Here is a 60948-nt window from a genome sequence, read left to right as displayed (position 1 = left end):
AGTTGTAAACACGTAGAGGACGTTGCAATAATAATAATAAAACATACATAATAAATTTTAAAAAGCAGAGCGGAGTATCAACGTTACCAAAATGTGACAGCGGCACTTTATTGAACGGAACTTTATACCACATGGAAAGAATAAAGTTGTGACTATTGCTTTTCTGATTTTATGTGTTTTATTATAACAAGAATATAAGATAGTACTTTTCTTATTTGTTTTAGGAAATATGTGCCACAGTAAAGTTTTGACTCTCGGTTCCCCCTGGCGCTGTCTAGTGCTGAAACAGGACACGCTTCAGGAACATCGAATGTTTTTAGGCTCGTCTAAATAGGCATAGACCAATGGTCATTAATGAGATGTAAAGAAACCTTAGTTTATATACAAATACTGTTTCTGTTCATCTGTTGTTGGTGCAAGGCTATAATAGTACACAGTTCCGGGTTTCAGAATCGGGGTTTCAACAGGCTGAACTACGAGACATTGCAGCACTACTGCCCTCCTGCGTATCAGCTGCATCAGCACAAGAGCATTCTGACTTTCAAAGGCTCGAGAAATTTCGCCCGTTTTCAATCCTGTTTTCCTGCCACCTCAATACACCAATGCTCGCGCAACTGCAGGGACGTAACGGTGACGGTTTAAAAGACCCAAAATGGTCTTTTAAACAGTCGCTAAAGCGTCCCTTTTAAACGAGGTACACAATTTTTTAAAATTGAAATCAGACAAATTTACCAACAAAACAGGCATCAAGGCAACAATATTAACAAATAACAGTCTACATGCGACAGTGGTTGAATTTGAAAATCTAAATGTAAAGACAATAATAGCTAAATAAATAATTACTTTAAAAATAATATTCATGATAATAAAATAATTAAACATAAAATAAAGTAATAGTACACATTAACAAATCTGTACAAGGGGCATAGAAAGCTAGGGCAGCCAATTCATTGAAAAAAGGTTCCAAATACCTACATTTATGAATGAAGATTTTAGCAAGTCCTAAAAGGTTGTTAACCAGATAGTGTTGTGTACAATCTTTCTTGAGCACACCAAATTTAACTTGTTTATAGCTAAAGGGTTTACTTGGTTACATGGACGTTGATGCAGGACATTTTGCTGTACAACTGAGACCAGAACAGCTTTAAATAGATACAGTAAAAAATAAATAAAAAAGTGCTCAGTTGTTTCAATGTCATTCTCACAATTTAGGCTAACCAATTTGGTGTTGAAATACCACTTCAAAACGTCATCATAGATGAATAAATATCTCTGTACAGATACACGTGCCCCCTCTGTTGGTGCTACATTGAAACTTCTATGGGAAGTAGGTTAAAGATATTGTTTCAAACCTGTATGAGTTTCTTTCTTCTGCTGAACACAAAAGAAGATATTTTAAAGAATGTTGGTAACTAGACAGTTGACGGTCCTTTGACTTCCATAGTATATATTTTTTTCCTACTATGGAAGTCAAAGACTACCGTCAACTGTCTGGTTACCAACATTCTTTAAAATACTTCTTTTGTGTTCAGCAGAAGAAAGAAACTCATACAGGTTTGGAACGACATGAGGATGAGAAAATGACAAATTTTTCATTTTTGGGTGAACTATCCCTTTAGATGTGACAATTTATATTAGAATACATTTTTTAATGGCACTTTATGACATGCTTCATCATGCTTGATTTTGTTTATTTGCACATTTGTACATTTAATTTAGATTAGACCATACATATATTGATATTGTTTATACTGTAAATGTGTTTTAAAGAGAATAATTACCATTAACAAAAGAAATGCATGAGAAAATGTACATGAATGACTGAAAAACTCAGATATTCATATGTTTAATTTAGATTGTTGACTGAGTGAGCTGGAATATTTGTCTTTTGTTGCCATTGTTGTGCATGCAACCGATCACTATTGGGTTTTGAAACAGCAGTTATCACTTAGAGGCTGTACTTTTGAGGTCTCGCCACAAACTACAAATTCCCTGGACTGCCTAATTATGGTGCTCCAATAAATCTTTGATCCATGAACCCCCAAGAACCACAAATAAATCAGACTAAATCTGCTGAAATGCAATGGAGATTTTGTGGAGAAACTTTGGAATTTATGGAGTTCTGTTCATGCCAATCCACAAATGAGGCTGACCCATGTACAACCACAAACACTTATTTTCCTTTTTTCCTTCCTTTTTAATGTATTTAAAGCACATGCAACTGATTGAAATAGACTACTGAAGCAGTTTTTATGATTGTTTATAGCATAGCTTAAAGTAGTAACCTATAAATTTTCAGTAATTAAGGTGGTCAATACAACTTTCTTCAGAAAGAAACTTGTGACAAAGACCTGGCCTCAAGTATTAATATTTCGGTTATATATTTTCACAGTAAAACCATTGCAAGCAGGAACAACAACCCTAAAATATTGTGTTACAGCCTCGTTAGTGTGTGACATAAAAAAAAAAATGGTTTACTGTCCCTTTAAGACTGCGCTATTGTCATTGGTCAATGAGCATCTGTATATCGTGTGCGCTTGTGCAGGTTCATTCTATTCCAGGGGCGAGTGTTATTATAAGGCCTAGAATTTAATGCATCTGCATTTAAGGAAATAATACTCTATAGAATTAGATATCGTAACAAATGCTCATTTGACGCGTTACTTGCAAACAACCCAATCCGGATAAAAAATGGCTGAATTACCGATGGGGAAAGTGGTCACCGCAGGGAAAATAGCAAGCAATGTACAGAAAAAAATTACCAGGGCTCAGGAAAAGGTAAGACATTTTAATCATCAGATACATATTTAAATACATCACCTCTCTCAACGCTGATCTCAGTGTTTTATAGCCTACCTTTTTCAGCACCATGAAACATTTAAGGCCGTCAGTGCTTCGTCCTCTAACGTGATGTATTAAACGTGCAATGTGTTGAGTCGAGGCTCATTACTAGCAAAAAGCCTACTAAAGTACGCATTTGCCTGGTATATATTTGCTAATATTTTAAAACATTTATGGATTTTACAGTATTGAAGACGCAAGCTCGCTGTTTATGTCATTGCAGTGGGGCTGCTATGGAAACATATAGAAAACTGCGCCTGTTACACTGTACACTGGATTTGTGCATTCGCTTGAATACCAAGATCATCTCTATGTGTGTTTTAAGCTCAAATCAACGCATTTATTGCCTCTGAACCATTGCATAGCTGTTTTCGTCCAATAGATGAGCGCGGCGGCGATGTCCGATTCGTGCACGAATCGTTCTTTGAATAGAATCTCTTCAGTGAATCGGTTCACAAAACAAGTCCGAACGATTCGTGCACGAAGTGGATGAAGCGGATCTCGAGTCATCAGCACACCGGGAACTGTCACTTTCAAACATGTCAGATTTTTAACGAGCCGAGAACTATATGATATAGGTGAATGTTAGTATTTTGGTATGTTTAGGATTGAATGCCTTAGTTTTCATTAGCTGAATCATGGCTTCTACAAACTGAACAGATTAATTACAATAAAAACCTTTATTAATACAACTTAATTGAAACGTAATAAACACCGATATGTGCGTACATATGGCTTTATTGAAATGTTTTAGAACATTTTACGCTGGGATGACACAGGGGCCATGTGATGACGCAATTACGTTTTTTTAACGGTTCTTCGAACGACTTGTTCGAAAGAACCGATTCGCGGAAATGAGTCAGACTTTTAAATGAGCAGCTGCATCACGCAATGCTGCCCATAGTCCTTCATCACTTTGATACCTGCGTCCTGACATTTAACAAATCTGTGTAAAATACTCCAACATATTTTTAAGACTATTCAAACTCAAAAACAAACAAAAAAAAAAACTTAAATTGTGGTTATAAATGTTAACAGTGGGATTAAATGGGTTAAGAGGCCATCTGGCTTCTCTTGCTATTGATTAGTTATAGGTCTATCCTATAGAATGATGTTTGGGTTCTTCGCACCAGCCGTTACTGAATAAGGCTTTCTTCTTAGAGACAAGGAAATGAGAGATTCGTGCAAATTTGGCTGATAAACAAAAATTCCAGTCAGCCACCATTTTTGAGCAATAGATATGACACTGACAATGTATTTATCAGCATTTATTAAATAAAGTACGTGGTAAAAGTACTTCATCTGTCCAATCAGAGCAGAGTAGGCTCTCGGAAAGGAGGGAATTAGAGAGACCGGATCCTTTATCGAACCATTTCAGACACTGTGAGAAAAACGGTGATGCTAAATTGATCTTTAACAGACATCTTTCAGACGTACGTGTGCTATATCCTATATTATGAGAAAATGTAAGTGTTTTTTTTCTTTCTCGGATGCATGTAAGCCTATTGTAGGAGACAACCATGTTCTATGTTGTAGACACATTTACAAGATAATGTAGATTTTTTTTGTTTAACCTATGTAGTTCTACTCAATGAAAATATGCTATATTTGTATAGGGGTTCTGTTTTGTCATTACACACTGAAGACAACAGTTTCGTAATTATATATTTTAAAAAACAAGCAGTACACAATAAGTGTTTTTCACAATATATGAAAACGGTCATCATCTTCTCTCAGGTTCTCCAAAAGCTTGGCAAGGCAGATGAGACTAAAGATGTGGCATTTGAAGAGGGTGTGATTAATTTTAACAAACAGCTGGTGAGTGTTTTTCTAATTGTGGTCTTAATTATTTATTATTTTTTTCTTCTAATGCAGCATAAGGGGATTCTTTGGTATTTTGCCTTTGGTCTATGACTGTGTCTCACTTTAGTGTCATGTGCTCACATAGGTGGAAGGTACCAAACTGCAGAAAGACCTTCGCGCCTATTTGACTGCAGTAAAAAGTGAGATTACCAATTGATAAAATTACACACTTAAAATGAACATAAATTGAATATGTTGTTTTCTTACCCTTGCTGATCCCTTTCTCATGGTTTCCCGCAGCCATGCATGAATCTTCTAGACGTCTGTACGAGTGCCTGGATGACATGTATGAGAATGATTGGTATGGAAGAAAGGATGTGGACTCCATCTGTGAGGTTATTGTTTTATTCTTTTAAGTCCTTTTTTAGTAAAATGTGTTTTACACTTTTATAGTAATTCAGTTCATTCATGTCAGGAACTCTGTTGTGAGCAAAGTATACATTTAGAAAAAAATCTTCGGAAAGAATAATGCATGTTCTTCTGTTTATTTTTTAAAATCAGATATTTAAGTTTAAAATGTGTAGTATTTCTTGGAAAATGGACTAAAATATTTAAGACTCATCCTGCACAATCCAAAAAATGAAAATGAAAATGCCCTCCCCAATTTATCTTCAATTGACTGTCGATAGCAAGTAGCAACTCTTTGCCTAATGACTATTTTAAAAATGGATGTCCTGCCTGAAATTTAATAAGACAGAAAATTGCACTTACCAGGTCATTTCATGAGATCTTTAATGTGAAGAGTAAACCTAATGATGGAGAATGAAATTAAATTCCTTTAACACTTTCATTGAGGGCAGATATGGTACATGGTATCCGCTACAGCTTTTTGTCTTTCCATTTTTATTGTTTTAACATCACACCCATCTGTCATTTCACCATGCTTGCAATACAGAAATGAATGTGTCTTCTTTTCTCAGAAAATTTCATTGCCTAAGATTGTTTAATGTTTTTGATAAATCTCTCATGCTCCTTAAGGATGCAATTTTTTGGTTAAAAATGCAGTTAAATTAGTAGTATTGGGAAATATTATTACAATTTAAAATAACTGTGTGCTATGTGAATATATTATAAAATATAAATGTAAATAGAATAAATAAATAAAAGGAATTTTCAGCAGCCATTCCTCCAGTCTTCAGTGTCACATGATCCTTCAGAAATCATTCTAATATGCTGATTTATTGCTCAAGTAACATTTCTTATTATTATCAATGTTATAAACAGTTGTACTTGTTTTTAATTTTTCTTTTTACTGTCAGTTCGAATCAATTTAATGCAATTTAATGCTGAATAAAAAATTGAATTTCTCTTAAAAAAAGTTACCGACCCCAAACATTTTGTGTAGTGTAGGTGCATCCATTGTAAATGTCTTGCATGTCTACCATTTTTATTTGATTTCTTTCTATTTGATTGCTTTCTTTGAAAAGAATATTAGGAGTAAGGAAACAGATATTGGAGGTAATTCACTATAAATTAGGTTTAGACCCATCTACATCTCCATTGTTTAGTCTCTAGTTTATAAAGATGTGAATGCAATATAGTTTTTCAGCACAGTAACTGCAAGAAACCACACAAATAGTGATACTAGATTTAGCTTAACTAGTTTTATAACTGATCCAGCTGCTCTGTAGTTATCTCTATAGATAGTACTTGTCTGTGTGAATGTGGGGGTGTTCAACAAAATGTATTTAAGATGGTTTTGTATCGTCCTGATCTTTTGTGTCTGTTGTTGTGTGTATAACAGGATTCAGACCTCCTTTGGACAGACTTCCATCAGAAACTTGTGGATCATGCGCTTATATCCATGGACACCTACCTGGGCCAGTTTCCTGACATCAGAGTACTAAGATCCCATGATGATGTTGTGGTTTAGCTAGCATACCATGCTGTGAATTTCCATTTAATATCTGTAAAATTCTTTCTAGGCCCGTATTGCGAAGCGTGACAGGAAGCTGGTGGACTTTGACAGTGCACGGCACAACTTTGCTGCGGTAAACAAAGGCAAGAAAGGAAAGGAGGGGATTAAGATCACCAAGGTATAGTCCTTTGTTTTTCAAGAATGTTTCAGGAAAAAAAATCCAAGGAATTTAATTTGGATTGTTCTCACTTGTTTTGTATATAGCCGGCTTCCTTGCTGGAGAGGGCCGCCCCGGGTTGGGCTCAGGGGATCCTGTCCGCCCATAACGTGGCTCAAACCAGCCTCTCCAGGAGTCAGGTGACACACTATAACTAATGCTACTACATTCTGAGCTGTGAAAAGAGCTAGCCAGTATTTTGATCTCTCCCTCATTCAAGAGGACTATATCATCTTGCCAGGCCAACACAAATAAGAATCTTCTTCTCGCCTGGATAGATAAAGTTCAAATAAAATGAAATTCCATGCACATTCGGGCCGAATAAATGACAAATCAAACAGGGTAGGCGAGGCAATTCATCATGTTTGATTTAGCTGTATTCAGGTCAATCTATTTCAACAGCTAAAGCCTTGTGGGTGAATAAGATTATTGAACTTCATGTCATGCTTTGATGTAATTTTATGTTTTTATAGGCAGAGGAAGAGCTGGACAGGGCACAGAAGGTGTTTGAAGAAATTAATATAGATTTGCAGGAGGAACTGCCATCTCTGTGGAACAGGTGTGGATTTATTACTGTTTTACTCTCACAGATCTTCTCTGGTTTTTCTGTCACACACGTTTGACTACTGGCATTTACTGTCCACATTGCACATTGGTGACGCTAGATTTTGAGCACACAAAATTTCTACGGACACTTCAACTGTCGTATGACATAATACTGTAAAACAACCTACATCAGGACTGCGTTTCCCAAAAGCATCGTAAGCCTAAGTAGAACAATTGCCACCAATGGGTTCTACGATTAACTTAGGCTTACGATGCTTTTGGGATGCCCAGATCATTTTCTTTATGTGAAATTTATTGGCAGATAAATGTCAAATCAATGAGAACCCAATAATAGACTGACATTCAAATCAAATCAAATAATTGCACTAAAGTGCAAATATTGCAATAAGTGGAATATGTGTCTGTTTTTTAATTAAAGGGGTGGTTGAATATGATTTCACTTTTCTAACTTTAGTTAGTGTTTAATGTTGCTGTTTGAGCATAAACAACATCTGCAAAGTTACAACGCTCAAAGTTCAAAGCAAAGGGAGATATTTTCTTTTAAAGAAATTGCTTTTTAAGGACTACAACAAACGACTGGTAGGGACTACACGGCATTCCTCCCGGGTTAATGACATCACTAACCCTAAAATTTACATAAACCCCGCCCCCGGGACACAATTTATAGATTATCATGACAGAATATGCTAATCAATGACTAGACGATAACTACACAAAAGCTACATAAATTCACCAACTAACCATTCAGAAATGTTGTCACTTCTTGAGTCTCTCCATCTTTCTGACTTCGGTTTGAACATAAAAGGCTAAAAGTTTTTGAAATTTTCAGTGCATGTCTGTGTGAGGTAAAAGGACACAAGCTGTTGAAGCTCCGCCCCCTGTGCCGGGAGCAGCAGCTCATTTGCATTTAAAGGGACAGACACAAAAACGTTGCGTTTTTGCTCACTCTCAAAAAGTGACAATTTTAACATGCTATATAAAAATATCTGTGGGGTATTTTGAGTGAAAACTTCACATACACACTCTGGGGACATCAAAGACTTATTTTACATCTTGTGAAAAGGGCATTATACCACTGCTTTAATGAAAATGGTGTTTAATTTCTAATAGTAAGTGCCTCAAATTAAATTCTGAACATTTTGCACAGATTCAGTGCTATGAACCTCTTTGGCACTTTGGCAAATACAGTATCACCTGTACACCCTGCTTCACGGAAATTATGTAGAAGCCTGATTGGCTCTTGCCATTTTTGTGTGCAATATGCACCAGATTGGTTGTAAATGGTCCATGGGTATACCATCTTAGATTAAATTGTGTCTGCTCTCTTCCAGTCGTGTTGGCTTTTATGTGAATACATTCCAGAGTGTGGCTGGTCTGGAGGAGAAGTTTCACAGAGAAATGGGAAAAGTAAGGAATCCAGTGCAACACCATTAAATGACAGATCACTATGGTTATGTTCTATATATAACTTGTTTTATTATATAACTTGTACATTTTTATATATTTAATATATAAGATGAAATTTATCCCCGTGATGATGAACCTGAATTTTCAGCATCATTACTCCAGTGTTCAGTGTCACATAATTCTTCAGAAATCATTCTAATGTGCTGATTTGATGCTCAAGAAACATTTCTTATTATTATCAATGTTGAAACTGCGTAGTATTTTTGTGTAAACCATGACAAATTTTTTTCAGTATTCTTTAGAAAGTTATTTCTCTCTCTCTCTCTCTTTATATATATATATATATATATATATATATATATATATATATATATATTTAATTTTCATTTTTTCATTTTTTTTCTAACAGATCAATCAGAATCTGAATGATACACTGGTTAAATTAGAAAATCAAGATATGTCCAGGTCAGTAACATTTATATAATGCAATATACATGAAGTTTCATCGAGAAACACATTTTTTTACACTTGATGGTTCATTTTTGTCCATTTTGCATCAAAACGGTCTCTAAATTGTGCATATGGCAATAATTAGTATTGGTATAATTACACTCAATCACAATTAAATTAATGAACAAACCACAACACCACTCTCACAGAAAAACAGGTAACCAAGGGGTGAGGACATCAACAGCCCAGAAGAGGTAACAGCGGTAGCCCTACAGTGCTGTGTGTTTGAGGGTTTGTGTGTGCGTGTGTGTGTCTCTGCATTCCGTCTTACTTAAGCTTTTTGCGTGCCTTCAAGTGTAGCCATTTCCAGCAACAGTTTTACATTTTGCAACTATGTGTTTTAGATGATGCCTTCCCAGTACGTTTGAGTTCACTGCATGAGCAGAATGATTTTGCACAGGAAGCAACTGCGTCTCAGTCTGCATGAATAAATGTTGCAATTGATCTTCCTGTGTAGTTACACTATGTCAGTTCTGGCGTGAAAGTATCCCAGATAGACTTTTGGCCACACTGGTCATCTAGGGCTTGTAGTGTGAGGCCCTGGTACTTGATGGTTCCTGGTTCTGAGCCAAATGAAAGCATGACACAGAGGAGCTCATCACAGCCATGATACTGTATTTAGATCACTATCTGTACTTTTAGCTCCAGTGAAAGAACACAAGATGCCAATCACACTTTGAGCCCAGGAGGACCGCCAGCCATTCCCAAATCTCCATCTAAGGTACTTTATGCATTTAGAAATCACCATGGCTTTTGTATTTGCAGTGTACGATTATTCTTCTGTAAACAATATTGCAGTGATTTCTCATCTCTCTTTTTGTTAGCATCAGTGACACTGGTCAAACATATTTCTTATTGATGTGCGTTTCCAGCTAAAGCCAGCTGTCCCCCCGCCTCCTAAAGCTACTCCATCAAAGGATCTGAAGCAGGAGAGCATTATTAATCTATTTGGTGAGGCTGCCACGCCGAACATCAGCGTCACTTCGCCAACACAGGTCAGCAGTAATTTCTTCTTTTGTAATCCTCGTCGCAGGCTAATACTGCTATGATGGTATCATGTGAAGACTAGCTGTCAATTCATGAGTTGGAATTTGAATTGCAGGATGCTGAATTTGAGTTGGAATGACAGGGATTACTAAACTTAAATTCAATAAATGTTGATGGCATAAAGAAAAGCAGGTCACTTATCAGGTGTACTTTTAGAAAGTTTCCAGCTTGTAGCTTGCTTAAAGGAGAACTCCGGTCAATTTTAACATTGAGCTCATTTTTTTGTAAATTTGGAGTGCTGTCAGTACAGAGAACAACGACAAATATCGGTGTTGCCTACACCGTGTTATCCTCTTTTTAAAATGTGCACCCTGTTGACTTCAATGGGGCAAGTTTTAAACCTGCTTTTAGCCTCTTAACATCCTTGATGTGTCATTACAAGTGCACAGCCAATGTGAGTTATTCCTTCAGAGTGAACACGGGTGAATCTGACTGCAGTAGATGTGAAAGATATGAATAAAAGTGAAGTTAATTCGGCCAGCGCTCATACCTGTATTTACATCCTGTTTTCGGTCGAAGTCCATAGTAGTCGATTGTCGAGTTCTCCACTGTTGCTTAGTTACCTATGATCACGCGCGTGAACTCGACAATCGACTACTGTGGACTTCGACCGAAAACAGGAAGTAAATACAGGTATGAGCGCTGGCTGAATTAACATGGAGGATAAAAAGAGGATAACACGGTGTTGGCAACACCGATTTTTGTCGTTGTTCTCTGTACTGACAGCACTCCAAATTTACAAAAAAAATAGCTCAATGTTAAAATTGACTGGAGTTCTCCTTTAAGGTTTGGCTACATTTGAAGACTTCAGGGTAAATTGGAAGTGTTCATCCACCATGGTTATAAAATTAAAGTTATTTTACAACGCAAAGATGCACTAGTCCTCAGCATCTAAGAGACATGCCAGTGAAAAACAAGAAACAGTTTATTTGTAAGGAGAGCAATCACATGATTATTTTCTAAAATCAAAATAAAACTGAACACCTCAATATTGCAATAAATCAAGGTTGGCACAAGTGCTCAAAAAGGGCATAAGTAAACCAATACTTCAAAAGGTATCTTCATTATAACTGATAAATAAAATAATGTTGAATAAAATGGACACTTCACAACTACCTGCTAATGTACTTGCATTTGCTTAAAGTAGCCATGTTGACTAGACTGGGTGAACAAGGGCAAAACGCACATGATACAGTACCTTCAATGCCCTCATAACAAATGTTTTGGAGTAAAGAGTGCATTGTACATATACTTATTCAAAAATGTAGGCCTAGTCAAGTAGAGAGTAAAAGTTTCTAATATCTTTGATATTCAGTCAAACTACAAAGTAGCCAAAAATCTACTTAATTACAGTAACTAATTACATTTACTCAAATACATTACACCCTTTACACCACTGCAGTATGATGCCCCAGCCACTGCTAATCTGCTGGATATGGATCTGGACTCACTTCAGGCCGCCACCACCCCAGCCGCACAGGTCTGACAGAATTAAAAGAACTTGAGCTTGTAGATTTAGTTTATATCAGTGTTATAGTACTCGAGTCCAGAAAAGACCAGCTTATTTAAAGGCACACTATGCAAGATTTGTACCTTAATATAACAGCTTAGCAATCATTTCAATGGTAAACGAACTCGTAGTAGGGCGAATCATCCCGATAGCAAAGTGTGTGTGTGTGGGGGGGGGGACGCAGCTGGCACAACCAGCAATGCAAGTTTGAGAGGTGGCGCCCCGATAAATCTCGTGAGAATCATGACTTGCTTTATAGCATGACGTCACATACATCAACAACATATGAAGCAGCCTCTATGGAAGACACTAGCACGCATTTCAGACGTGAATCATGGCAGAGTCGACGAAGAAAATGAAGAGCGCGCGGTCGGAAGAGTGCAGAGACGGCTCTGCGTGAGTGGCATTTACGACAGTAAAGTTAAATACAACTACTCCACAGTGACTCTAGGGGTCGCTGTTTGAGAAAAACGGAAACTGCATAGTGTGCCTTTAAGTCCGAGTCCAGACCAAGTCCAAAAGCTCCAAAAAATATGGTCTTATCCAGACTGAAGTACTATAACACCGGCTTATAGTTTATTTTATGCATTATAATGTCTTTGTATCTATGCAAGCATATGTCTGCAATGGAACTTAAGTGTAAATGCCTCTTAGTCAAATGGACAAATCTGTTTTGTCCAGTCATTCATTTTGCTTTATCTGTGTGTGTGTGTGTGTGTCTGTCTGTGCGTTTTGACAGAATTGGGATCCATGGGAGGTGAGTGTGCTTTTGATTGTTTACTCAAAGTTGTAGTGTATACCGGCATATATAACCTTTCCTTTTAATTCAGACAGATTCTTAAGCAACGTATTTAGCTATTTCTGAAAGCCATATCATTTAGTATATTTAATGGTAAGGGAAATTAATCTGCCTTTGTCAAACAGTTGCGAAACAGCTATTCCATTAAATGTCCTTTCACTCTTAAGCTTTCTTAAGTCTGTCTGTCCTGCTTTAACTGTCCATGATATTAATGTTGCACATCCCACGTCATAGTGTGTTCGGCTGAAGAAATGTGTGTTTTACACTCTCTCTGGCTCCTCATTCTTTCTCCACTCTGGTCATGCTTTACCCGGCTCCCACATGCCCCCCCTTCCCACCATTCCCCTCACTGCCCTACTTACCCACCCCCCTGCCACATGTAGCACACAGAGAAGGAAGCCGAGGTACCTCAGACATGGGACGATGATGGTCCTCAGACTGTGCACTCTGGCTGGGGTGATGATGGTACCCAGGCTACCTGGGATGATGATGATGGTAGCCAACCTGTGCATGCTCCGGCCACATTCCCCACCTGGAATGATGATGAAGGCTCTCAGCCTGTGCAGGGGAATGACATTGATTCTACCCAGAAGGCCGAGGGGTGGGACGAGGATGGGGCTCAGGTACAAATCTCATAGAGCTAGCTGACAGGAGCTGAGCTGCGCCGTACTGAGGCATCTGTTGGCATCACTGGATGGGAGCAAGAAGATGCTTAGCATGGCAATTGGGAGAATGCTGGTAGCAGCGCTAGTAGCAGTAGTAGTAGTAGTAGTAGTAACTGCTTCAACTGGGTTTGATATGTTATGAGAATAGCTGTGTAATTTGCATCTTTTTGTTCTCTCTTTCAATTCTCGGCTCTCTCTTGGTATTTCTACCTTTCATTCTTCTATATATTGGCCCTCTTCTTCTTTATCTCCTGGTCTTTCCTTTTTGCAGGCCACAGAACAGGCAGTTGTTACAGAACAGGCAGTTGTTAAAGAACAGGCAGTTGTTAAAGAAGAGGCAGTAGCCGAAACTGTAAGTGACGTAAGTGAATAAAATAAAGCACAGCATATGGATGCAAAATCTGATAATAAAACCCAAAGCAAGAGACTAAAGGACAAACAGGAATACTATAGGTGATCCAAAATTTGCGGCAACATACACTACTGTTCAAAGGTTCGCAATCAGTTAGTAATTTTTTTCTTTAATCTTTTATTCAGCAGTGATACATTAAATTGATCAAAAGTAACAGTAAAGACATTTATAATGTTGCAAAAATGTTTCAGATAACTGCTGTTCTTTTGAACTTTCTATCCATCAAATAATCCTGAAATAAATCATGGTTTACACCAAAATTTTAAGCAGCAAGACTGTTTTAAACATTGATGATAATAAGAAAAAGCACCAATTGAGCTTATTAGAATGATTTCTGAAGAATACATTACAGGGATAAATTACATTTTAAAGTGTATTTAAAGGGAGAACAGTTATTTCAAATTGTAATAATATTTCACAATATTAGTGTTTTTGATTAAATAAATGCAGCCTCTTTCAAAAACATTGAAAAGTGCTCCAACACTTTGGGTGACCCGAGTTCGAGTCCCAGCTCGAGGTCCTTTCCCAGTCCAATTCCCCTTTCTTGTCTCCCATGATTTCCTGTCTGTCCTTCTACTGTCCTATCTAAATAAAAAGAAAGCCTAAAAATATAACAAAACAAAAAAAAATCTTTCCGACCCCAATCTTTTGAACAGTAGTGCATGCTGATAATCAGGTGAGGGCTCCCTCTGGTGGACCGAAGGAGTAGCTGCAGACTCCACCATCTGACCTAAAGACATAAAATGGTACATTAGGGACTCTTAAGCGTGTCAGGCACTAAGTTGAGCACCTTTCATGTTTTGATGGTAATAATTCATATAATGTGATGAAAACTATAAATATATAAAGTCTTTGCTTCCAGACTGCAACAGCAGCCACAGAGAGCACAGAGAGTGTAGAGATGCCAGAAGCCTTCCTGTTCAAAGTGAGTACAAAATGATGTTTTCATTTTTAATCAGAATTTTAAGCAGAAGAAGTAAGACATGTATTTGTGTGAATATAGGTGAAAGCAATGCATGACTACAATGCCAATGACTCGGATGAGTTGGAGATGAAGGCAGGAGATGTGGTGCTGGTAGTGAACTTTGAAAGTCCAGATGAGCAGGTTCGTATAGCTGTTTATTTCGTGATCTCAGTGGTGTTAGTTATGATCACCTAACTGACTTTGTGCGCTTACAGGACGAAGGGTGGTTGATGGGAGTCAAAGAGTCTGACTGGATTCTGCATAAAGATCTTGGGAAAAAGGGAGTCTTTCCTGAAAACTTCACCCAGAGGATGTGATCAGCTTGATCTGTGACACTGTTCCCCCCTTCTATATTACTCCTTTTCGCTTCCTTTGAAAATGCAGACAAGAAAAACTACTATACCAACAAATGCACCGCCACAGGCAACCTGCTGGTTATGTTTGTGGAAGTTGTTGACAGGTTAGTCAGTGCGTTGTTTTGGGTGTCCTCACTCATATTTGTCATGCTTTAAGTATAAGAAGACAAAATAAGTGATAGTATTTTTTCTAGCCTTTTCTAATAGAGGGAGAAACATACCCAAAGTAAGTCCTTGCTGTAAATGTTTTTAGACTAGCCACTCTTAACCATTGTCCCATTTTGAGTGAAAAAGTTTTAAGTCATATCTCATGAGTATCTCATCTCTAAAGTCTGATACTGAGGACTATTTGAGCTGCATGATATATAATTATGTCACAGGTGGAAACAAACAGTATTTCTTTTCAAATGGTGAATACCCAGCTAACAATGATGGGTTCTAAGAATATTTTGTTAATGTTCCCATATATATATTATATAAACAAAAATGTTCATGTTAGATGCGATTAATCGATTTGACAGCACTAATATATATATATATATATATATATAATATATATATATATACACACACACACACACATATGTACATATATACATACATACATATAATAATATATATATATACACACACACACATATATATATATATATATATATAATGTTTAAAAAAAGTTTTTCTTGGTCACGCCAACATTAAGAAAACATTCTGGGAACATTTCGTAACATTTAAAAGTAACAAGTATAACATTTAAAAAACATTAGATGAACGTCCAACTGAAACGTTTCCGGGAAAAAACGTCCCATGAATGATAAAGTATAAAGAAGTTTTTGCGCTAATGTTTTAGAACATTAAATATCAGATAACTTTGAAAAAACATTCTGTCAATGTAAATGGAAGAATGTTTGTTCATTACTTTGAGAGAACTTTCCAGAATGTTAGCCACAGTTCTGAGAGCGTTTCCTGTTAACTGGGTAATCGTTTCCATTTCTTCACGGGAATGGACTTTGACGGCTATGTCGAAGATCTACCAGCACCATTTCTGCATGTTTAAATCAGGAACAAACTAAAAAAAGTAAATAAATCAGACTAATATAGTTAAAGGAGTATTTTTTCCATCTCATTAAGAAACAAAAACCATATGCACTCGTTCCATATGCAGTTAATGTTGACACTAACAAGGCTGATGTATTTAACCCCAGACTCTTGCTCAGGTTGTATGTTAATGAACCTGTGTGCTGTCTCTGACCCTTAGCTTTACTGTATACGCGATATATCACTGTCCGCAGATGTTTTTGATAAAGCCATATCCGATATTAATATTTGATTAACACTACACTGTGCAAACGCAGTCATACACATGATTTTGTCTCGGTCATATAGTAAAATGCGGTTTATATTCTGTGAAGGAGAATTTCTTAACATGTAATGCAATAAGCTCTGCACAGATTTTTAATTCTTTATTAATTGTATTCATAGACGTGTCGGACATTTTGGCAAAGTGTGGATATTATTAATGCTCACTTGTGTGAGTTTTAATAAAGTGCAACATGCAAAAGTGACTCAGAATATGCATGATATGACTTCAGTCCACTTACACTGTATTTATAGTTTTATTTTTGTACATTGTGAGACAAATGCGAGTTAAAATTATTATGTGCCATGAACACTGGCTTATAACTGGGGTCTTTCTCAGTGTTGTAAACTCTGGTCTTTTCATGTCTGATCAGAATTTACCATCCATCCCATATAGCAACAAGAGCAGAACAGGTTTAGTGTTTCTGAGGTTATGAACTTTGATAAGGACCGAACTTAAGTTGGTATGGCAGAGATTTTGATTCTCCAGTCATCTGTTGCGCTGAATAAGAACTTGTTTGCTTTTTGTTTGGTTTGTTTGTTACTCCTGATCTCTCTCTAATTGGACGTGTCATGTGACCCAAGCTTTCTGGGGAGTTCTTGCCACGCTTCACCAGTTTTGAAGCAAGTGTGTGTTTGCTTTTTGTACCCTGTACTAAGAAATCAATGTGATCTGTATAGAGACTGATTACTGAGTTATTCAAGCTGCCAATGCATCTTTAATGACCTCTCGCTCAAGCTCTTAATTAAATCGAAAGTCCCCAGAATGAGTGGACAAACACTTCCTCCTCCTGTATTTGAGCGCAGTTACGATATTTGCTAGCGTCGTTGCATTTGTAGCCGTGAACATTGTGTAGTTTTGTTGGGTTTCGTCACTAAAGATACAAATTCTCTGAACATATCTATATCTGTAATTAGTGTGAATGTGAAAGAGGCATGCTTAAATCCATGAGCAGTGTGTCTGTGTGTAGTGACTTGATGTTTTCTTGCTGAGGTGGCCTGGGAAACCAGGGTCACTTTACGCCACTGTAAGCCATGAGTGTATCATTCTGCAGTCCTGTATCCTGCTGACTCACCTATGCTAATAAACATGGATTTAATCCTGTAACTTTTCCACTGTTGTGTCCCCAAGCTGTTCACATTCAAATACACTATGCTGCAAAAAAAAAAAACGAACCTCCTATTTTTACCTAACATGTGCTTTAGTATGTCAACACATCAAAATAACAGCACTTCTGTAAGGTTTAAAATGTACTTTTATTATTTCCATTATTATTAAGTGCACTTTTTAAAAGAGTACTTAACTTTGTTAATAAACATAGTGAGTGTACTCGGTTCAACTACACTTAAATGGCCTTTTATTAATTATCTGCAAGTACTTTTTTTTTTTTTTTAAGTATACCTTTAAGATTTGAAGTACACTACAAATGCACTTTCAATACAATTCTTTTTCACAAGGGTATGTTTAACAGTGGATTTACAATGGCAAGCATAATCACTAATTTTGCTTCCCAAGCAAAGCTGTTGCAATAATCCATTGTTATAAAGTCAATAGGAAGATAATGATTAAAAGAAGGAATGCTGCTGAAAAACTGCACATTGCGTAACTGAGTCAAAGGCCATCATATGAGGAGGAAGAGGGAAGACAAGAGGAGAAAGCTAACATTGTAAACAGTGGCAGGCCAAGTAGAATTTTAAGGAAAGACGAAGAAGGAGGAAAGAAAGTCAGAAACAATGGTAAGGACCGATAGATGTAAGAAACTGTGTACACGTAAAGAGAAACCTTTGGACCCGGAAAAGCCTGGAGGAATGGAAAGAATAGACGTGGATTGCAGTCCCTCGTTATTGCTGAATATTGCTCTTGCTCTGCAAGTGAGTATTTTTTAAATGATATTTCTTTTACAAGTTGATAAAGTCCTATAACACTAGAGTACAGTTAAAGCATGCACTTTAATTCCTGCGTGGATGAACAAAATATTGTCATCCTTGAGTTCTTTAGGCAATTCGAGAACATACTGTCATATTTTATAAATGTCATATTATAAATAGTCTTAACCTACTACATAAATGTAAAGTTCTCAGAGCAAACTTAGTGAACATAGCAAAAAAAAAAGAACAGAGTAAAAGTCCCCCCCCCCCCCCCCCCCCCCCTCTGTCTCCATGCAGCATGTGTTGGTGCTGTCCTCTCTGTGTGCATTGGTTGTGAGTGCACTAATTCAGGATGTAGACAAGGAAAGAATAGTGGCCTATGTGCTCTTTTACTCAGGTATAGCTACACTACTGCAGAGCTGGATTGGATCACGGTAAGGTTATATTACCCATGTTGCTTTCCATTTAAGTTGATACAGTTGTACAATCTATAGGATTAAGTCCAATGTTTCCTCTGTTCTCAGTTTGCCATTGATCCAGGCTCCATCTTTGGACTTTCTGATCCCTGCCCTAGTGCTGCTTTCTGCTCAGTCAGGTCAGAGTGGTCAGAACACACATTATGTGACACACACACACACACACACACACACACACACACACACACACACACACACACACATATATATATATACAGTGAGGAAAATAAGTATTTGAACACCCTGCTATTTTGCAAGTTCTCCCACTTGGAAATCATGGAGGGGTCTGAAATTGTCATCGTAGGTGCATGTCCACTGTGAGAGACATAATCTAAAAAAAAAAATCCAGAAATCACAATATATGATTTTTTAACTATTTATTTGTATGATACAGCTGCAAATAAGTATTTGAACACCTGTCTATCAGCTAGAATTCTGACCCTCAAAGATCTGTTAGTCTGCCTTTAAAATGTCCACCTCCACTCCATTTATTATCCTAAATTAGATGCACCTGTTTGAGGTCGTTAGCTGCATAAAGACACCTGTCCACCCCATACAATCAGTAAGAATCCAACTACTAACATGGCCAAGACCAAAGAGCTGTCCAAAGACACTAGAGACAAAATTGTACACCTCCACAAGGCTGGAAAGGGCTACGGGGAAATTGCCAAGCAGCTTGGTGAAAAAAGGTCCACTGTTGGAGCAATCATTAGAAAATGGAAGAAGCTAAACATGACTGTCAATCTCCCTCGGAATGGGGCTCCATGCAAGATCTCACCTCGTGGGGTCTCAATGATCCTAAGAAAGGTGAGAAATCAGCCCAGAACTACACGGGAGGAGCTGGTCAATGACCTGAAAAGAGCTGGGACCACCGTTTCCAAGGTTACAGTTGGTAATACACTAAGACGTCATGGTTTGAAATCATGCATGGCACGGAAGGTTCCCCTGCTTAAACCAGCACATGTCAAGGCCCGTCTTAAGTTTGCCAATGACCATTTGGATGATCCAGAGGAGTCATGGGAGAAAGTCATGTGGTCAGATGAGACCAAAATAGAACTTTTTGGTCATAATTCCACTAAACGTGTTTGGAGGAAGAAGAATGATGAGTACCATCCCAAGAACACCATCCCTACTGTGAAGCATGGGGGTGGTAGCATCATGCTTTGGGGGTGTTTTTCTGCACATGGGACAGGGCGACTGCACTGTATTAAGGAGAGGATGACCGGGGCCATGTATTGCGAGATTTTGGGGAACAACCTCCTTCCCTCAGTTAGAGCATTGAAGATGGGTCGAGGCTGGGTCGTCCAACATGACAATGACCCGAAGCACACAGCCAGGATAACCAAGGAGTGGCTCTGTAAGAAGCATATCAAGGTTCTGGCGTGGCCTAGCCAGTCTCTAGACCTAAACCCAATAGAGAATCTTTGGAGGGAGCTCAAACTCCGTGTTTCTCAGCGACAGCCCAGAAACCTGACTGATCTAGAGAAGATCTGTGTGGAGGAGTGGGCCAAAATCCCTCCTGCAGTGTGTGCAAACCTGGTGAAAAACTACAGGAAACGTTTGACCTCTGTAATTGCAAACAAAGGCTACTGTACCAAATATTAACATTGATTTTCTCAGGTGTTCAAATACTTATTTGCAGCTGCATCATACAAATAAATAGTTAAAAAATCATACATTGTGATTTCTGGATTTTTTTTTTTAGATTATGTCTCTCACAGTGGACATGCACCTACGATGACAATTTCAGACCCCTCCATGATTTCTAAGTGGGAGAACTTGCAAAATAGCAGGGTGTTCAAATACTTATTTTCCTCACTGTATATATATATATATATATATATATATATATATATATATATATATACACATACAGGTGCTGGTCATAAAATTAGAATATCATCAAAACAGCAGGATTTGCACCTGCCCACACTGCCAAAAGAACCAAAACATGGTTCAATGACCATGGTATTACTGTGTAATTACTGTGTGATTTCATGTAATATTCTAATTTTCTGGGATTTTGATTTCGTGGGTTTCATAAGCTGTAAGCCATAATCATCAAAATTATAACAAATAAAGGCTTGAAATATCTCACTTTGCATGTAATGAGTCTATATAATATATTAGTTTCACCTGTTAAGTTGAATTCTTAATTCTTGAAATAAATCAACTTTTTGATGATATTCTAATTTTATGACCAGCACCTGTGTATATATATATATATATAGCCATTACTCAGTCTTCAGTGTCACGTGATCCTTCAGAAATCATTCTAATATGCTGATTTGATACTCAGTTACTATCAATGTTGGAAATAGTTGTGCTGCATAATATGTTTTTGGTACCTTTTTTCAGGATGCATTGATGAATAAAAAGTCAAAAAGAACAGCAATTATTTAAAATAGAAATCTTTTCTAACAATGCAAGTCTTTGCCATCACTTTTTATCAATTTAACACATCCTTGCTAAGTAAAAGTATTAATTTATTTAAAAAAAAGACAAACTTTTGAACAGTAGTGTATATTGTTACACGATATTTCTATTTTAAATAAAGGCTGTTCTTTTTAATTTTTTATTCATCAAAAAGTCCAGAAAAAAGCATAGGTTATAAAAAATTATTAAGCAGCACAACTGTTTCCAACATTGATAATAAATCAGCATATTAGTATGACTTCTAAAGGATCATGTGACACTGAAGGCTAGAGTAATGGCTGATGAAAATTCAGCTTTGCTATAACAGGAATAAATGATATTTTAAGGTATATTCAAATAGAAACCATTATTTTAAATTGTAATAATATACAATGTACTAATAATTGTAATAATATTCACAGTTTTACTGTTTTTTTTTTTTGTGCATTTTTGATCAAATAAAGGCAGTCTTGGTGAGCATAAGATAGTAGCAATGTTTACCGAGTACCGGTCAAACCTTTGGAAACATTACTATTTGGAATATACTATATATATATTCACGTATCTTTATTTTACGATCTGTGTACTGTTGTAGTAGTTGTTGTTGTTTCTGTACACTGTAAACTTCTTTTGTCACAAGACAAGACAAATTCCTTGTGTGTGTAAACATACTTGGCAATACATCTATACATTTTGTTTCTGAATCTGAAATCTGATTGTAATGGTATTGTGTGGTAGGGACTCCTGTGGCCTGCAGGGGTCAGTGTATTGACGCAGAGGAGCCTGTGGCCCCAGCACACCCAATAAGAGAGGTAGAGCACAGTGCTGTCCGTGGTGCTGAACATTCAGACCACCCCTCCATTGTCACACTGTTCTGCAGTAGTGCATAGTAACGTCAGCTTCCACTTACCAAAAAGACTTTTATTTATTTTATTTATTTATTGATACATTAATATTTCATCTTGATCATTTCATATCATCGTGTTTGTTGGTGCTTGCCCACATGTGTGTGTGTGTTTGTGTGTGTGTGTGTGTGTGTGTGTGTAGTTGAGAGGCATGACTCTGGTTACAGGTATTGTGCAGTTCGCCATGGGTTTGACTGGTCTGAGTGGGTTTGCATTGGGACGTTGTGGACCATTAGTTCTGGCCCCTGTCCTTTGCATTTTGGGATTTTCCATCTACAGGGAGGCAGCGCTGCTTTGTTCTGACCACTGGGGCATGGCTGCACTGTAAGGACACACTTTTCTGAGGTCTTTCATATTGTGTCCTCGGGTGACTATGTACATACATAAAAAAAAGAAAAACTGTTCAGTGCAATATACTTATTGTGTTCATGTTGTATTGCAAAACATATTTGCTGCTATTGAGGTGGATATGGTAAGGTTAGGGACAGGTTTAGTGGTATGGGTAGGTTTAAGGTTTAAGGGAAGGTTCAACAGTGTAATTATGGATGTAATTACAGAAATAAATTATAGCTGTAATTACATGCAGGTAATTTTAAAATGTAAATACTATGTACAAACATGTATGTACACAATAAGTGTAAATTTTGTTTAAATGTTAGTACATAGTAGTCAAAGACACTTAATATAAAGTGAGTCCATTAAACTTTTATTTTGTTTGTACTGCAATCTGTCTAGGAAAGAAATAGCAGTGTATAAGGTTATTAATTTGTAGTCATTTTTTATTGAGTAATTGAACAATATAGAGATACCCTGTATGTGATAATAATTCAAGGTTAAATCAGAATAGTTGCAAGAATAAGTGTTTCTTTTTATGAACTCAACGTGCAACATGGATACACAGAGCACGCTAAATACAAATATCTTTCTGTCTTTTTTTTAGGGCAGTTATTCTTCTAGTGATCCTCTCTCAGTATCTGCACTCCTTTCTGCGACTGTCTGTGTTCTCGGTCTCCAGGAGACTCTCTGTGAGTTACATCAAGGGATGTTGCTCAAATTCAGAAAGACTTAAAGGTGCAGTAAGCAATTTCTGAGAAACACTGTTGATATTTGAAATCAACCCAAACAAACACACCCCTCGCTTCATTGCTCCGGCCCCAAATTTCATGAACACGCAATCCAAGAGTGGATGTCTTTTTATCATAGCTGATTTGAAGCAAAATAATGCTTCACAAAAAACAAAGTGAAGATGGTGAACGAAGAGCAAGGAAGAACAAAAAATGAACAGTGCACAAGAGTATGTACAAGCAAGAGTTTGATGTTAGTCGCCAGCTGCACACCAGCTCCAGACAAACACTCAAAACTGTCCTGTACAGTTAACATTACAACTACAACCTCAGCGTCCATTTTCAGGCCTTCCCGCTTAGGTCTCTCCAGCGCTGGAAAGCTTTTCTAATACTAACGTGTTTCCTAAAGCTCTTGCCTGGTCAAAACCCTTCTTCTTCCAGTGATATTACTTTGACCTTTTCTCTTTTTTAATGTCTCTCAGCCATCTCTCTTTCTACAGTCTTTCTTCAAATCTCCCTCTTGCTCACTTTCTCCTCCCCCATCATGAATGACACGCCCCCTACTACTGATTGGCTCACTCTTTCTCCTCCCCCACCATGACTAGACACGCCCTCTGACTGCTGATTGGCTCACTCTTTCTCCTCCCCCACCATGACTAGACACGCCCTCTGACTGCTGATTGGCTCACTCTTTCTCCTCCCCCACCACGACTAGACACGCCCTCTCACTGCTGATTGGCTCACTCTTTCTCCTCCCCCACCACAACTAGACACGCCCTCTGACTGCTGATTGGCTCACTCTTTCTCCTCCCCCACCATGACTAGACACGCCCTCTCACTGCTGATTGGCTCACTCTCTCTCCTCCCCCATCATGAGTAGACACACCCCCTACTGCTGATTGGCTCACTCTTTCTCCTCCCCCACCACGACTAGACACGCCCCCTACTTTAGATTGGCTCACTCTCTCTCCTCCCCCATCATGAGTAGACACACCCCCTACTGCAGATTGGCTCACTCTCTCTCCTCCCCATCATGAGTAGACACACCCCCTACTGCTGATTGGCTCACTCTTTCTCCTCCCCCACCATGAGTAGACACGCCCCCTACTGCTGATTGGCTACAAGTGTGTGGTGGCTCTCGGTCCGATCAACTTTCAAAGGTGTTTCCCAGAAATTGCTTACTGCACCTTAATGACTGAAATGCACTACAAGACTTTTCAAATCTGAAGAGATTTTAAAACACTAGGCATCTTACACTACTTGGTGACTTTGTAAAATGGTTACAGAGAAAAACTGGGCATACACTAAACGATCGAGGATCACACACTACCAGACTTTCAAGTCGCTCTGAAAACAACAAACGGACGCAGAAACACCATTCTAAAGTTGGTTCAAAATAACATACATGTTTGATATACTGTGACTGGATGGATTCATAGTCTGTGCCCATCATACACTTTGCAATTTTCTGAGAAATAAAACCTGGCTCTGACTTTCAGAAACTAGCATCGACCTGTCCAGACTATAAATCGCAGGAAAATTCTGGGCAAAAGTCGTGTAGTGTATTCCAGCCTTTAGTTTGACTTTGAGAGCCATTGCTGCAAGTGTTTCTTCACTTTTAAAGTTGTGTGACTTTCCACACAAGAGAAGTTTACTGTCTCTTCCAAAACCAGTGTAACACAGACACCTTCACTTATGATATATGGGATTTCCTGTTGTACTGGTTGTCAAGCTCTTTTACCGCTTTTAACCTGCAGTATATTAGATTGATGTTTTGCCTGTAAGAAGATTATGTCATTGATCTGGGCAAAGTTTCCCACCAAAGAGGTGCGTTGTGTTACAGTGATCTTTGGCTAAAATGTTCTTAATTTAATATGGGACTGAATGTTGTCAAAGGTTATGGGAAACAGTTCTAGGCTTTTTATGAGTGATCGTAAGCTGGTATTGGAATCTTGCTTTTGGGAAATTCTTATTGGTTATTATTCTGTGCTGTGTCTGACTGTCTAGTTATTATTCTCATCCGAGTCTGTGCAAATCTATTAATGTGGAGATGTTTGTGTGCAGCCACACCTAAAAATTTATGAATTTGATGTATTTATTAATGTTAATTTATAAATATAAATGCTAATATTCATTAGAAATTAACATGAACTTAAGATCGGAATATATTTATGGAATATATATATAATATAAAACAGATTTGCAGTACCGTTTAAAAGTTTGGGGATTTTTTAAGGAAATTCATACTTTTATTCAGCAAGGACGCAATAAATTGATCAAAATGAACGTAAAGACATGTTATAAAATATTTCTATTTCAAATCAATTCTGTTCTTTTTTCATCAAAGAATCCAGAATAAAAATGTATAACAGTTTCCAAAATAAATAAATAAATAAATTAGGCAGCAGAAACATTTCAACTTTTCAACATTGATAAATAATAGCAAGAAATGTTTCTTGAGCACCAAATCAGCATAAAGCATATTTCTCACCAAGGATCACGTGACACTGAAGATTGGAGTAACAATGCTGAATGCTTTAGCTTTTCCATCATAGGAATTAATTACATTTAAAAATATATTCAAATATTTTAAATTAAATTTAAATTGTAGTAATACTTCAAGATATGACTGTCTTCAGATAAGTGCATCAGATAAATGCAGTCTTGGTGAGTAGCAAAAAGAGACTTATATAAAAAATATTAAAAAAATTTACTGACTCCAATCTTTTGAACTCTAGTGTACATTGCATTAGATATAAAATGAAGCCATGTGGCATCTGCAAATAAATGACCTTTTTTCTGAACTTCACTACAGACATTTTTGCAGTTAATTTCAACCATTTTTAGTCTATGTATGTAAATCAATGATATTCATGCACTAATGGGTCTAAATACTGTTGAGGTTATTGTATGAGGGTTCCTTATTATTAACAAACACAGTATATTGTTCCTGCTCTTTGTGTTCGTCCTGTGTAGGTACTTCTATCAGTGATGGTGAGCTGGGCCGTTTGTGCCGCACTGGTGCGGTGGGGTCACGTCCATCTTACCTCTGTGACCCAGATGCTCTCAACAATCAGAAACACCACCTTCATTAAGTCCACCAACAGTCCACATTCATCTGACTTTGTCTTTCCTAATGACTCTGTACCCTGGCTGGACTTTCCTCTCCCTGGTAATATGAAAGATTTTTTTTCTCTCCCTTTTTAGTTGCCTTGAAGGTATTAAAAGTGAACCATTAATAAACTTTGTCATGAGTTCCAAATTTTCCTTCTTCAGATGTTTTTTGTTTCTTGTATAATTTCAGCCTCAGCCCTCCCTCTGCTGTCTGGAAAGAGCATTGCAGCAGGAGTGGCTGGAGGCCTGTCTGCAAGCATTAGCTCTCCAGCTGTATACGTGATGGCAGCTCGGCTCCTGAAGGCTCCTGTGCCCCCAGCACATGCCTGTAACAGGGGCCTGTGTGTGGATGGCATGGGAAGTGTGATCGCTGGCCTGATGGGGGCGCCACTAGGACTGTGCAGCAGTGTGTCTAATGCATGTGTTATTGGGCTCAGCCAGGTAAGAGTCTATTGATGCATGTCACACCGGTATTGTGATTGCTACGTTTGCCTAAAATGATTAACTCTTTTGCTGTTTATTACAACATCTCTTAATTATCCTTATGATGTCTTTTTCTCTCACAGTCTGGGTCCCGGAGCACAGTGCAGCTCGCCGGGGTGTTGTTGTTAATTCTGGGTGTGTCTCCTCAATTAGCGCAGATGCTCTGCTCTGTCCCTCTGGCCATACATGGTGATTATTCATTTATAGTTACTCAATTAAATGGTAAATGTTGCTGGTAACAATCAGGGGTGCATTTCCCAAAAGCATTGTTAGCCAACTATGGTTGCAAGTTTTGTCGTTATCAGCATAGTTCAAATGTTTCCTGAAAACATAGTTCTAACGAACATTCGCAAACAGCATTGCAAAGTTGAGTGGTTTTATTCCAACTCTGAGCGAACTCTCTGCTCCTCACTACAGGGCTTCTCAGGTGCTGCGAGCAAATCACTCCGCCCAAGTAGCAGTGCTTCGCCTTCTGAGAATATAGTTCCCAGTATATGTTAGAAGATGGCTGTCTCATGTGACCTTGTTATTTGTACACGCTGTGACTATACAAATCACAACATGTAAATAGGAAAATGTTGGCGTTATTTTGTCACTTATTGGGAGCAGTATGCTAGCTGGAGCTGTTTACCTCCAGTCTTTGTGCTAAGCTAGGCTAGCGGTGTGTGCGTCAGACAGAGTAACGGCACGCACGGAGATGAAAAGGGTGTGTATGGATTTATCTAACTCTGGGGGATACGGTGAATAAGCTAAAGTCCCAAAAAGTCGGCGTGTTCCTTTAAGCAGCGAGTTATGTCGTTGTACTGGAAACACACCCCAGGTCAACCTAAAGTTAAGTTGTTTCAGTCTTAAAGTGCCTCTATTATGCTTTTTCAGATATTACCTTTCATGTAGTGTGTAATATAGCTGGTTGTGAATGTAAAAGGCAGAGTTTCAAAGATCAATAAATGGAGTTATTCTCTCCCAAAAGAAAGAACCGATTCTGAACTGCCTGAAACGAGTCGTCAATAATTCCATGAACCAACATAGGTTTGTTAGAAATCTGCACAATGCCAGCCTATGGACTTCTTTGGTTGCCCGTGAACAACGTCTAACTTTGACCCTCAAACACTGTGATTGTAGCTGAGGCCTGGAAGAGCTTGGTTGGTGTTGTCGACGACATGTCGAGAAGAGCTGAAATTCAGGGCGTTTTGTGTCCGACACGGGCTGTAAGCGGTAGACCAATCACAACAGACTGGGCCATCTGGCCAATCAGAGCAGAGTAGGCTTTCAGAAAGGAAGGGTTTAGAGAGACTGAATCTTTTATCGAACCGTTTCAGACACTGTGAGAAAAGAGCTGAGGCTACATTGTATATTATGAGAAAATTAAAGTGTTTTTTGACCTTGGCATGCATGTAATCATATTGTAGGAGACCTCTAAAACAAAATTATGAACCTTTAAAAAAGCATAGTAGTGAACTTTAATAGCTGTCTGACACTGTATGGCTTTAAAAGCGTGGGCTGAATGTTTGCTTGTGCTCGTGTTCTCTCAGGTGCTGTGCTCAGTGTGACCTACACACTTGCTGTGGCAACAGGCATAACTTATTTCCAACATGCTGACGTGGATTCAGGACGCAACATTTTCAACATCGGCTTCACAATGTTCATGTCATTAGCACTGCCACGCTGGTTCAGACTTCACTCCAGTTTTATACAAACAGGTGCTAAAACCACAAGAGTGTATTTTCTCCTACTGTGTGTAGTGTGTTGTTACTCCTAACTTAGATTTGTTGATTTGGACATTTAACTGAAAGAATTTTCATCTTCTTGTGTTCAGGTCTGGCCAGTGTTGACGTTCTTCTTCAGTCTCTTTTAACCTTACCAGTTTTCTTTGTGGGGGTTTTGGCTTTTCTTCTAGAGCACACCGTTTCAGGTAAAACAACAGAGAAATGCACTACCATTCAAAAGTTTGGGGTTGGTAACATTTTTGGAAGTCTCTTAATCTCACCAAGGGCTGCATTTATTTGATCAAAAACACAGTAAGAACAGTAATATTATGAAATATTATTACAATTTAAAATGCAATTTATTCCTGTCATGGCAAAGCTGGATTTTCAGTCTTCAGTGTCACATGATCCTTCAGAAATCATTCTAATACGCTGATTTGGTTCTCAAGATACATTCAATTTGATGCATAAAAGTATACATTTCTTTCAAAATGGTAGTGTGCATATTCAGCACAAAAAAATAAATCTTTGATTTAATGTATGTGATTTTTTGTCATTCAGGGACTTTGTCTGAGAGGGGTTTGGCGAGACATGTCGGCACAAAGAAGATTCTGTCTCTCGCTGATCAGCATCAGGGATTCAGCCCAAGTCCAGACGCCATGTACGACCCGCCTCGGCCTGTGATGAAAGTGCTGGAGCTGACCGGCTTCAGAACCGTCCTCTTCTGTGCCTGCAGAAGCCCAGCTGTTGAAGAGGTGCTGGTGACAGTACCAGAGATGTCTAGCTTATTACCTGACAAGGATGCCGGTGTTGGCAGTGGCTGAATTCTTGCAGCTCAGTCCATATTTTAATTTTCAAACTGTATTTAACTTGTCTCTTTCTGGTTTGCTTTTTATAAATTGTATTATGTTAATGACTGGTACAGACTTCTATGACTCAAAGTCCAACACAATTTTTGATTAATTTATTTATTAAGTCATTTTTATTAAGTTATTAAGTTAATAAGTTATTAATAATAATATATACATTTGACATTCCCTGACTGAGAACCACTGTATTTTTGTTCACACAAAAATGAAAATTCTGTCATTACTCACCCTCATGTCGTTCCAAACCCATAAGACTTTTGCTCATCTTCAGAACACAAATGAAGATATTTTAATTGAAATCTGAGCAATTTCTCTCGCTCCGTTGAGAGCTACGCAACTACCACTTTGACGCGTTAAAAAATTCATAAAGAGAACGTAAAACTAATCCATATGACTCGATCGCTTTATACTGTATGATGAACATATTTAATTTAGGCTTTCATTTAGAATTAAGATCAAAGTGGTAGTTGCATAGCTGTCAATGGAGTGTACAGAACTGGCTCAGATTTTTATTAAAAATATCTTTGCGTTCCGAAGATGAACGGAATTCTTACGGGTTTGGAACGACATGAGGGTGAGTAAATGATGACCGAATTTTAATTTTTGGGTGAACTAACCCTTTAATACACTATATATTTTAGTGTGAACTTCTGAGAGCAGAGCAATTTTGTCAAGAGACTAAAAAAAAGACAAATGCAGATATTTCTGTAATCTTTAATTCTGAAAAATAGATCTTTAAATAGTTTTACAAATATTATATAATTTCTGACATCTTTAAGTAAAATGTAAATAATGCCACAAAACAGATAAATACAGTAAGTTGTATGGGAAATACAATGAGTATTACTGCATAAAGCACACATAAGGACTACATAAACTGGCATAAACTCTTATAACATTGCTACACATTGCACAGAGTAAACTCTTAATTTCTTTGAATGAAGCCTTCATAAAAGTACTCAAAACCCTTATGTATGCTAGATGGAGAAATACAGTGTACAATGTGACCATTAAATACTTGATTAAGTTGGGAAAGACACCTCTACCTTTACAGTGCGAAACATGTAACTGACCATATGAATGAACGCAAAACTGTAATTATGCACCCGAAAGTATTTTCCTGATGTTTTAAAGGCCTAGTTTTAACCCAGTTGTAAAGTGGGTGAGTTTGTGTGTACCTTCCAGCCTCGTTTCTTTTCTAACACAACTTCCTCCTCCGTCTCAAACCTTATCAGCCCGCGTTGGTCTGATCTGATCACCCGTGGTTGAGTCACTGCATACCTGAGTACAGAAAATTCATCTATAGTTTCCTCACTTCAATGGCTACAACTATGTGTTTAGTGAATGTGTATGTGAGTATAAGAGAGAAAGAGACTGAATAAGAGATTCTGAGTAGATGTGTGTGCGTCTTGGTATATTCGTGATAATGTTCCAGTGTAGGCAGTATAGTAAACCCATTGAAAAGTGTTAAATATGGGTTTTTAAGATCAATTTTGTCACGTCCATGTCCGCTTCCTCAAATGAGGGTCGACCCACAGAATAGCTGCGTCCTTCTAGTTTGTCCAGGTTTCTAGTCTATTCAGGGTCATAAATGATTGAGTTCTTCACTTCGTTCTCTTTTAGATCCTTCCAAAAACTTCATCTAGTGACATTCTCATTCCTCGTGCTTGTTTCATGTATCATTGTCCATCATGCTCCAAGGATGGAAGTGTGTTGGATCCAGCACATGAGTCCCAACCCAGTGCAGCAGTGAGGAATACCAGTGTATCCCCACAGCCTGATGTCCAACTGGCCCTCCCCAGTTATAAAGTACCCTGAGTGGACCAAAAGCCCAGTGAGCCAGCCAGTGCTGGTCCACGGCCGCGTAGCAGGAGGAGACGACACTATTGACCACCACCGTGCCATGGCGGGTGAGCGGAGCGAAAACGCCCTTGTCCTCCTGTATTTGGATCCTAGTGACCCGGGACAGATGTCCCTGCTGTCCTGCTCCTCGTGTGGACACCACACACTGACCCGGCAGCACGTCACTAGCAAATACAGATTTCAGCTCTGCACTCACTGCAGGCCCTGAGCAGTTCCCTTCCGTTACAAACAGGAGATGGGCCGCCGTCAAGCTCAGTTTAGCACCCGAGTCCGTCTCGATGGTGTAGAACTGCTTCTCTGCGGAAGGATCGCGGTCCAGGAAGGCGATGACTTCGCTGTAGATGAGCATCCCACTGCCGTCGCTTTCTGATGAAGCGAGTACTTTCTCTCCAGGCTGTAAGCGGTCCATGGTCTTCACGCTTCCGTCCTCAACGGCGACAAGAGCCGACGCGGGAAAACAACCGCCGGTTTTAGCAGCCACAGAGTTCTCTGAAATGCACATAGAGAGAATATAATGGTTGAAATGAGCAATAAAATTGCGTTTTTCTCTAGTTCGACTCAATGACGACATATGCGCACAGTAGCCTAAGACAATTCCAAAGGTCATGTGTTTATTAAAGATTGAGTTTGGGTTGTTTAAATGGCACAATGCCTTCTTCAGATTAATCTTCAATCTTTAAAACACACACACCCAAGCACAAACACATTCCCGCTCTCATTGTAAACCCATAAAAATCCAATTAAACTGAAAGTTGCAGTGGCAAAATAACCTGGCGTGTGCAAGCAAACATTAAGCACCATCCTTCAAGCTAATTCGTTTTTGCTTTTCGCACGACTTTCAGTGGGTAAAAATGCAATAAAAGCTAATAAATAACCATCTCGGCTCTCTATGACTCCTGTCCGAAACAAGTGACTGGGGTCTGGAGCTACGCAATGCACTAGCCTACAAAAACCAGAATGAGTCTCAAGTCTCCGTGGAGTCCTACACAAATATTTGGGAAAGGTAAGTACCAAGGCCAGGTGATAAGACAGGCTGAGATAAGAGATCTGAGAAAGGGGACAACAGAATTGCCGTCTGGAAAACAAAGGAGTTGGTTAATCATCTCACAGCACTTTGGCAGCCAGGCCAACTTCTTAAGGCATATTCTCTATCTTTCTTATGTACACACATACACATTTTCCCTTATGCACTTCATATATATATATATATATATAGTGCATAAAGGAAATATGTATGTGTATACTGTATATGAACATATGGTTTTGTTTATCTTTGAGCTTTGCTTCATTTAATGTAAGAATGTGATTTTTCAGGCACTTACTTCAGTGTAAACATAAGAAAGAACTGTACATGAAGTATATGAAATATATGATGCATCTTTTCTGGTAAACTGCATTTTTCTTATGTTTATATTGAGGTCAGTGCCTGAAATCTGACAGTAACTGTCGAAGAAGCCAGTTGAAGAACACACCTATAGGACTTTGATAAAGCATAAGCAGACAAAAGGTCTTGTTTGTGTTTGCATGCTCTATCAGACAGATAACAGAAGTGCCTCACAAATGTCCACACACAGGTCCCATTCCTCTCTAGCAGTGTTGAAATACTCTACAGACAAAAAAAAAAAAAAAAAAAAGACATTTTAAGCCATAAATCTGGGTAATAGCCAGACCCAAAATGAATCTACAGAATTTTCTGTGGAATTTCATAAAAAATATCACATTAATGAAAAACAAGTTAAAAAGAAACCATGTACAGTAATAAATATCATGAAGGAAGAGAATTATTGCTGTTTTTTTTTTTTTTGGCACAGATAGAAAAAAAACGTGTGCAATTCCATTGTGTGCAATTTTGTATGTGTAAGTGTTGTAAGGATGAGTGTTGAATGAAAATGCAGGTCAAAAGAGAAAACTGCCAGAAGAGACATTAAAATACTGAATGGGTGCACTTTTACTTTCCCGGTCGTCTGGCCAATAATTTGGTCTCTGGTGACTCAGGTAGAGGCAGGTGTTTAAGGTTTAATGATGTGGTCTGTTACCTGTACCTTCATCCCAGGTCTACCACTTATCTCACCCAAGTTAATGAGAACTGACCAACTTAACCACAAAAGGACACACCTGATTTAACTGCACACTGAACGCTTATGAACCTTTCAGTCAGGAGTCTCTTTAGAGTTCAAACACCATAGATCAGACTGAATGCTTTTCTACCATCAGTCATAAACCTGTTTCAAGAAAATTTCTTTATTTTTAAAAAAAAAAATCCAGATCATATTCCAAGTTTAACCTTAGATGTGTGTAGATATTACTTATTAATGAAAACTACTCAAGTTAAATGAAGTCCACGGCTGAATGTGAAATCATACTCTTGAAAATTAAGGTTCCAAAAGGGGGATTTCACAGCAGTGCCATAGAAGTATGGCAAAATGAAGTATTTTCGGTTCCCCAAAGAACCTTTCAGATATTTTTTTCTTCTATAAAATAACCCTTTTCCTCTATAAAGGGACTTTTGTGCATTGGAAAGTTTCCATGGATGTTAAAGGAACAGTTCACTTCAAAATGAAAATTCTGTTATCGTTTACTCATAATTTCTTTCAAACGTGTATGAATTTCTTTCTTCTGCTGAGCACAAAATGAGATATTTTGAAGAATGTCGGTAACCAAACAGTTGATGGACCCCATTGACTTCCATAGTAGGAAAAAAATACTATGGAAGTCAATGGGGTCCATCAACTGTTTGGTTACCGACATTCTTCAAAATATCTAATTTTGCGTTCAGCAGAAGAAAGAAATTCATACAGGTTTGAAACAACTTGAGGGGGAGTAAATGATGACAGAATTTTCATTTTTAAGTGAACTATCCCTTTAAAGGTTCTTCATGGAACCATCAATGCCAATAAAGAACTGAGTGTATATATAGTACATTGGATTTACATATTATTTTACATATGGTTAAGTGGTATATAGTTGTAATGTAAATAAACAGAGTGATTTCCATAGTCTCAGCCCTACCTGACTTGACGCTGCAGTGGATGTGAGCTTTGGAGCCATAGTTGACCCAATCAAACCCGGCCTCCACCGCCAGCCGTGCCAACATGCCATATTTACTACGGTCGCGATCTGAGGTGGTGATATCGACAGCTCTTCCTTCATAATGCAGTGACTCTTCATAGTGATTGCCGTCTTCATCCCAACCCTCGGTCACCCTGAGCTTCACCCCGGGCCACATGTTCATCACAGAGATAGCCAGAGAGTTCAGCTTATCTTTACAACGCTGTGAACGCAACAAGGAAAGAGGTTTAGACCTGGGTTACACAAGTGGAAGATGATGGCGTGGAGTTTTGCAAGAAATACGCAAACAAGACAAGTTATAACTCCAAAGGGCAAAACAGACTGAATGACAAAAAAAAAAAAACATACATCACAGGGCAAAGACAAAAGACAGGAAGAATTGATACAAATGACACTGAGTGCTGTAAAAACAACAGATTATTCAGAGCTCTGCAAATGATACTGTAAATGGTCATGGATCACCTTTTAAGCAAGGTGAAGTGTATCACTGTAAAACCCAACAAGTTAACTCAACTCAAACCGATTGAGGAAACTGATTGCGGCAAACCATTTAAGTTTAAAAATAAATACATATGAGTATTGTTAACTTATATATATTGATGACTCAATATATATAAGTTCACAATACTCATATGTATTTATTTTTAAACTTAAATGGTTTGCCGCAATCAGTTTCCTCAATCGGTTTGAGTTGAGTTAACTTGTTGGGTTTTACAGTATAACACCACAAATATCATGTGAAATAAATCAACAGGCTTATCTCTAAATCGTATTTACATAAAGACGCATTTGATCCTTTTTAAGTAACTTTTTAGATATTATCATGAGTATATGTTTACGCTGTTTTGTGTCTTCCATGCAGAACTTTATTTCAACTGTATTCTTTCCAGCAATTAATAGGTTTGCTTTAGGTTTAGGTTTAGGAACTAATTTCTGTAGTCCTACTTTTTCCGCATTAACATGTCAGACAATATGCCTCAGTTTTTGTTTTTAACCCAGGCACCTCTCTTTTATGCCTGAAGAATTTGTTTTCAAAAGCGCCCACGCAAAGCATTACATAATGACAAATTATTGAATCACGAGGAGAAGAACTGAGTGATGCTTCAAACCACAAATATATACTGACTTATTTTTACCAGACCACAGGTATTTTTCAGCGACCAAGGTACAAAATGTGTCCAAAATGTTGAGTGATTCACTTTTACTTATTTAACCAAGCCACATTCACCACCCTTTATAATACACAAGACAAATTTGCTTTTAACAGCAAATTCAAATTTCAGCATGGAAACAAGTGTTCATTGCCAAAGCACAGATATACTGTAACTATAACCACAATTTCAGGCAATATCTGTTCCATGATTTGGAGAGGAAATAAGAGTCATAAGTTCAAATCCATGAGTCATTTATGATTTATTTATAAATTGCTTAAATAAACCACACACTAAATGGAAAGTTGACTTATTTTGTCTAATAAGTCAATTTATATTTAATTTTCGTTTTAGAGTGAGTTAACATAATAAATACGTTGATTCTAATTAAGTTATCTTGATGGAGTTAGATGATTGATTGATTGACGCTGGGAAAGTATGACATCAAACATTATTTCTTTATCGTTTGCATGCAAAACAAGCCTTGTTATTTAGAGCCCTTGCGCAAAAGCGAAGAGCATATGAACATATCAACAACTTTTTTGACAGGTCCAAGATTTTCCTTGGATGGGAAAACTTGTATGCTTCAAGGAGAATCTTCGTAAGTTCAACAAAGAACTGTTTATTCTTTAGTCGTTTAGTAAACACTCTATTTTCTTCTCTAAAGAAACCAATATGCTAAGAATCTGCAATAACATCAATAAGCAAATCAAGCCGTTTGTTTTAAAAGCATACGATTCTTTTCTGAACCCGAGAACCATCAAAGAAGCGATTCTAAGAGGCAAAACCGCTGTCAGCAATCAATTCCTCTGAAAGCTGTGAAGATCGATAAGAGCGCGTCGGTGGGACTGAGCAAAGGGCACACCGCTAAACAACAGGTTTAAAGTGCTTGCAATCGAATCAAAACCATTGTGTGTGTTTCTAATGGGCAGATAATTGAATTCATTCCAGTTGCATTATCCAAGTGTCGCTCACCTGCGTCATGAGTCGATCCGCACCTGTGTTCTCCTCATCTTTGAAGATGATGTCGGGGTTGTAGTTCGGTGTGAGATCTTTAAAGCGCTCCGAGATCCTGGTGATTTTGCCATCGTGTCTCCCGCTGGCTCCCAGTGTCTTTTCGGCTACATTTGGAATAAACTGCTTATAATTAAGGGGTGTCAGTTTCTTTGGAGGCCGCCTTTTCCCATGTCCCCTCCCCGGCCCACAGCCCTCGTTAACAGGTGCGAAAATCAGGGCGCAGCCGACGAGGAGCCCAAACACCACGAGGAGACGCATTCCACCCCAACCCGCCGGGCACTCCGACACGGAGTGGTACGGTGGCACAGCTCGCCGTTCAATGAGAAACTACCCCCCGCAAGATCCTTATTCCCCCCCACAGGGTAAAATATGGGGAGGACAAAACCTCTACTTCTTTATCACCCTTATCCTCGCCATCGTCCGTGCGTAAAAGTCGCTTTGCGCAGAGGCTGTCATGGAGAGACGCCGGAGAAAAGATCCAGTGATACCAAGTGTTAAGTGCCCATCGAATGCGAAACGTTGGTCTCTCGAGAAAATCACCGAAATGAGAGTGAGCAGGCAAGTCCATTTATTTATCTAACAGATTCTAGGAGAGCGATACAGGGCGACTCCGACGCACACTGGGAGAGCTGTCAGAGAGACTGCTGCGGCTGCTGTCTTTGAATGAGCACGTCCTTTGGCGCACGTCAAGTGATCTGAGTTGCCCGGCGCACTGAGACCGCACCCTGCCAGTTTTTTGCCCCTCTCTATCCTTGCCTGCCACTCCTCCCCATGGGTCACATTGGGTGCGTCGTATACCCACCGGCTCCCTTTAGCACTTCACAGCGCCTGGCTGGGCAAACACAGGTCTCGGGGAAGAACTGTGGACTCAGACTCTCCCATTCATAGATCCACAAATAGAGAACGAGCCTGGCTGCTCCTCAAACAAACGGGAGCAACTGTTGCCCTCCCTTACCTGATACGCTTGAGGAAACACAGTAGACTAACCTGGCGCACTCGTCTGAATGATTTATCATTCATTGATCTGAACAGATCCGTTTGTTTAAACCGTTCAGTTTTGGTGACAGGTGTAACGATGTTGCTTATGAGTCAAAGTGGATTTTTTTTTCTTTTCTTTTTTCTGATCGATTAAGTTATTCTAAATTAGATCAATTAAAAGTCGAAGTGGTGCTTAAAATAATATGGTCTAGACTGTAAATAAGAAAAAATGCTGACATTCTTAAAAAAGAAAAATGTTTGCATAAATAGTTTGGCAATGACAGTGACTTAATCAGTTGTGTTTTAAAATTATTATTAATATTTTAAAACGCTTATTTGTACAACCAGATCAAAGGCAATGTGGTGTAACAAACTGATGGAAGCCATTTTGTTATCATGTGACCCCTTTAGCCCCTCATGACTGTATGTCAGATCATTAAAAAATAATTATATTTTACTTGTTAAATGTAATATCTCTCCATATTTATGACTTAATTTGTGATATTTATATGTGTGTGTGTGCATATTAACCATCACAATTAAAAATTAAGGGTATTTTCATACAGTAGTTTTTACTCAACTCTAAAAGGGTAACTAATCATTAAATAATTTATATATATATATATATATATATATATATATATATATATACATACACACACATACTTTAAAAATATGTATGAGCCTGACCTGGACAGAAAGAACATATTTTAAACTGGATTTTTAAAAGATTTCTCATTTGTTTCATCTTTGGCATCCTTTTTTACCCTGACCCTCATGTGAATAAATAATAGCCAAGACAAGCATTTTGAAAATTCATTTGAGCTGGAAAAAAAAATGCATGTTTTTATGTTGTTGCATATTACAGTCTTCAGGTTCCATGCACATCAGTTGCTCAATGGTTCTTATTTGTAGCAGATATTATGATACAGAGCTCCAGTGTGCACTGGCCTGTGCTGAGGTAATGGGTAGTGGTGGGACCTGCATGAGGGGTTCACTGTTCAAATTGAAGATGAAGCTGGTAAAGTCAGTAGCATATAGCTTGGAAGACGGTTACACAGGAGCAGCTCTATTCAACTGCACTGAGAGAAGACGCTCCACTTATACAAGTGATGACTGTGTGGATATAGCCAGCGGTCAGCACCTTAAGAACAGATATATCCACGACACTCAAACTCTGTTCAATTTCGCTTTAAATGAGGCAAAGGAAACAGACCCAAGTCTTCCAAATTAGCTCTGCAAATATTTGCCGGAAAGGGGCTAGTGGTTTTGTGCCCATTTCAAAAGCAAATTTAACAGACGTGGTGTTTGGTGTTGATTTATTTTTTAATTATTTATGTCTGTAAATATCAAGGTATTTTAGGTTTGGGTTTTGGAGTGTCCTCATTTGGAACAGGGAGTTAAAGAGAGTAATTGAGCGGGTGAGGAAAACACTACTGTCACTCTTTCAATCAAACTAACTGCCACCTTGACCACTTGGTACAGGTCAGTGTGAAACCATGTGGCCATCTTACCCATCCCTCATTCCCACCATCATGGCCTAGTATATGTTCCTCTAACTATTCATTCAAGAGTTTGTTCTTTCCCTTCTTCCTTCATTCTCTCGCCTCCTCTATTCCTTTCCTGCCAGTTGTTTTAAAGCATTTAATGGTTATTTATGTCACACTCTACCTGTTTTCTACCTTAACTGGACCAATAAACATGCTTGATGGATGGCCAGTCCATCACAGAGCTAACACACATAGACAAACACACATTAACACACACATCTTTTTGGATTGTGGGGGAAACAGGAGTATCTGGAGGAAACCCATGCCAACATGGGGAGAACATGCAAATTCCACACAGAAAAGCCTCCTGGAGTCCCAGGCTGTGTGCAACAGTGTGACCCACTGAGTCACCCGGGTACCCTGTAATGGATTAATCTAAATATATATTCTTAATATGAAATAATCACTTCAGTTACAGTCACTAAAGTATTGAAGAACTTTTGCAAAACTCTTCCCTAAACTAGGTAACATAGTTCCACTATCTCACCTTTCACAGATAGATGGTTTTATCTACTGATGCACAAGTCCTCGTGAGATCCAGGTACGCTTAAGCAGTACCAGCATGCATAAATGGAATGCAATGGATGAACTTGTTTTCAAATTTTTGCATCTTGACTCTGGAGATCACAGAGACACAATTACAGAGCGTGTGGATCCCACGGAGCGTGTCCTCTTCCCTTTGATGGACGTAAATAAAGACATGGCTCCTAGCAGGCCTGCTTATTGAACTTGGCTGTTGACAATGCCTCAGAAGTGGTCAGATCCAGTCAGAAATCCCTTCTGCCCTCAAGAAAAGAGCCCACGTCCTTAAAGGCAGCACATCAGCGGCTGTTCCCCGTCAACCGGGCGATGGCAGTGGTTCAGACGCCAGCCCAGGCTCTTTTAGCAAGAGTCCATTGATGTAGCAGAGTTATTAATTTGTCCTGTGAAATAAGAGGACACCCGGGCCAAAACAGAGGGAGATGGGTGCCTTTCAAATAATGCCAGCCAGGGAGCCTTTCATCTGCTGTCAGTGGGGTGAGTGAACTGGGTCTGCTGGGTTCTCACATGGGCACCAGGGCTACCCACGGAACTAACCAACAAAGGGTGTGCAGGAGGGACAGGGAGAGCGAATGCTGAAGGGGAGGAGGAGAAAGAGAGAGAGAGAGAGAAAGAACATGGGCAACTTGGTGTTTCTCCACTATTAACTGGTAAACAACTCTGTTTTTAGTTGTTTTCGTCCTTCGGAATGGCGTTCTTGTGGATTGTGGTGGGATTCGGTGTTCTGTGAGCCGCTCTTTCACTCCCCTCAAGGTAATGGCAGCTTTTTTTCCCTCACCGCTTCCTGCTGTCCATAACAACTTCAGGGGAAAGAGGGACAGCGCCCTCGAACTGCATGATAAACCTCATAGGGTCTTAACAGCCTCCATACTCCACTCATTCTTTCTTTGGTGGAAGCTGAAGGCGATTTCCCATGTAATCACTCCCAGATTTTTTCTTTTGCAAAACTTGTACTTTTAGGGGTAAAACAGCTTGTCACTTGGGCGTTACACTTAAAGGGACAACTTTGTACCTTATCTATCCCTAAAACAGGGGTGTCCAAACCTACTGGAAGGGGAATATCCTGCAGAGTTTAGGTCCAATCCTAATTAAACACCTGAACCAACTAGTGAAGGTCTTCAGGAATTATAGAAACTTACAGTCAGTTGTGTTGGGGCAGATTGAGCTAAACTCTGCAGGAAAATGACTGGACACCCCTGCCATAAAATGTGCATATTAGTACCTTAATGTGGTAATATGTACACTTACTTACAAACTAACATGTACCTTTTAGGGTTGAATAAGATGTCCATTGACAGTGACAAACTGTTGTACCCCTGGAGGGACATTTTTTTGCACATTTCTTTTCTCTGAGAGTGAAAGGTGTGTTCCATTTTGCAGACTTCTTCATTGGTCTATGCCATATTGTAGCACAAGATGTGCTGACTGTGTGTTCACACTGAAAAACGCCAATATTGAGACAAAGGTACACTAGATGACACGGTGTGGAGTTTATGTGCACAGTGCAGTACATCATTTGGGACACAACTTCAGTTAAGGGCACCTGAATCCCAACTTCACTGAGCACTCATGACGACTGAAGACTCTGGAGGCCTCTGTTTTGATTGGACCAGAGACAGGAGATGTCACAGAATTCTTTCATGCATGCAAGGAGCTGTGCAGCGTCAATGTCCGATTACTCCATTCCTCCACATGCAGTGAAGCACGAGGAGTGGTTGGGGCAGTCACAGCTGGAGCAAGCAGGGAAAAAATAATACCAGAGATGTATAAAAGCAGAGGCTAAAAGCAGACTGAGCTAAGCCGCCTGCTAAAAAAACAAAGCACTGCCCAGGGGACAGGCACAGGGTCGGGCAGTGTGGACCGGACTCGCCACAGCCGCGTCTCCACACGTTAGTGCTCCTGCCAAATGGCTGTAATTGAGGCTTAAAGTCAAGAGCCCTGAATAACTCAATGCATCAATAGCAGCCTGTGGGACCTCCCCCCTCTATGTTTCTCTTTACCTTCATAACCGACCTGAAACCGCTTTCTTCTTTTTTTCTATGGTTGAGCTTAAACCTCACTCACCTCCATGGCTGTGATGACCTTTACTCTTGGCTAAATATATTGTAAGATGATGAAATGAAAGGTGGGTTTTAGTGTTTCTTTTTCTAGAATAACCTCTGTTGAAGCTTTCTTTCAACTGTGGGATTAAATAATTTTTGTTATCAACTGATGCAGCACGTTTTTAAATCTAATTCACATGTATTGCTTGTCAACCAGAATTCAGGTAAAGATCCTAAAAGAACTCAGAAAAGTCAAATCTGATAACAATATTGATAACGATAAAGATGGCAATTATGTGAGGATGATGTCCAGTTCTGTGTGCGTAAGTGATGGCTGTGGAGGAATCCATGCTAATGGCAGCGTTTAAAATGAAGTATGGCACATGCTGCACATTTCTGCCTGTTTATTGGTCCTATTGGGTTCTTCTCTCAGGCTTCAGAGGCCTAGGCTGCTTTTTTTCCTGCACGCATGCCACAGCTGTGGTCACTGTGGTGATGTTTCACTGCTCAGAATGGATTCACCAGCTCAAAAACGTTCTTATTATATTTATATTTTACTATACCGCTACTGCCCTTGCCAGCTGTGTACTGGCTAACAGCCTGTTTCCTTTAAATAGGCTGTGACAATATGATTAAACAGCTAAAATGAAGGTAAACATCAACATTCAGTGCCCAGTATTGACATAGAGCCTAACCTTGATTTTAGGCCTCAATTTTTGCTGAGAGGCAAGGCGAGGAAAAAGGCAAGAACACAAATGAGTGAAATATTAAGTTTGGTATTATGACAGAAGCTGTCAAGCTTGTTTAATTGTTGCCATACCTGCCATGGTCAATGTTTTTGTGCTTGAAAGAGATCAGATCTTCATGAAACTCGTGGATCTATTGAAAATATGCGAGATGCATCCCTTGCTTTGTTCTGAAAGGTGGTGCTACAATCGCAGGACGCGGAGGAAAAAATGAAAGAATGGTGATAAGTGAGGGAGAGGACAGAAGAGTGAAGGACAGAAAGGTGAGAGGGAGAGCATTGCGCAATAACGCGAGGGGGGAATGGCGATGAAAAGACAGAACAGATCCTGCGTGTCCATGTTGTATGGGTTTGTCTCGTGATCTTCTGTGGGATGCCGCTGTCACCCCGGCTGTGGCGAGCTGCTGCGGTGCTGCTGCAAGCTTCAAAGACTGCAGGCCTGCCCGCAGCCCTAATTAGAGGGTGCTTGCTCGGAGATGGGGACAAGCTAGCGGAAAGTGTGCGCAAGTGCACACACTATACGCTTCAGCAGCAGCAGGCTGACATGGATGAAGGGAGGGATAGCATCCTACTGTCATCTATCCCACAGTAGTCTCTCTCTCCCGGTCGATCTGTTTGTGTCTGTCTCTGTCAATCCACGGCCCAGGCCTGGAAGGAAACCGTTAGTACTGTAGATGTAGCCCATCTGGAACGGTAGCTAGGATGTCTGGGCCTCCTGACTGTATATTTCTTTAGGCCCCTAACCTTTTTTAAGGCAAGTTTAGACAAAGATGTGGTCTGGTGGACGGTGCACGTGCTCCAACACATGGCGCTTATATGAGTTCAAATCCTGCTTGAGCAATTTTCAGATTCTATCAATATTACAAAACTATGTTTCTCAGGATTTCCTCTCATTTAAGTTTTTCTCATTTTAATTATTTTCTCCATATCTGAACACCTCCCACTGTTGTATTTAGTTTACACAAATTTTGAGCAAATACTGTACATTTCTTTCTCTGCAGTGTCATCATATTGAGAGCCACAAACACATACTGTAGGGTAGACTGAAGGACTGTTCATTTCAAATCACTCACCCTGAGACGTGAAACATTTACACTTTTAGTGAATGATGCCAGGACACACTTTATTAAAGAGTTAGTTCACCCAAAAATGAAAATTCTGTCATTAATTACTCACTCTCATGTCGTTCCAAACCTGTAAGACTTTCGTTCATCTTCAGAACACAAGTGAAATCTGAGAGGTAGTAAAGACATCATTAAAGTAATCCATGTGACTCCAGTGGTTTAACCTTAATTTTATAGACCAACGCGAGTGCTTGCTTTGTGCAAAAAACATAATTTACCTAGCCTGGCTAACGTCAGACCTAGTCTCATTGAGACGTGGTCTGGGAACCACGTTCATTTTCTCGTATTTGAGGCGTGGTTTACAAATGCCCAGAGCCGTTTATTGGGTGCTACGAATGTCTTTCAAATGTGCCTGTACGTAGCTCATAGCCAATCGTTTCAATTATACCAAATGACGTATGTAGAGTGACAGAAATTTGACGAGGAAGAAGACGATGGGTCAGAGATTTATGTGTACACGATGGCGTTCAGCGACTATTGCCGTTTGTGCAAGACAAACATGAGGGTAGAAGGTATGTATAGATCTAAACAAACTGCTTTGGTGTGTCGCATAGACGTCGTCATCGTCTTGCTGCTCCCTCCCCATTCTGTGATTGGTCTCCTCGCTGAGGCGAAAATCTGGTCCAAGGAATCCAGGCTGCCTAGCAGCGTGAATAAAATCGACTCCAACACCCGTTCATGAAAGCACCACGATGCATGCGTGTTGTGTTGAGTGTTGATGCAAGAGCAGACGCTGTTGCGTGAATTTAAATTTTTTGGTTAACTATCCCTTTAATCAATGTAACACATCAGGAATGCAAAAAGCTCAAATCAATGTTTGTAATTTTATAAGTGTAATATGTGATTTTATATAAATTAAGCAAAATATATAAACATCTAAAAGTCATATTTTGTCCTAATAAACCAATTTTTTTATTATTTTGTCCTAATAATAAAAAAAAGTCATAAAATGTCCCAGTGTGAGCAAGTAGGAAATAAAAAGTTGAGTAATTTGTTATCCTAAAGGATCCTGCTGGAAATATTGTGGCATCCTTGGATCTGTGGGCCCCTAGAATCATTCCCACCTTTCACCCCATTAGCAATGGCCCTCAGCCTACTGCTACAGGATATAGTCAGTTTGTGGTTAAATCTACCTCAGTTTAATGATTTAGTGGACACCAGAGGATTACTGCAACATCCTTTCATCATTCCTTAAAAGACTGTCATTCCACAACTCTGTCTCAGTGGCCCTCTTTAGTAAGCCATTAGCACATGCTGTGACGATGAATCAGTTCATTATCACGGCCGCATCTCTGCCTGGACTGTTAAATGCTGTTTATGATCAGCACAGCAACATAGTGGTCCTTTTTTTGCTAATTTTATCCTCTTCCCTGTCTGTCTTCAGGTCCCCTCACATTCCCTGTCTCAGCTATATACAGAGGGAGACCCACAGGCCTGCAGTATAGCTAATCTGACCACAGGTAAACACTGTCTTACCACAGACATGCTCACTTAGCGCTATAATGGACAAAAATACCACACTGCAATGAATGCACACTCACACATCAGTGTACACACATACACCTTAAAGCAGACTGACTGTTTGTTGCTCTCAGAGAGAGCTTATATCATTCAGGGGTTTCCAAGAAACACCACAACTTGATTCATGACACATTTTCTGTCCTCATGGTTTGTGTATATATCCTGTGCCTTACAGTAAATTTTCCCATAGGAATTTGTCTGAGGCAAAATTTGAAAGGTGAGAAAGGGACAAAGAGAGGATTTACACAAACACAAAATTAGATGAGTGATAGAGATGAGGACGGTCAGGATATTTGCAGCCAGCTAATATTTGCGCACATATGTGATTTATTGTTATTTCTTTATTACGTTGTTTAGCAATAATCAGTTAGCATGTCCTGCAATTATACATTTGAACTGACTTACTTTCTTCTGTGGAACAAAAAAGAAGGATCACTACTATTCAAATACTTTTATATAAAAATAAAAATAAAAGATTACCGTCTAACTTTCTATTCAGCAAAGAATTAAAAACAAAACAATTTCCACAAAAATATTAAGCAGCACAACATTGATAATAATAAGAAATGTTTCTTGAGCAGCAAATCAGCATATTAGAATGATTTCTGAAGGATCATGTGACACTGAAGAGAGTAATGATGCTGAAAATTCAACTTTGCCATCACAGGAATAAATGACATTTTAAAATATCAGGTTATTTTGAATTGTAATATTTCATAATGTTAACTTTTTTACTGTATTTTTTATTAAATAAATTCAGCCTTAGTAAGCATTAGAGAACCCAAATTGTTTAACAGTATGAATTTTTAAGAATGTTTCTGTTTTTGTCAATAATGATGAATATCAATGGTGTCCAAAACAACATTGGGTCACATTGACTTTCGTTGTACGGACAATGTTTTTAAAAGTTCTCTTATTTGTAGTCCACAGAAGAAAGTTTTGTAAGGACATGAGGGTGAGTAAATTATGACGACATTTTCTTTTTGGGGTGAATTATCCCTTTAAATTGATACAAGGAAAGACAAAAATCATTATGCAAATAAAGAAGACCATGCTGTAATTAAAAGAAATAGATTGCATAACCAAGTGAATTAAAAACAGCCAATCTAATGAACAAGCCAAGATGTAATATTAATTGTTCTATCGGACTAAAAGGAGTGGAAAAATCCACTTATATTTTTGGATATCTATAAATGATCAAACTTTTATTTCCGCATATAGATCTGGGTGGGGGTGTTCTTTGCAGACTCACAATTGAAAGTCGAATTCACAATAGGAAGGAAAGTGGAGGGGACTCATTGAACAAACTTCATGTTCACAAAAAGATTAAAATCTGAAGGAAGTAATAATGGCAACTCCCATGCAGCCGCTGGAACTCATTGGTACTCTTGTTCTAGCGTGTGCTAACAGTCCCACCTCAGACACAATTTGTCATCGCTAGCGATTTAAAACAGGCGAGCGCAATCAGTGACCAGTGTGCAGATGCACTGAAACCAAAACATCGCTCTGTGATCTTCGTAGATTTCAAACGTCAACAGCGGGGGTTCAATCACGCTAGTTTTAATACTTCTGTAGAATCAACAGAATTCACCGGAATAGCAATTTAATCTGAATCTATAATAATGACTAATAGTATTGTCTCCTATGTTTCAGTCAACATATCTTTTATCTTCACAGAAACACCCTTCCTGGACAAATTATACTTTAGAGAGGAGTAAAGAAGGGGAAGAAAAGGAGACAAAAAAAAATAATCAAAAGCATTATAAAATAACATAAAGGGAAGATTGAACAAGCGATTGAAGGAGACGGGAAAAGGCTGAGAGAAGAGATTAACAGAAATAACCTGAACTCAGTAATATTGCAGTCTATGAATGCATGTGGAAAGTTCTGGAAATTAAAGGTATAGCCTGAGTGGGACTGATCAGTGATGTTATACGAGCGAGAGCCAGAATCACTTGCATCGCTCAGCACTCCGGCCCAAAAGCGCACATTCCCACATCCCAGCGCACCACTTTAAAGAGTGTCCCGGCTGCTCTGGTTCGCCACTCCCTGAGGAAACTGCAACTCTGAAACGGCAAATATCAATACATTCATTATGCACTTTATATTTATACATTTATACTCATGCTTTTATATAATCCTTGTATTTTGTTGCTAATAGTATTTTTAGAGAGGAGTTGCAAGGCCGCACTAGACTGGCAGAGAAACTGTATGTTTGTCAAGTGGGTATGCAAGACACAGAGAGAGAGAGAGAGAGATTTGGTCCACTGTGGTTTTTAAAGGGCAAATGTGATGGGCGCCCTGGTCAGTTCAGTGCACAGCTGTGTAGGAAAGAAACAGCCTCGATCCAACCCAGCTGTGGCTGCTGGTGTGCTGCTGGCACAGGGCATATTATTAACCCATCTGTAACAATCCAAAATGGTTTCTCACACCATTTAAAAATAACAAAACTAATGACTGGAATGGCATAGAGGAGTAGCAAGCTAAGAGCCAAGTGTGAGTTAAAAAAATGGCTTTAGTGAGTAAATTATCTTGCTTTATGTGCCAATTGGCTGGTAACTTTATTAAATAAACTGCACTGTAATATATGATTTGAATCAACTATAAGAAGGATTATAAATTATAATCTGAATCTTGCTCATATAAATTACCTGACTGATTTAAATCAAGGAGCAACAAACCATTTACTAAAGTTTACCTCTCTTTAACCTCAACCTACTTATTTTAGATTTACATGAGCAACCTAAAGTTTGTTCCCCACCTAAAAATCATCAAAACAAGACTATGTAAGCGACAAAAAAAGTTGTCTTTTTGTGATAGATTTTAACCAAACAATATGTCACAAAAAAAAGCACTTCCATTATCATACACTGAAAAAAGGAATTTGTGAAGGAACAATTTTCACTAAGAAATAACAAAATAACAAAGCAAATTACACATTCAATTACCCAGCTGTAATGTTCTGGTCGTAGCTGAAGGCACAAGACGAAGATGGCAAGAACAGTTCAGGAGGTAGTGATGAGGCTTAGGTGGAGGGCGTGGAGCTGGTGACGGATGGTGATGAGGAGGAGTCGGTGGAGTTGCCAACCATGGTGGAGCTGAAGGTGGGAGGAACCAGGGAGGAGTCCAGACAGAGGGGGCGGACGGAACCCTGGGACCGATCGGCGGAGGCGGAACCATGGTGAGTGGCGGAGGAACCGGCGGAACACAGAGGCTGACGGATCGGGGCGACATCGTAGGCCGGGGCTACGTTCCAGTCCAGTCCAGTCCATTCCATTGTCATGCCCTTCACTCGCTAACTTCCCTCCGTCTCGTTCACTCGGATGTACGTCATTGCTTACGTTGCACGAGTGCCCATTACTGGCGGAAACTGCGGTGGGCTGAATTGGAACGTCCTAAGCCCTTGATCACTTGGAATCAGCTATGGAGTTGATTTATTATTTACATTTTTTTCCCTTTAAGAATTTGTTTAATGCAGAATCCAAATGTATGTGTGTTTGGGTTGTTTTAAATTAAAAAAATATATAAATAATATATCATAGAGTTGTTTGTTGTGGTGGTGATTAGACGAGATATGTGGTGACGTCACAGTCGTAATGCATTGTGGGACATATAGGTGCAGATAGGTGTACATATGAAGTAGAATATATGGTCAAAATCAAGGGAACGAGGGTCTGTCCATATAAACTTCCCTTGTCCACTTCAGGAAGTGGAACGCACTTCAAAATGGCGGCAGGGATTCTTCTGAGGGGAAGTGCTTAGGGAAGTTCGCAAGTGCGTGTCTAAAAGTGGACTGGAACGCAGCCCTGGAAGCTTGGCGCTGAGCTGTGGGCTCGCGGGACTGAGGCGGTGATGGGGACTCAGATGACCGGGGCGAAGCAGGAGCAAGTGAGGACGACGGGGAGGTCTGGCCGTGACCAGCGATGGAGACGGGACTAGGAGGTCAGGCAGGGATACAGTTTTTCCGGACGGGACCGATGAGGAAGATGAAAACTCGAGGGTGGGGACTTGGCAGGGAATTGGATCCGCGGACCACAAGTCTATAAGGTCCAGGTCTATAAGGTTTTGTTACGAATCAATGGTTTGGAGTGTCATAACTGTTTCGAAACACTTCGAAATTTCAATCTTTCACAGCTGATCTCTGTCAACAAAGGATTCATGAGGAGTCACTGAGAACCAATGAACAAGTGTCTGTGGATTTTACCTGATCTCTGATCAGTTTTATACATTTGTAGATGTTTTAATTAGACATTAGTATAATTAAAATGAATAATGGTAGTAGTCTCTTATTGGCCTGTTTAGCTGAGCCATAACAAACAAAACATGTTTTTATGCATGTTTGGCCCAGGTTTTTAGGGGTCACCATGGAGACAGGTGTCAGATTGTTTCGAAGCCTCGACACAATACGGCACATTTGCTTCAAACTGTTTCAGTGTTCCACGAAGCCTCGATCTGCCCACCACTAGTAAATAATCTTTACTGAAACAAACTCAGGCAAGACAGACACAACCACAACTAACATTAACGAGAACCAACAAAGGACTGAACAGACCAGGGAGTATAAATACACAGGGAACTAACTAGACACAGGTGGAGGAAGATGAACTAATCAGGGACTAACGAGAACATGGTGCAGAGTAGACAGAACATAATTGTGACATTAGCTAACAGGGAACGTTCTCAGAACTTTGGCTAACATTCCAGCAAGGTTCTTTTAGGCCCCGTTAACATGAAGGGAAGACGCAGATATTCCCCTGCGGTTTGGCCTCTCATTTACACAAAAACCCACAGAAAACGATTATTTCTAAAAACTCCGGCCAAAGTGGAGATTTCTGATAACGCCGGTTATGTGTTGCCGTGTCAGCTGGGAGAAACGGGGTTTTAGGTTCTCAAACGTCACATTATGCGATTCTGACTGGCTTCCATGGCTTTATCCTTCTCCCTACACTGCCGGCCATAGGTTTGGCATAGTTATGATGGCGCTCGACGGCGTATTTATGCGGGTTGATGTAAATGACAACTTTTTTGAAAACGATGTTGTGTGCACGATGTTATTATTGAAAACAGACGGGAGGAAATATTAATTTCTCTAAATACCCGGCTATGTGTAAATGTGGCCTTAAAGTAATGAACAAACATTCTTCCAGTAAAGTTATTTAACAATGTTCTCAAAACGTTAGCACAAAAACATAATTTATATTAAAACATTTCTGGAACATTTTAGTTGGATGTTCGTCGGACATTTTATTTTAAATGTTACTTGTTTCAGAACGTTCAGAGAACGTAAAAGTTACATTCCCATAATGTTTGCAAAAATGATAAAATTAAATGTTCCCTTAAAGGGGCTATATGTAAGACTTTTCATGTATTAATCACTTTTTTATTGACAATGTGTAAACAGCTAGTAATGAAAATTGAGACCTTCCCTGACTTCCTAGGTTGTCTATTAAAGTCTACACTGATTTTTATGTATAATATAAAATATAATAGCATTGTAATATAACAATATAGTATGCAACAATAAAGTTTACAGGGGCTTACCGCCCACAAAACCTCTCACAATACAACTTTAACATAGTAGGATGTCCTGTTACTTTATCCTCTACAGTAAAAGACCTGGGTGTTATATTAGACTGCAACCTGTCTTTTGAAAATCATATTTCATATGTTACAAGAACAGCCTTTTTCCACCTTAGAAATATTGCTAAGCTACGTAACATGCTATCAGTTTCTGATGCAGAAAAGTTAGTTCATGCATTCATGACCTCGAGACTAGATTACTGTAATGCTTTATTAGCCGGTTGTCCTGCATCCTCAATAAACAAGCTACAGTTAGTCCAAAATGCAGCCGCTAGAGTTCTAACTAGATCAAGAAAATATGATCATATAACACCAATTTTATCATCACTACATTGGTTACCTATAAAGTTCCGTATTAATTACAAGGTATTGCTACTGACTTATAAAGCCCTAAACGGCTTAGCTCCAGTCTATTTAACCGATCTTCTATCGCCCTATAATCCATCGCGCTCTTTAAGATCACTAAATTCGAGGCTTTTGGTCATACCTAGGATATCTAGGTCCACCAAAGGAGGGAGAGCATTTTCACATTTAGCTCCAAAACTCTGGAATAGTCTTCCTGATACTGTTCGTTGCTCAGACTAGCTCTCCCAGTTTAAAACTAGATTAAAGGCGCATCTCTTCAGCCAGGCATTCATATAATACTTTTAATCTTACAGTTAAATCCGACTTCTAGTTCATAAACGCCAGAGGAGAACTGGCCCCCGACTGAGCCTGGGTTCTCCCAAGGTTTTTCTTTCTCCATTAGGTCACCTGATGGAGTTTTTCGGTTCCTTGCCACTGTTGCCTTTGGCTTGCTCAGTTGGGGATATTTGGGGATATTTAATTTAATTAATCAATCAACAATACTATTGATTAGCTTTACCAAACGTGGATGTTTTCCACTAGAAACAAACATTGATGTATTGTTTTAATTTAATACTGTGAAGCTGCTTTGATACAATCTGTATTGTGAAAAGCGCTATATAAATAAACTTGACTTGACTTGGCTTCATAAATTAATTAAAAACAAAAGAGCAAAACACACCTGATGCACATTCTTTGTTTTTTTTATTTTCGAGAAGTAGAGTTTAAAAACCTTGCTGTATTTTTGTGTAGCTTTAAATAAGAGAAGGTACACCACCATCTTGCTCTGTCGAAAGTGTCTTGAACGCACTTGATATACGCACCTGGGAATATACGACTTCAACTCGTAAATACAAACTTCCCAAAAGGACTTGAATGCATCTCTTCTGATCAGCAGCGGGGACGGCGTTGGGATGTTTGTTAACAGAAGGCCCATATTGCTGCAATGGTATTTCCAACTTCTTTTTACTAAAAATAACTTTGCCGGAGTATATTGGGGCATTGAATCACGTTCAGTCTCTTGTACGTCACATGTGCACAAATGTGAGCACGAGAAGTAAGTTGCTGGCTGCAGTTCACTTAACGGCCACCAGAGTCGCTAATAACAAGGGCTTCTTAAGACTGTACATTTTGAACATTCAGAAATAACGTTTTCATAGCTTAATGGGAACATTAGCAAGGTTGTTAGAACATATTTTTGTTAGCTGGGTAAATGTAAAATTAAGTAGAAAAGCAGTATTTTCTTGAACAACTCTAATAATCTTTATTTACAACTTCGAAAAGCCATTCTTAATTTTTTTTTTTTTTTTATTGCACAAAATACCATTTCATGGCCAATAAGGGATTTTCAGGTACTGTACATTTTCTCAATTCACTCATCATTGGCAGGTGTGACAAAATTTTGGAAACTGGATAAGAAACTGCTGTTGAATCTCGACACATGCAGTTTCAGTCTCATTGCAGTAGTTCTCTCAATAGACAGGTCTGCATCACCTCTACAAGTTCACATTATCAAACAGCTTGAACATTTATTGACAGGCTGTCTGTAAATGTTTAACCTGTAGAATAAAGGGAAGAGGGCAGAGAGAAATAATGAGTGAGCGAGAGCACGAGCAAGCAAGCAGTATAATCAGCTCTGTGGCTGGACTGGCCTCTCGTAGCCCTTCCTTTCTGATAGCCGCACAGCCTCTGGTCCACTGAACTCTGAATTGCAACACTACTTTGAAAAAACCAAAAGAAGAAGAAAAAAACATACACAAACACAATGGAAACCAGTTTTACCCTCATTTCCTAACAACTCTGAATCAGAAATAGTTATGAGGCAATGTAGTTAGCATAGTACGGATATAATTTTAAAGGTATTTTAGTGTGTGTGACAGACAGTCTAGTGTACATGTGAGGGTAATTTGTCATGGAGAGGTACAGTGTTTGTGAACCTGGAATCAATTATTTCTAGCCAGTACCAAGACAGGTTGATCACTGCATAATTGTATTAAATTATGACTAGTTTCTATATGTGTGTAAAGCTTTATGAATATTCACTTTGATTGTGGAAGAGCTGATTGTCTGATGGGGGGATAATCGTCACAAACAGCATAAAAGACGATATTTAAAAGCTTCAGCAAGCGCTCACTCTAAACTATAACGATTGATATTAATATGGGGAACTCCATGTACACCTCAAAAGTACAGACGGCTCCAGTATCCCATCAGGGGGTCTGTCCAGCAGAGCAACGGGCGCGAGGGGAGTGATATTTACACTCCGAGACTCCAAACATACTCATTCATTGTTCATGTGTTTATTGTGTTGAGTACATAATTACTTTAGCTGGCTCCCAGAGATTTTGCTGATTGTTCATATTGTTTCATTGAATTTAATTTAAAATGGACCTAAACAAACAGTCAGTGAGTGAATTTGCCTGCTAATGGAGAGTAATCTGCAGTGCCGTTTGTCAAAAAGGCCACAGAGTTCGCCTGAAGCGACACTTCACGAGTCTCCAGAGTCAGTTATTTTCTTTTTCTGATGCTTTGATAATATAACATTATTTAAATGTGATTTTACAGGAATATTATGACTTCAATGTAATGTTATCTCTGTTGACAGCATCTGTGGCTAGAATGCATCCCTCAGTTTTTGAAACAAAGGAAAAATACAATGACATTTCTACAGTGGGAATCTATGGGGCATATAGCCTACAGAACAATGAGAAGATGTTTAAAATATAAAACTGTCACACTGCACTGAAAGTATAACCGTAAACATTACATATATTAGCATGGGACTGGTGTAATAGAATCACTTACCAAGCTTTTCTGTTCAAACTCATAAAATGACTCTGAAAAGCTGGCAAACTGGAATACTTTCGCAAGACATCTATGCAAGAATACAAAGCGTACACTTTTTTTGTAAGGGGTCAAGTATACAAAATATATCTCTCTCCATTGATGACCATTCAAAATCATTTGTGTATAAGGAGGATTTTTTTGCAACAATATATACAATTTAAACATATATAAATATACAGTAAATATACAGGATATACAGTAAACCAACATATATAGTAAATGTTATAGATGATGTTTTGCCAGTCACTGTTTGATTGTTTATTTATTTATTATTAATTTTTTTGAGGACTCTTAAGGGGTAATTCACCTGCTGGCAAGATGGGCTTTTATGAAAACTTGGCTGTTTATGCAGTCGAAATGTGAAAAGAAAAACTAAATATTGGTGTTCCCTTTTGCCAAAAACTTTAACACCCATAATACACTTTTGATTATTGGTGCCGCCCCGACTGTGCATGGGTGGGAATACAAAAATGCGCAAGTTTGATATGAATTGTTCAGCCATGAAACTCTGATTAGTTGTTTCAATTTAATTTCCACAGCCAATCGATTTTTACATTTCCATTACACAACGCATCCAAACAAATACACTAACTATGTGCGCTATGCAAATTCTTATTCTAGTCCTCCACCTCCCCAGCACCACTTGCCAAGATCGGCTAGGGGTCTACCTCTCTCTAGCAGCCTCAGCATGTTTCCATTCATTTCTTCTCCTTTTAGCCTAATTAATCAGCAGGTCCCAGCAGGCTTTGTCATAGAAAGTAAGTCACTGTAGACTAGACACCTCAAGGACTCTGTGATTTTCTGACTTGGCTCACTCAGAGTTGGATGGACAGCAGCAGCTCTGTGTACGCGAAGGCAGAATAACTTCCTCGCACCCCAAATGAGGCGACAAGTCCAGAAGGAGAAGGTGATGAAAGAGGCTGATTGATTGCTCTCATACACCTGTCCCAGAACCTACAGGAACACCATCTCACAGGAAAACATACGGTTTTATGATGTGGCGATTTTGTATGAATTCATATACGTATGATTTTTAGAAAAAAACATGGTCTACCCCTAACCTTATAACATAACTGGGGTGTTAGCAGATTGTACAAAAAACATATGATCAAGATTGTACAAATTCATACAAACTAGTCACAAATTTGCCAAACGTAAAATTGCCAAGAGATTGTGTTGGCCTTCCCCAGTCCTGCATCCCACCATTTGATTGTGTGCATTTTAAGCTTTGGTTATGTTAATCGTCACTGCTTGATATTGTATTTGCTTGTCCCAGGGCCTGAGTAAATCAATGACTGTCGAACCTGAAAATAAATGACAATGCCCTGAAATGCCCGTTGAGTCATATGTAGCGATGTATTGACTGTGGCCTTTGTGGAGAAGTAGGTTTGGAGGTGCAGAGCAGAATCAGAAGGAGAGGTGCTGAGAGGCCGGCCACAGCAAGCACACAGCCCTGTAGTACAGCTCCGAGCAGGGAACAGGAGGGGGTGTGTGTGGTTTCGGGGGGTGTTGGGGTTTAAAACTCCCAGCCTCTAATCCTGACACACTGTCTCCACCAATTAGAACTCCTTCAAAAGGCGAAAGGGGAGGAAAAAACAAAACCAGAAAGCCAGCGAGGGCATATTTAGTAACATTTTGGCAAGCTATAATTACATGTATGGCTAACAGAGAGATTTAACTGCTTTTTACCCATTGATTGACAAGGCAGAGAACTACACAGTTTCAATACAAGTCTGCGACAGCCAGACACGCAGAGGGAAGACTGGGACAAGTCAGTTCTTTGCATTTAAATGAATCAAAAGAAATGTGCTTTATAAACACTCAGAGATGGACACAACAAATCACTGCTTTAAAAATGGTCAACCTTTTGCTATAAGTAGAGATAAATATTTATGGCAAAATTAACTCTCTTTTGATCATGTAATCTAAATGAAAACACCGAACACTAGCTGTTGACAGTAAGGCTGTTGGGTCGGCAGTGTTCAGAGGGTTATAATTACCGTACAGGTCAATATTGACCGTTGGAAATGTGTCACTGTAGGAGATCAGAGAAAACATATTTCTTTGAGAATCTATTCCTAACTTATAATAAACATACAGAGATACATGTTTGTGTGATGTGTATTCAGAATTGATTCATGGTATTACCAACCTTACAGAGATAAACAAAGGAGGACTTTTTGTTAAAAAAATTGGAATGCTCGAGTTGATCAGGCAATGGCCTTTCCATCGTAACAGCTTGTGTGACTATAAATCAAATTTTTGCTCATCTTTCATCGCTCTATATTCTGTTTTCTCAGGATAGGCTGAAAAGTGGTTGGTGGGGAGGGTAGGATGATCAGTTTCTCTGGAGGACAGGTTAACCATGTTAAACAACCTAGGGGAAAAAAAGACCCCTTTTCCAACTTTTCAGATGACGGAAAGTTATTCTCCAGAAATATCTCTCTCTGGACTTTGATGATGAATGTCCTTTTTCATTCATCATATACATGTAAAAACATTGACAGTGAGCTGTCCTAAATGTCTGTTTGTGTTCGGGTCTGTAGAATAAGTTTATCATTATTACACCAAACGTGATTCAGGATTCCCTGGGAGAGGCCGAGAAAATAAACTTTGCTGAAGACACCATATTATAGGAAAGTAAAAGAAAAAATGAAAACTGATTTCATGGAAAGAACGACCATTGCTTCTAAACTGGTAGAAATAGCATTGTGAATGAATTCAGAGTGATTTGTGCACTGTCAGGAAACCATATGGAGACACTGGGACAAAAGATGTGAAGGTTTAAGGAATAGTTCACCCAAAATTGAAAATTCCAATGAAAACAATTTGCTTACCCTGATTTCATTTCAATCCAGTATTACTTTTTTTCTTCTGTAGAACAGAAAAGAAGATATTTTGAGAAATGTCACAGTATTTGTTTTTTGTCAATGGTAACCAAAACGGTTTAGTTACCAGCATTCTTCAAAAGGTTCTCTATAGAGTTCTTGACTCAGTTTAAAAAGAACTTTTAGGTTGCACTTTATTTTACAGTACCTGCACTTACGTGTACTTACAGTGTACTTACCTAAGAAAGTACTGGGTAAGGTGACTACATGGGTCAAGGTTAGATTTAGGGTTAGTACCTATTTATTACCCAGTTATTGTAATTACTATAATAAGTACAGAGTATGTAGTATGTACATGAACTATATCTATAAAGAAGTGGTCTTTGTAAAGCTGAATATTGTGAATTTATAATGGTTCAATGGTTACAGCTTTGTCATAAATGTTATCTTTTTGGGAAATAGTTGACACACATACTTTGATCAACAGCATACATCACATCAAATGCTGTGTTGTAGAAAACTGTCAGGCTACACAAGCACACACTCTCGCCACATTGTCCTGTCAGAAGTGAAGAATTTCCAAATCCTGATAAGGGTCAATAAGGAAGTTCGTGAATATCAAAGGGTGCTGTATACAGGGTGAGTTGTTTACTTCCTTGGCAAAAGCCTGACACCAGCCAGCCGTCAGACGACAACGTCAAAACAACAGCACACGCCTCATGCGTACATCCCGTAAACGAGCACCAACACCCATATAACAGAGAATTCCACAGCTCCCCAACCCCTCATTTCCTCTGCGAGCTGACGACCTGTAATCACACTTGGAGAAACCGCCATACTTCATTACTGCAGTGATTACACCAATTAGCAGCATGTAGGGAGTGGCCCACAATGCCCAGCGTCACCGCCAGACTGCTTGTTTTCCCCACATGCCGATATTAGTGGGAAGTTTCTACTTTGCAGTCGATCAGAACATAGTTCTGCAGTCCTTTGTACTGGTTTATGGCCACAAACATGGTGGAGTAATGAATAAAGTATGTGTGGTGTCCCATGACGCTGTCTGTGGAGCAAACGTGAAATTTCATGGTAATACTTTAGAATAATGGTCCGTCATTAATAGGTAACTATGTGTCACAGTTATGTTCAGTTTGCCTGAGTTATCATGGAGTTTTAGTTTGTTTTCATTCATTCTCATGTGTTCCTTTGTTTGATTTTCCAGCCACTCCTTTGTTACCATGGTCCCTGTCATTATGAGTTTGTTTGGTTCAGCTGTGTTCTATTAATCATTTTGTTTGAGTCACTATTTAAGTTGTACCGATTATGTGTGTTGCCACCTTCTGTTTACCTTTTGGATATTTGTTATTAAAACTCGTGTTGGAACTTTATTCTTCTGTCTGCCTGCAATCACTTGTGACAGAAGACCAGACCTAAAAATGGATTACGCAGTACGATTTGCTGTTGCGACTCAGGAGAGCCACGATTTTTTGTAGCTTTTCTGAATGTTTTTTTCGTCTTGCCATTACCAGCCCCTACGACGACGAGACCCTGCAGTCACTGTTCTGGATCGGGGAAAATTACCATCATCCTGTTGACCTCCCAGACACCACTGGACTGAACTGGAGAGGAGCCATCATCCGGTGTCTGGAGAGGATAGCTGGTCCAGGACATAGCCAGACCCAGAGCAGGAATCACCACAACGACCGCAGAGAATTTGTGTGAGCCCCAATTCGTGTCAGCCAGAGGCTGAGGAGAAGAGGACAGAGCTGACCCTTGTCCCGGAAGTGGAGCTCCATCGTGAGTCTGACTAGAGGTGTGAGCCCGCAACATCAGCGGATGAGGGAATAGTGAGTACGGAAAATGAGGACTGGCTGATAGACTTTAGTGAGGATGTAATGACTCCCACTCTCATGCTTCATCTGTCTGCCTGCAACCACTTGTGACATTATGCTTCCGTACAAATACCATTATTTTAAAGTGAAAAAAAATAATAATTCACTTTAAAATAATATATTATTTATATATACTGTATGAGGAAATTAAACAGTTTTTTGACCTTTGATGCATGTAAACCTGTTGTAGGAGTCTCCAAAACAACATTAGGAAACTTTAAAATAGCATAATAGGGGCACTTTAATTAACTAATTTAGCCTGTGTATATATACTCCCTGTTTTGTTCAGTTATTTGTCCGATCGAGTCTTAGGGTAGGGACACACCAAACCGACCCCAAAGAACTAGTGCTGATGAAAGCCGACTGTGTTGTCACCTCGCGTCGCCTGTGTAAAATAGCTGCACTTGAACACACCGAGAGAACTACATCCGTCAACTAGCATGCACATTCTGCGCTTGCTTGTAAATGAGACAGCTGTCTATTTCTGCAGATATATTCATCTATATTCGTCATTCAAAAAGGGAAACCGACGGCCTGACACTGATTCTACATGCTGGATCCGGCCCCAAAAAACCAATGGCATCCGACTAGAGCCAACGGTGTGGAAAACACACCAGGAAAACTAAGTCGGCCGACGCTCAAAAACGTCCCGAAGCCTGCCATGATGCATGAGCCCACATCTAAGAATAGTGTGGGGAAAGCTATTGCCCCAGAGCCTCAGCCTTGCAAGGTGTCTGACCAAGTGTGTGAGCCGGCAGCATCGCCCATCATCATGGGAGTTCTCAAGGAGCTCGAGTCATCCAGACTCCTCCGCCTTGGTCCCTCCCTTCCTCGGCTCCACCTGGGACCATAGGCCTTATGGCTCCACCGGGCTCCCTCGGCCCTCTGTCTCCACCTCGGTCGGACGGTCAGACGACTTGCGAACCATCCACTGTGCTCCATATCTCCACCACTACGGGTCCATCTGGCTCCGCCCTCCCTTAGTTGCTCCAGCTCCACCTCAACCCTCTGGTACCCCGTTTCGTCGGTGTGGTTCTGTCGTGCCCACCAGGACCAGCGGTGTCGCCCAGTTCCATCTGCTTGCTGTCTCTGCCCAGGGCTCCACCATGTTCGGCTCCGTCTCCATTGTCCATCCCCATGGTGTTGTTGAGAGCTTCTCCACCATGGCTCCTCCCTCCCTCCCTCCCATTCGTTTTGGGTTCATCTATTTTTAGAGTTTACACCCCAAAAAAAGCTGTTTTATAAGAGATGTCACGGACAAATGCGCAACAGGTATGATTCTATTTACAGCACTTCTCATTCATTTCTATGGTATCCGCAAACAGTGACTGACTGTCACACTCTGAACGAAAATCATTGACGTCAAGGCTGTAATATGATTGGTTATCAAGGCACATGTGATCCAAGTTAGCCATTAGGCTTTCTCTGATGGTGGAGCCACGGACCCTCCAATCTCCTAATAATAAGACCATCTCTGCTTTGGCGTATCAGAACACTGCTTCAAATAGCAATCGGAGCTTCTAAAGGCAGCTGCAGTGACACGATGACTTTACCAATTGGCAATTGGCTCTTTTATTTAGAAGGCGGGCCATATTGCATGCTGCACACTCTCCTATTCGTAGTAACACAAGTGCACTGTTTTTGTATATATATAAAGTCTTTGCTATTACTTACTGATTAGTTAATCTTGTTTCCATATAATTTAAAATTAGTAACTGAAGTGTTAATGTTGTACAACTAATTTCTCCTGCATTACTTCCTGCATCGTTACCTGCAATGATGGAAGTGTTACCCATTTAATTTCTTGGAATGTTTTTTTGGATATGTAAACTAGGAAGATGGTCAGGTAACTATTAAACTTGGTATCATAATGTTTTTGTTTTTTGTTTCATAGGCCTTCTTCCATCTGTTGTCCATTATTCGTTGTGACAGATGTGCGTTTAAGGATGTGACTAAATGTGCAATCAGAAATCTGGTGTGAATCACTGTTTATGGACACATTTTCTAGCCACTCATCTTTGATGTGCACTTGTCTGTCACAAAAACATCAAATGAATCATGAAGGAATCTAAAGATCTAAAAGCCCAGTGATCTGTATTCACCAAAGCCAGAAAGGCTATTTTTGTCTTTCAACTCAACACATGACATGAATCTGAAAATTTGAGCACAAGATTAGCAGGTTTTTTTATGCCTTACCCCTCTCTCTTTCAACATCTTCCTCTAAGCAGATGTTAGGCTCAGGAGTGGCATCCCAATAAGCCACAAGTGAGCGTATTTTCTTTCCACAGGCTTGAGAGAGAAGCCACAAAAACAGTCTGCTGCAACTCAACATAAAACAAAGCACATGAAAAAGAGGGCAGAAATGAAGTGATCTCTCAAAATTTGGGGAGAGTGGAAACTAAAGATTTTCTAATGCAACCTTTATTGAGGTTCCTGGTTTCAGCGCAGCAACCTTTTTTATGTGTTAGAGGAACTCCCTGTAATTTTTCTTCACCACTAGCACTGGACAGGTTATAATAAAAAGATGTCTATTCTGGGATTCTCTGTAATAATGGTCTCTTCTGGTCTTCATGCACTTCTGTCTTG

The 60948-nt window shown here is 39.2% G+C and overlaps 3 protein-coding genes across 7 annotated transcripts; 2 read left to right on the top strand and 1 right to left on the bottom strand.

The window, feature by feature from the left end:
- The first annotated feature begins 2516 nt into the window (after window positions 1-2516).
- bin1a (bridging integrator 1a) lies at window positions 2517-15559 on the top strand. Of its 5 annotated transcripts, none has more exons than XM_084121388.1 (20): window positions 2517-2778; window positions 4579-4659; window positions 4790-4844; window positions 4945-5039; window positions 6449-6544; window positions 6630-6740; window positions 6827-6919; window positions 7253-7338; window positions 8678-8753; window positions 9163-9218; window positions 9413-9457; window positions 9906-9984; window positions 10136-10258; window positions 11713-11790; window positions 12560-12577; window positions 13003-13242; window positions 13556-13636; window positions 14559-14621; window positions 14700-14801; window positions 14876-15559. In XM_084121388.1, exons 1-20 carry the CDS (start codon window positions 2692-2694, stop codon window positions 14975-14977), a joined length of 1767 nt encoding a protein of 588 aa, XP_083977514.1. In that variant the 5' UTR covers window positions 2517-2691; the 3' UTR covers window positions 14978-15559. The 5 variants fall into 5 exon arrangements, with proteins under 5 accessions (XP_083977514.1, XP_083977513.1, XP_083977515.1 ...); XM_084121387.1 differs by having other exon boundaries at window positions 13556-13645; XM_084121389.1 differs by lacking the exon at window positions 9413-9457 and having other exon boundaries at window positions 13556-13645.
- Window positions 15560-17951: 2392 nt separating this feature from the next.
- On the top strand, window positions 17952-29457 carry slc23a3 (solute carrier family 23 member 3). Its single transcript, XM_084122742.1, has 12 exons — window positions 17952-18244; window positions 18539-18675; window positions 18766-18836; window positions 21871-21944; window positions 22180-22361; window positions 22978-23062; window positions 26078-26273; window positions 26406-26656; window positions 26782-26887; window positions 28231-28398; window positions 28515-28610; window positions 28966-29457. The coding sequence occupies exons 1-12, from the start codon at window positions 18107-18109 to the stop codon at window positions 29226-29228; spliced, it is 1767 nt and encodes a 588-aa protein (XP_083978868.1). The 5' UTR covers window positions 17952-18106; the 3' UTR covers window positions 29229-29457.
- A 514-nt stretch (window positions 29458-29971) lies between these two features.
- ihha (Indian hedgehog signaling molecule a) lies at window positions 29972-37243 on the bottom strand. Its single transcript, XM_084123088.1, has 3 exons — window positions 36332-37243; window positions 34146-34407; window positions 29972-31625 (listed from the first exon to the last, which is right to left on the bottom strand). Exons 1-3 carry the CDS (start codon window positions 36629-36631, stop codon window positions 30946-30948), a joined length of 1242 nt encoding a protein of 413 aa, XP_083979214.1. The 5' UTR covers window positions 36632-37243; the 3' UTR covers window positions 29972-30945.
- Window positions 37244-60948: the final 23705 nt, after the last annotated feature.

The sequence above is a fragment of the Abramis brama genome (assembly GCF_963993115.1).
Source record: "Abramis brama genome assembly, chromosome: 8".
Lineage (NCBI taxonomy): Eukaryota > Metazoa > Chordata > Actinopteri > Cypriniformes > Leuciscidae > Abramis > Abramis brama.
The sequence above is the reverse complement of the archived record's forward strand: the minus strand, read 5'-3'. Positions and strand labels throughout refer to the sequence as shown.

Coding starts and splice junctions, on each gene's coding strand:
- slc23a3 (XM_084122742.1), top strand. CDS start 18,107: ATGGTAAGGACCGATAGATGTAAGAAACTGTGTACACGTAAAGAGAAA. Junction 18,245..18,538: donor ATATTGCTCTTGCTCTGCAA/GTGAGTATTTTT, acceptor GTCTCCATGCAG/CATGTGTTGGTGCTGTCCTC. Junction 21,945..22,179: donor CAGCACACCCAATAAGAGAG/GTAGAGCACAGT, acceptor GTGTGTGTGTAG/TTGAGAGGCATGACTCTGGT.
- bin1a (XM_084121387.1), top strand. CDS start 2,692: ATGGCTGAATTACCGATGGGGAAAGTGGTCACCGCAGGGAAAATAGCA. Junction 6,545..6,629: donor GCCAGTTTCCTGACATCAGA/GTACTAAGATCC, acceptor AATTCTTTCTAG/GCCCGTATTGCGAAGCGTGA. Junction 10,259..11,712: donor GCGTCACTTCGCCAACACAG/GTCAGCAGTAAT, acceptor ACACCACTGCAG/TATGATGCCCCAGCCACTGC.
- ihha (XM_084123088.1), bottom strand. CDS start 36,631: ATGCGTCTCCTCGTGGTGTTTGGGCTCCTCGTCGGCTGCGCCCTGATT. Junction 34,408..36,331: donor CGGATCGACTCATGACGCAG/GTGAGCGACACT, acceptor TTGCGTTCACAG/CGTTGTAAAGATAAGCTGAA. Junction 31,626..34,145: donor CCACTGCAGCGTCAAGTCAG/GTAGGGCTGAGA, acceptor TGTGCATTTCAG/AGAACTCTGTGGCTGCTAAA.